Raw genomic sequence first — 72,089 nt, 5'->3', positions numbered from 1 at the left:
AAACTGATAGAAGTATATTTAGAAAGAAAATACTTTTTACACATTGCACAAGTTAGGAAGTAGAGTTTATTACTTCAACATTTAATAAAAAATATACCTTTTACTTCAGAGAGGTAGGGTTTTTTTTTTCCTATGAGCAGACTTCTCCCACCTTTCCCCAAAATAATTTTTACTAGAAACTCTTTGACTAAGAACATTGAACAAAATAAGCTGACAATCCAATCAGTGGGATCCTCCTTATCAGTAATATAAGAATATTACTTTTAATTGCTTTATTTGAAAATGGCAATAACAGCCTATTAACCTGGAAATTAACTTTGGAAAACTGTTCCTATGAGGTAATATATGGATTCGATTTCATTGAAAACTCTGTCTTTATGTGAGTAGCTTTTAGCTAATTTCGTTGGCTGCAAATGGGTCCCCCTATTTCATTTAGATGGAAACAGAAGTAAAAGGAATGGAGTTTCACAATGAGATCCAGGTCTTTGCCTTTTGTCTCTATGAGAAATCCTTCTTGTCACAGTGTAAAGGTTCTCCGTAAATTACTATGTAACTTCTCCCTAGCAAAGTTCTCTGCCTTGGCAGCGTTAGCTCCCTGGTTATGCCAGGAATGACAGGCAATCAATACTTCCACTGATTCAAGCTGGTACTTGCAGATCTGCCCTGTTTTGCAAAGTATTTGAGTACATTCAATAGCAGCAGTACATATTGATCCAGCAGCAGCAATACTGCCTGGTGCTCACTGACTGCCCCCCGACAGCGCAGCGCACGGACGGCGCAGGGATGGGAGTTCCTCCTTACTGTGGAATACAGCATAAACACTTCAGTATTGCTTCTACCTGCAGGGTCCCCCAGCTCCGAATTCCTTCCCCCCCCACCCCCCCTTCCAATTTCCATTTAGTCAAGCGTTTCTCATTCCCAGCATCAGGTCAACTTTGACAACTCACAAGAGTCATCATATATTTCCTTTAGGGTATCTCCCACAGGTGCCTATAGGTGGTCCAAACAGGTCATGGAGGGCATGCTGCTACACGGTGAATACAGTTAGTGTGCACAAGGAGGGCAGTGTGACTGCAGCCCTGCTCTCCTGCTCTCCACGAGAGTGATAATCCCCATGACAATTACACCATCTAACACGCTAGTGTTAGGAAATAATGTTCTATGATCTTCATTCAACAAAATTCTTAAGTACCTGCTTAAGATGTATGCCTTACTGCCTCTGGAGTCAAAAAGATTAGTCATGTACTTGCAGTTAAACACATACATGAGTATTTAATATGTTTTAATGGTTCTGTATATTCATTTGTCTGCTAAATGGCTGCAGTCCTGGACTTCCCCACTGGAAACAGGATGGAACTCATACATCAGATGCCTTCAGCCCACCAGACTTTGTTCCATGGCTGCAGGGGCATGCATAAGCAGAGAGTCTGTATCATGTGCATAAGCAGAGAGTCTGTATCATGCAACAACAGGTAGATACATTTTTTTGTAGACTGAAATGAAGTACTTCCATTTGTTGTTTCTCTGAAAGAATGCTTTGAGGAACTATTAAGAAAGGGACTATAGGAAAACACAGCTGTACTTGAAATGTGTTTTCCTGCTCTCTCCATATTGTGCAACAGACTACAGATATGGTTGTACCAACTGACACAAACTGAGAGCTGCTAAGATGGACTTTCACCATATATTTTAATTTTCAGCTTCTGGATCTTCTATATTCTTTAGTTTAATCTATTAGACAATTTTTGTAACACCAGCTATTATTCTGATTTTATTCTGAGATTTAATCAGTGAACAATAAATAGTCTGGTTATCACTAAGCTAAATTAATCCTATTTTAGGTAAATTGTCTTTGACTATTATTATAGTTCACACTTATTCGCTGAACAGAACAGCAATCAAAACATTTGCTTCCATTGGAATAATTCTAGTCAGCAGCAGCTTCAAGAAATGTAATTCTTTAGGTTATACCAAGTAGAGGACAACGTTATTTCACAGCAAGTTTGTAATTTCAACAAAGCACTTGCTTATACAACCTACTATCTAGTGCAAGAGGTGGCTAGAGCAGTGCAGTCAGGGTGGCTGCAGACCTGAGTTAACTAGCCACTTACGGTGAGTTTATGACTGCTTTGCATTGTTGAAGCAACATGGGTAGCTAGAGCATACCAACCAGTCTGGCCCAGGATATTCCACCATAAAGTGCCATATGGTCATTTACAAATGTGGATGTAAATTTTATTGAGATTTTAAGCAATTATCTGTTAATGACATTTCATAGGAAGAGCTGTACAGAGTGTTACTCTTCATTTTAGAAGTGAAGCAGAGAACACTGCATCACCTTGAATAGGACTAGAATAGATTATGGCTTCACTGCGTTGCTCATGTCCCTTGAATCTGAGTAGCAAGAAGTTTCTTAGCAAGGAAGAGATTAGCAGTCCAGGCCACTGGACTCTGATTCAGGTCCAAACGTTAACAAATGCCCTAGCTGAGACAATGATTTGGACAAAGTGTACTCTAAGGTTCCACTCAGAGGATGTCCTGAAGCACATGTACTTATTTAAGAATTGCAAAAAGTTCTCCTTACGTTAGCTTCAGTGGATTTATTTGCATACTTGAAGTTACACGCACACTGAAGTACTTTGGTTTAGCTGAAGGCTATACATGACGGGAACGTCCTACTCATTTTGTTGTTGCCATAATTAAACATCCATCACATAAGACCTCTGTGGCCACCAAGTGAGCTTCAAAGCAAGAACTTAGTGCTGACTCTATTTCCAGATACCTGTTTTCACAGCCAGACAAGTCTCCGTTATTTATTTCCTCCACTATCTAACTGCATTTTAATGTTTACAGTCTCTGCCCAAAGATTTGAAGACTTTCCATACTGGATTTTTGTCATTGCTCATCCATGGCTGAATTGCCATTGAGTAGAAGACAATGGCAAAGGTCTCATCGACTTCCATTAGAGAAGAACTGGGACCCCAAGTCAGTCACTGTTTATGAAATATATATCTCCTTAGTTTCCTCCTTGCCCTCTCAGTCCCCCAGTATGAAATGAGGAGAAATATTTCCTTGTATTTCTCATGTCTGAATGTTATATCACTTAAGCCTGTGTAATAACGTTCTGGAAGTGGCTGGTTAACAACTGCCATGGCACAGCAAGTAGCTTTGATCAATCTTAAATCCTCATCCCTTGACACTTTAATCAAAATAATTTAAAATTCTATTAAGCACAATATGCAGAGCATTAACACTCTGAACCAGTGAGCAGTTAGATTGCAGACGCTGATATGTCTGAATAACAGCCTTGTTAGAAAGGCTATCATGTATTGCTCCTTGCTGAATCATCAGGGACAATAGTGGCAATATCACTCTTTCATTGCTAATGTATGGCTCAAAGGATTTGACAAAGAGCTAAATGTCTGATAACCTGGGAGAAGCTGCTTTACTGAAGTGTAAGTAAAATCTTGATCTTTTAAGACTTAAGTGGATTCTGGAGCTGCCTATCACCCAGGAGCCAGGGCAGCAACCAACTACCTCCTCAGCATTATTCCTGCTGCTGTGCAATTCCCCAGTCTCTCCAGTCTAGCTGCTACCATCTCATTTAATTCAGATCTGCTGCTCTGTCTTGAGGCTTCTTCTCTTTCTCAATGTTTGTTTCTCCATTGTTTTTGTAAACACCACAAAGCTATATCCAGCATCCCAAAGGAAAGCACCAAGAGGCTTGTACACCAGTCATTGGGCAACTGCCACCTCTCAGCGTAATCATTTAAAAATTGAAACCATTTAATTGCCTTTCAATGCTTTGTACTGACTAAATGTACCCATACTGACCCAATTTGTTTAGAGGTTTGTTTGTTTGTTTTCCGTTGGTAATGCAAGATGTCCATCTGAATAATGACAAAGGAGGGTAAATGCTTTGGGTTGATTTTGGCTGTGCCTCTGTGGCCAAGCCCATCATGAGCAGCACACACAGAAATAACAATTACCTGCACAAGCCCTCTTCCTTTGAACTAGAGCTGCTTTTATTTCTGCAATGCCTTAGGCATGCAAATCTGAGGTAAAGTTCGTATTTCAGGAAATATGTGCATATAAAACCTCATTTTTGTCCCCTTGTTTAAAATAGAATGGGGTAGATTTAGGTGATGTCTCCAGGCCCTTTCAGCCCAATTTTCTATAATTCTATGAAACCAGATAAACATCAGACCTACCCAAAAACACAAACATGTTTTCCCTACTATGTTACAAATGGGCCAATACTTACATATAGATTGAATCATGGAAGGTGACAGAAAGGAAATAAGATTTATGAAATGAAAGCAAAAGGAAAATTAGAATAATTAAGTAGTTGAGACAGAAACTAGAGTAATTCCTGAATGCCGTTTATATTATATGTTTATAATGCAAATAATCACTTGAAACAGACAGAATACTACTATTTTTACCATCACATGTCATACCTGGGAAACTTAGTTATTAAGTTCAGTGTATATAAACATTTTTAAGAAGGAAAAAGAAATAATAAAAAAAAAAGTTTAAGAAAAGCTTTGAAACTTCTCCTCCAAAAAAGCTCACAGAAAAAGCAAAATTAATTGCTAAACTAGCTCAACTATTACAGTGCAGCTTTGCCACTGGAGTACATAACAGCAAAGTCCCATGAATTGTTTTAGTTGCAAAGAGTTACATCAGCAATTGTGATTATCAAAATCCAGACTTGTGAACACAGGGAGCTTTTTAGCATATCAAGTGAAATCATTACTAACTCCCCACTGCCAAAACACATACCTCAGCATGTGTGTGAGGACAACCTCTCATGCGTACTTTTCTTTCCCAGTAAGATGTGGTAAAAAGCTGCTTCACTAGGTTTAAAGCCCACTGGAGGTGCTGTACATTAACTGAGAAGACTGATCAACCCATACAGTATTAAAAAGACATTTGTAGACTCATTTAATCAATAATGTACAGTATTAGTGTGCAATTTAGATCAAGAGAAGACAGCTGTAAGACTATGATACATCAGCTAATGAAAAAGCAAAGAGAGTGTGAGTCACGTAAGTAGAGAGGCCAAGAGGCAGCATCTCGGCTGGGGGGAACAGTGACGGTAGCACCCTGTGTCTCTGAGCCCATACTCTAGCTGAGGATTTCTCCCAGGGTGAAGGGCTGGGTGAGCTCTCTCTCACACAGAATTCTTTCCATAAGTATAAGCAGGAAGTTTTAAAGGCACCAGGCTTCTAAAAAAGTCAGACAAGATGATAAAATGGCCCTGCTCAGCCTTGAAATGTTTCCAAAGTCGACAGCCACCCAGGATATATCTACATACACACGTGCCAGCCTGATCTGAAATCCTCTCTGATTTCAAGACTCTATCAAGCAAGAAGGATTTCTGTGGGGAAAGGAGCAAGAAGAGGAAACTGCACTGTTCACATGAATTACCCTAAAGCTATATAGCAAACCCATACGGTAGCTTTCAGTGCCACTCTACAGAAAAGGTTATACAGTCCTATCCAGGCTGGATTGTTCTTTAAGATTTTGCCCTTTTTTACTGCTAGAAAACTCACAGTTCCCTTTAGGTGTGAATTTCCCCCACTAGGAAGAGCTGGCCTTATGCCCTTCTTCCTAAAGCAGTTTGGTGTAATGAGTGAGCTGCCGTATGGGGATTGGGAAAGTGTAGAGAAGCAGAGGTTACCTGGGTCACCATGCCTAATGCAATGTGCCTTGGGGTCAAAACCTGCTTTGAGCTGCCCAGGAGTTTCTGCCAGGACTGGGACCAGCAAAAGAAGCAGGATTAGATATCTACAGCTGGCTCTTCCTCCTATCCTCTTTCCATCTTCTTCTTTAAATCCCAGATATAAACCTCACACCCTGTTCACAACTTATTCGCAAGCATATATAGATTGTCATAGACATTCCCTACCCAAGTGCTTACTTCATTAATGAGGCAGATACATTTCAGCCTGCAGAACATGCCAGGCTCTTGGCGGTGACAATTGCTTCACGGATGCACCATCTGCTGCTCTCTCGGTGTGACTGGTTACCTACTTTTCATGGCACATTTCTTTTTGCTGGCTGAATGACTCCAAATTCCACGAGGTGCTCTTTGAGAAAGCTGTATAGAGTCTCCTGATGTCAATACTTAGGCAAATACATATTTCCATGAGAATAGCCTTGCTCATCTTCATGTTCTCCTACGGAATTCTGATACTTTTCCTGTCTGCAATTCTCGCTAGCAGAAGTCTATTCCTTCCATTTATAGGAAGGCACTGGTAAAAGACCGTCTCCTACCACACTGAAGAAAGTAGCTGTGATTACAATATAGAACTAACAGAGATGTGTGTTTGAAAAAAAGGGAAGACTTTCCAGATTTTCTTAGTCTTCTCCTGCAAAAATCACCACATCTCCCTGTTGTGTCAAACATCACAACTCCATGAAAGGTACCTTAAAGGGAGGTGGTGGGGAGAGGTCAGCTGCAGTAAATGTTATTTGCTCGACATGCCCTAGATTTGTTGCAGACAATGAAGGTTTTTCCTGCACAAAAAAGCAGAGAATTGGACTGCTATTAATGTAGATTAAAAATAATTGGGGGAAAAAAATCACATTCATAAAATTTCAAGTTTTCTGACATTTTCTGTAATCACTAATTCTTGGTAATGTTCACTGTCTTACTTTACATAAAATCACTGCTGATACAAGTTTAGTTTTATGTAATACTCCATATGGTGGATTCATAAAAAACCTTCTACTGGGAATACCACCATAAACTACTATTTTCTGCTATAAAAAATAACCATTAAAGTCCAGACATGCACAAACAAGGTAATCTGCCATAAATTTTGAAATGGTAAAATACTACAAATGTAAATGTATTCAACTCCCATCCCAATGCATGTAATTTCCATAGCTTTATTAGAAATCCTGCAGTTGCAGTGGTTTGGCAATAGGTTATAAATATAGTAGGAATGAGTCAGCATGCAAATCCCTTCTGTGAAAAACAATTTGAGAGATTTTATAGCCCAAAGCTGTTTATTATTTTGTAAGAATAGTAATGCAAGTTCATGTTCAAAACCTGCTGAGAGAAGAATTTGCAAAACATTCTATTACAGAACAGGCAGAAAAAAAGAGTAAGACCTATGTAATAGCACTGGGCTAGAACATTTTCAGATCCCCCATTTAGCTGATTTTTTTTTCTCATGTACTTATTAGGGTCCTTGTGAGATTATCACTGTATGACACTAATAAAATGAGAGCACAGCTAAGGCTTGGGATTTCATTTCTCAGTTAATGCAACAGTCTTAAAACCTGAGACACATGGAAGAAAAAAAAGGTTTCTGGAAGCTTGGCTTCTATAAAAGAGCTGCAATTCATTTTGAATTATTTTGGTCGGGTTTTTTCAAAATAATTTTTAGTTTCTGTGAATAATAATGAAGAGAGAATATATTTCTGATGACTCCAAAACCCTTTATAACCAGCTGACTCAAACATTTCTCTGCTTTACATAATAGATTGCAATGAACAAATTCTTTAAACATGACCTAATGATGTTGCCTAGGCATACCAGCAAGTGCAGAAAGCTATTTACTTTTCAGGCTGTCTCCATTATGCATTTCACACTGCAGAGGAACACTTTTGATGCCAATGAATAAATAATGAGGCAGGTTCTGCAATAGGACTAGGGTTAGCAGCAGGGGCGGAAGGGCATTCCCCAGCCCTCAGTGCCCTATGCCAAGCAAAGACCACCTCTGGTGTAAGATCTGCTTGGTGCAATGCTGGCCCAAGCCCATACAGACAGACACCAGCCAGGCTGGCCCTGACACAGCCGGCTGCCTACGGCCGCACTATGTTCCACCACTCATAAGCACAGAAATCTTAGCTACTTGGGGCTTTTTGACCTCTCGTAAATCTAGGCAGAGTATATATGTTCACTAACTTTTATAGACTAAATAGAGCTGTCAGTGTAGCTATATGGATTACTTTTTTTAAGAAATTCAGGACCATCAGATCAGGGCCATAAAGTTGCTACTAGAAGTGAATGAGTGTTATCCATTCACTTGGAATATGGGAGAAGAAAGATAGCAATTAGGTCAATTTTTTTTTTTTTTTTAATTTCAGCAACATTTTGAAAGGAAAATGCAAGCAAAGTGTGTAATTTGGCAAAAGGAGTTTACATGGAATGTTGTAGGGTTGTTTTTTTCCAGTCAAAAGATAATATGTTATTTTGGATCAGTTTAAATTAATGGGGGCTTAGCTGATTGCTACAATGCTTGATCTGAGTTGTCATTTGGGTTTTCCATATTCCTACTTCTCTCTGTAGGCTGGACTCCTTTACTAATTTATCTTTCCTGTGCAACCTCCCCATCTAATGATCGGCATCGAGGGAGTCAGATGCCTCCAGTATATAATGACAGGTATGGCCTCACTCATGGAAATCCACACTACAGCTCTGATGAAATGCTAAATAAGATTTGGAAGATGCCATTCAAGTGGATTCAGAAAAAAAAAAATTGATTCCATTTGATTTAAAAGAAAAATAAAAATGTCGGGACTCAGGAACGCCCATGTTTTGTTTTCACCGAATGTAGTCTGATTTTGACATTCTGGGGCTATTTTGAACACTTTCTTATTTTGAATTCTCAGACTGATTTGGGAGAAACAGTAGAGGTTTTTTGTACACTGGGTGCACAATCATCAATCTAAAACACAATTATTCACTTAGTCAAAATGAAGAATTTGACCTAAGTCAGCTAGATAATGATGAGATGTAAGAAATGTCTATTTAGATGAAGACACTGATTTGAAACAGTATACAGCAGTCATAGCTATAAAAAGGTAACTTAGCCAACTGGAAAAAAGTAATTCTTACGATATATATAATTTCTATGTTACTTACAAAAAAAAATTATTTTATTTAAGGACCAGTAAGAAATTACTTTTTAATAACTTTCAGTTCTGATTTTTTTACTGTCTCAGAAGTATCATAACCATAAATCAAATCTAAATAATAATATTTGAGACTAAAATCAACAAGGGCCACATCTGTAAAATGTATCCAAAGTGAAAAGGACAGGAAGCCTCCATTTTCTATAAGCAGCTAACATTTCCCTGTCTAAATAATCAGTATCATTACTGTAATTTCCTTCTCCAGTTTAAAAGAAAGGCATATTTCCATATGCATGACAGAGTAAGTAGGATTTTTTCTATTAATAAGAATAACAGGTCTTGGACTATTCCAGTCAAATGCTGATCCCACATTTAATTACCTTATTATTTTTCTAAAGAATATACTTTCCCAACAGTAGACAGAATTGCATGAAACACTATTCTCCCACATGGCAGTATGAATGCAGACTAACCCCACTGCTACTGAAAGGACAGAGAAAGTGCAGTGGCAGAAACATACATTATGAGCTGAAAGTCACTAAAATCATTGCCACTCAGTCTCCCACCTAAGCCCCAGCTCCCAAATTCAGCAAAATTTTGCCCAAGCTTAGATCTATTATGCGCTTCTGTACTTTATCACTGCCCTGGCATAAATAACCACATAACGTTCCTGTTCCCAGGTAACAAAAGACATGAGGACACAAAAAGCTGCAGGTTCAAACAGCTCATGGATTACATTCTCCTCCAGTTCCACGTTTTATTCCAGATAGTCAAACCCACAACAGCTATTTGTAACCAGTATCTCTTAGGTCTTTAATTTCTGAACAAAGCCAGGGCATGTTGGTGCTGACACCCAAACCTGCAACTTACTGAGCAGGTCTTGAGCTAATTGACGCCAACATCAAAAACTGATGTATAGAATAGCAGAATTCTGGATGTACTGCTCGTCAGATACAAAACCACATAAAATTCCTTATATTTCTAGAGCCTTTTGAGGGTGAAGTAGGTTGGTTGTGTAAAATATTTTAAAAGGATAAGGCCTGCCTGTTGCCCAGTCTTCAGTTGCATGAAACTCTGTCTTAGAACAGCTCAGGGGGAAAGACAAGAAGGCAGCTTTGAGCCGTTGTCACCTTTTTTATCCTTACAGCGTCCTGGACTGCCAACCTGGTAGAGTACCAGAGATGTGTTATGCTCTAGTCCTGCCTCTACCCTTGAAAGCCACACTTCTCGTGCACCTCTTGTAACCACTGCCCTGTCTCCCACGGGAAAGCAGGAAGAGGAGAGCGGAGAAGTGCCACTGCTGCCCTTCTGCCACCCCAACATCCTTCTGAATCGTGGCCTGGGATCTGAGCATTTCTTGAAAATTGTACCACAGGGTGTGCATTTTCAGGAAGACTCCCAACGGCACCCCAGTTACTGACACACGCAACAGAACCATGCCTAAAAGCAAGGCACACCAAGATGCTTGAGGACAACTCTGTTGCATAGGTGTAGGTAAAGTCACCTAGAGACCCCCTGCAGACACGGGAATGCCAAGACACAGTCAGAAAGTTATTTAGGGATTCTCCTGTTAGGGTCTGCTGTCTGCCCTGCTATCTATTAACACTGCATCTTTCCACTGCAAGAGACTTTAGCAGAAAGCAAGCATAGATATGAATCTGGCTTTTAAAAATGTCTTTTCAGTTCTCTGAGCTGGGGTCCATGAGCCACAATACTACGGCTTAGCAAACCAGCCTCTGGAATTGGCGGGTTTCCACCACCAGCTCACATATGTGCAAGTGTTTTTTCAGGCTTGTTTAACAAAAGTTGTGATTTCTCATTTCTTTCCTCTTCCACTGAATCATAATTTAAGATCTATCATTCAAGACTGCCTGATCTTGAGCCATGTCCATATATCACACAGAACGTTAAAACCTAACCTTTATACACAGGATAATAAATACCTGTGAGTCACTTACAAGGTAGTAACTCACTCTCACAGTTCAGCAGAGTAAGGGCTGAATCTCAACATGAAAACCTTCAGTTGTCACCAAATATAAGGGGTCTTATAATAATACTTTTACATTGGGAATCCAATAAAGAAGACTAAATGTATTTCAAAAGCGTAACGATACATTACCAAATAGAAATGGATCGGAGCAGTTGCCAAAACAACTGGAAAATCCAGGCTGCTGTAACCTCCACCTGCATAATGCAAGGAATTGCTGGATTTGTGCTAGAAGCCAGGAGCATCTTCAGCCAGCTGTGTTGGTCTGACTTCAACACAACAGGCAGCACATCAGCCAACACAGTCATCTGCCACCTTCTTCACTTTTGCCACCTCATTCAGCAACCTATGGAGTGACACTGCTGCTGTGAAATAGGTAGCGGGTTTGCAGGGCTTCTTGTCTCTCAAGCTCTGCTCTTTGACACCTGAGCCACTTCAGCTCTTCTGAGGGGGCGGCTGATGCATGGCTGCTGAGCAGTCTACAAGTCCACAAGACGAGCCCTGTGGATTTTTAGGCTTCCACCAGGCATCAAGAGTGTGAGGCGAGTGCAGGCATACCCTTTAGAACACAGTGTAAGAAGAAACGTTATGACTTAAAGGTTTGACATCAGATGGCCAGGTCTCTTGAAAGTCTCCTCTGCCTCTTGATACTATAGTTAATATTTACACAGAGAACTCTTGAATCAAAGAAGGAGAAGGAGAAAAAGCCTTGATGAAGTAATTTCAGCAACCAGGAACATCGAGTACAATATTTCGTGCAATCATCAGCACACAATTTCTATGTGACATTAATATTCTTCCCTTCACACATTATGGGACCAAGAAGCAAGAGTGCACAGACAATGCCTCTTTTGCTCTCCAATGCATTTCCCCACCTTGGAAGAAAGGCAGTGGCAACGATGGGTACATGCCTTTTGTGCCACCCAAGCCATCATTTTTCTGTCTTGTTCTTGTTCATGCCATTCAAATGTGAGCTGAGATCACCAGCTATTCTCCCATAATTTTGGCAGGAAAGTGGTAGAGCGGGAGTTACTGCTGCTTTCCTAGCAGTGAATTACAGGCTTTTGCCCCATAATTTATGCTATCCTGAGAGGAGACTCAAGAAAAATTAATTTACACAGCCTAGAGAAAAGACCACTAAGGAGCAGCTGTCATGGGTCATGTACTGCTTTCATTTACACTGGTGCAAATCCTACATACCGTGACCAAAATCAGGCACGTTATGAAAGACTTTAAGTAGACTTTGGTTCACAGTCCCTAAATACTAGCAGTGAACAAACTTGGAAGGCCAGGAGATCGTTATTTTCAGTACGGGAGCAAGGAAAAGGAATAACACAAAGCGAACAGAAGAAACCCTGATGTGAAATAAAGGGAAACATGTTCAACAAGAAGGATCAATGAGATACTGGAATGACTTGCTGAGGGAGGACACAAAACCACATCTGTTTTGTTCCCTTCGTTACTGGACAGGGAACCTAGGAGATATTTAGAGAATTCAGTGTTGACTAAGCCCTGTGAGGCCACAATGCCAGCCTTCCCCTTGACTCACAACAAAACACCTTCTGCCTGTCCACAAAGGCACTTGAGGTCCTTGCTCATAGATGCCACCTGCTTGCTAAGCAGCAGAGACAGCATGCTGGCTCCTCTCAACCCAGGGGCTGGGGTGTCAGGACAGAGATCACAGGAAGGATCCTGTCTCTTCTCGCTGTTAACCTGCATTGCCTTTGTGCAGAACAGGATGGGCAGAGTCTCCACAAAGAGCTATTTTTTCACCCCATACAGTTTCCTTTCCACCAGCAAGGTGCAACACGTACCTTTTCTTCCTGGAGGTCTGAGATGAGAATTTCCTTCTATGAGTTCCTTGCCTTCGTTGTCAACAGAGTGAAAGCCTTTGGTCCAGGCAGGCATCATTTTGAAAAGACAGCACCAGGCCTTAAAATGTAGAGACATTTTAAAAACTAATGGAGGATTTTGCTTCATTAAGTAGCCCATAAAATTAGGAATCATTGAGCACCAGGGGGAAGATACCAGAATTAGTCAACATTATAAATGCCTGATTTCACAAAGGAGCACGTAAAGGTTTTAATACAGCTCTACCTGCTGATCTGCTGGCACATATTCCTAGATGTGAACTACTCTCACTTGAGCAGGATTTTCGTTCCTTCATTCCTTTCAACACTACAGTAGCATACCTCTTTGAATTAGAAAGGGCTTATTCTGCACCTCAGTGATAGCGCTGAACTTACTTATTAACCTGTAATGTAAGAAAGCCTTGGCAGAGCTGCTCTTGGACTCTGTGAAGCTGGTATCTGGCAAAGTACAGGCACTTTTATGGGAAGCTGTGCTTATAATCTCCTACCTTAGGAAACTCCATAAAAACCAAAACTGTATGCACTGTAGTTTGTTTCCCTTTTACTGAAAACAGAAACACTGCGAAACAGAATCAAACCACGACTATGACTATTACACACATGTTTTTCAGTCTGCAGAAGTCGACTTTTTCAGTGGCCCCATAGACAGCTCTGAATGTTGCTTTCAGTCACAATGCTGAGGGAGGGACAAATACTTAACATGGAAAAAACTCTTCTTCCCTTTTGGTGTCAGAGAACTTCCAAGGAATTGGCTTAACTCTAGTAATTTCACAAAAAAAAAAAAGTATGGATCCTAGTTTGACCTGCTGGAACAGATGTATACGTACAGACTTCCATCCAGTGCAACATAAAATAGCTTTTTTGAAACAACTGCGATATCTATTATTCTTTTATGGCACATACTCAGTACTTAAATAAACCAAAAAAATCATTACTATTCATAATTCATTCTCTATTTACTCAAACTCTGTAGTAGTCTTGCTGGGCTACCATCTCTTTAGAATATTTTCTAAGCTGGGATGCTCTATTTGCTGGCACCCCTGCTTTCTTTTAAGCATCTAATGCAAAATTATAATGATCTTATGAACACAAATAACATTTACAGCATCAGGGAAATAGTTACAAAGCAGTTAAAAGAAAATGCAGGCATTCCTTTTCTAAGCATGTTACTCTTTTTCCAATTCTTCTCTTCATTCTGTAAATTAACATTTTTTGCAGATAAAAAAGACAAATTCATAAATTACTGCATTTGGCAGTGGAATGTAGCAATGGTGGCAAGGCACAGCTGGAGAGTTTGAAATGTGGCAGCTTTCTTCGAGGCCATAATTTTCCTGCCCCTTTGGGAATCACTGCTAAATGTGGCTACTGCTAATGTAATGAATATGAAACCATGTAAATCTGCGATGCAGAGCTGGGATCTGTCCCGTTGTGGGCAAAAAGGAAAATTTATTTTTCTCCTATGCAGATTTTTTTTGAGTGTATATGTATGTATAACTCTGACCTTACTTCGGCAGCTCACCTGCTCTTAAGTATCCAGGTACTGTTGAACTTCTCATTTTTCATTCTGCAGCAAACCAACAATACGCACTCCCTCTCTTTTGAAGATCCCTGGCAGAATAATACACCACCTGTTCAGCCCCCCTTCCCACCCCCCTCCTTACCAATTAAGCTCTGAAACTGTTTCCAAACAAAACTGGATTTTGTTTCTTCTGCTCCCCCTACCTTCATAACCTGACTGCACCTTTGTAAACATTTTTGATCAGGCATGAAAGGCACAGAAACAGGCACAAATAAGAGGACCTGTCACTTCGGCCAAAGCCATTAGTGCTGCATGGAGAAAGCTGGCTGGGCTTATACTGAGCGACTGTGTGACATGCCCACGGATGGAGAGCAGCAGAGATTACTCTAACCAGTGTCCAGAGGGGTCTCAGAAATGATGGGGTGGACCGGATAGAGCTTCTTGGCTCTTCTGCCCTGTGAAGGCTACTGGTTGCCTGACTCATTTTAAAAGCAGGACATCTGAATAGCTTACAGACATTTTCCAAAGTGGGGGGTGGCTGTGTGATGTGTGCATATTCTGAGTTTGTTTCCACCATGGAACAGGCAGTTGGAATTTTAATCCATGTAACTCTCATCTCTGTGGTCATACGATGCCTTGCACAATGGGTCTTTGTCTGTTGCCAGGGTACTACTGCAATGCATACCATAAATAATAATTGTAATAATAGTTATAAAGCTAAATTTTTTTTAATGGTCTCTAGAACTGGAAGCCTTTTCTGGACAATTAGCATTTTTGAAAATCAGGTCACCTAGTTAGGTTCCTAATTCTGAATGCAGAGCCTTATTTTACCATTCATTTTCTTTAAAACATATGCCTCCAACTTGGCTCATGTAGATAAATATTAAGTGAGGGGGAAGCAATGGAAACACTTGTCAAAATAAACCAAGAATAATTATTGGATTCCATTCACAAGTTTTTGGAGAGGAAAGATCAGGCCAGCCACCAAATAAGAAAAGCTTCAGCCAAGATCTACAAGTAGAGGGACATTATACTGCTTGACAGTTCTTCACTGAAGTGATTAACAAGCCTGGCTGATGACCCTTTGGGCTCAGATGTACAGTTAGGGTATCGCACATCAGCTGAGCTGTCAGCACACTTCCTATGTGCGTGGCCTTGCAAATATAAAATCATGTGACTTGGCTTCACCCCCTTCACTGGGACTAATCAAAGTCATGTTGTCTTATATTTGCTGTCGCTAAAACTATTTATGTAGATACCACTGGCTCAGTTGTGGCACTGAAAGGCAATATTGGCAACTATTTAAAGCAACAGAATGATTGCCATTGGGATTCATATACCAAAAGTAGAGTTTCTGCTGAGAGAGTCCAGGCGCCAAACACCTTCTCCTAAATTGCAAGTCTTGAAGTCAGAGGAATTACACCTGAAAAGTGCATATTTTTCTCTCCTGATTACAAAGGGAGCCAAGTCAATCACCTCAGACAGACAAATAGACTGGAAGCAAACAGTGTTACCTGGTACGAGTCCCATCCCATGTGCCTGAGCCCTCAGAAAACTGCTCTGTCCTCTAACCTGAAAGTTCCAGTTTGGACCCCTATATCCAGGTTGATATGAGCAGCAATGCAGCATGTAAAAAAAAAGTGTTGTGGAAGTCCTTTGGTTCAGTCCAAAGAGAAAGTGCTCAATGGGTTCAGACTCCTCCAGGGAACCCCAGCCCACCTTTCTGTTCTGGACCAGGGCAGAATTGAACTAGTGACCAAAGGAGAGGTTGTGCAAAGGCAGTCTATTACAGTCATCTCCTCTAACACATTTCACAAGGAATTTTATTAGCCTAGCTAGGATCCTGCTCTGCTGCATTTCCAAGCACACACACACCACAGTTCTGCCACATCTTGATTCAGAAAGCATTGTAATCAGTTTCCTCTAATTATACATCGAACTTGTGAGTTTGTAAAGGAGTTGTACAGAGCTCATGCTCATGTCACCACGTATAGCTGGAAAGCAGGGTTTGGCAAGGGTATTTTGTGTGTGACGATGTGTTTTTAAACGCATGAGAAAATGTGAAGATAGTTTCAAGGCAGAATTTGGTTTTAATGTTTGTGGACATACTTCTGCTTCCACTGAAACAGCAACCCTGCCACTGACTTTTTTCTATTGCATAGAATAGGTCTTTATTCCATAGAAACTCTAGCAGTAAAATACAGAAATTCATTTAAGCTATTATATTTTGGAAAGCTGACAACAGCTGCATGAGGAACTGAACCTGCATCTCCCAGGGAGACACATAACACTTAAATTACTAAGCTATTCCCTTTGATATCCATGCTCTATTATAAAATTAATCTTTTGTAGCAATTAATTAGAGTAGTTATGAGGAAAGTCATGCAGTCTGAGACTCACATTTATTGCTCAGTGTGGCCTTGTTTGTTTAGTCAGATTCCCTTAAGCCATTAATAGAGCTTTATGTTAATTTCCCTAATGCTTCTGATCAGCATGTTCAGAGTTACAACTCCATTAGGGCTTCACAGATTATCACAACATATAGTACAAGTAAACAATAGATGTTACTTCCCTCTGCATGTCGGTCTCCCCAGATACTCTGTTGAGATTACATCTATGCCAGTAAAAAATGTTAGAGAGAAGTAAATGAAACTCTGGGCTGTGACTGAACTTTCTGACATATCCAGCCCTGAAGAGGTTAAAAATAAAAAGCTGTCTTGGGTTTGGTTGCTGAAACTGTGAATAAGTAAAGAAAGCAAGTACATTCTTTAGCCAGATTTCTTTTCTCCAAAGGTATTTCTCTGGAAATGCTTGAAAAGCTGGATAAAACACAGTCCCAATTTTCTTGAAAGGAAGTAAGCTAGGAGTAAATCTTGAAAATGCCAGACCTAAATACTGAACTGGAATTTATTCAAATGCCTTTCATGCCTAATGCATAAAGCCTGGTTATTCCATCAAAGTCACTTTGAATCAACCCTAGGTGCTTAAACATGTGGAAAACCCTAAGCTCATGTAGGAGATTTTGAGCTTATGTATGTAACTTAACAACTGGCCCAAATTTCCCATTGATCTCAGGTTCCAATAGTGATAAGGAAACAGCCAGGCGCTTGTCTCGGGATGCCAGAGAATGATAACTACATTCGTTACACTTCCCCAAAGAAGTCAGCCAATGGAAAAATTAAACACTGCTGTGCTAAAGATAAATCACTGCACCCTTTAAAAACAGTTGAACAAACAAAATCCCCAGTCCAAAATGAGTGGCAATCAGTGATTGGCCTAGCAGTGATGGTAGCTGCTTAATGCACTTGGTTATGTATGTTTCCTTCTTCAGACTCTAGAGCAGCTACTCACAACTGGAGAACTAGAGTAAAGATCCTCAAGTCCTTAATTTCTGCAACTGTGACTGGTAAAAATGGTAGTCCGAGGCTGTTTCTAAAAGCCAGGAAGCCCTTGGAACAGCACGTAAATGGCAGCTTGGAGGCTGCAAATCTCACATACAGAGAAACCAGAAGGCAGATCCCACAGGAGGCAGAAGGTCTCAATGTAGGCATTGGATCAGACCAGGGCAGGCCAAGCTCTCCAAGCTGCTTCAGGCACAGAACTACGGATCTCAGCATGAGCTAACTGACCTTCTCACCCAGGCATTTAGCCAATGGATTTATGTGTCTCTCCCCATCCCTCAACACCTGCAAGTCACCCACAGTTGAACAATCTCAATGTTCACTGATGTATTTGTCACAGTTTAAACTTGGGCATGCCAGCATTAGTGGTGAGAAGAGTTTTGATCCCTAAATATCTCTTCCTTGATGAGCAGAGGACTAGCTCTTTTAACAATATTTTATCTTGGCCCTGATTAGCAAAAGCAATTGTAAGTCAGTGTCTCCATTTACATGCTGGCTTCTCTTCTTATTATTTACAATGGTGGGTGGGGTTTTTTTCCACCTTGAAAAATGATTTTTACATCTTCATTTAAATTTTCTTCCTTTTGTCCCCCAAACCTGAGCTTCCTCCTTATGGTCAAACATTATACTCTGCAGGTATATATGTTGACTGTAGTGCAAAGGTGCTGCCTTTCCATCAACTTTTTGGAAGAGGCTGCACTAAAGAAAAGCTGTGGGATGCAGAACTTGCTATTGAGTAGCTCGTTGAACTCTGAGATCTTTGCTCTGGAGATGAGCCTAGAGAAAAAAGATGAGGCATATATCCTGAGAGAAATGGATATGTGTATGTCAGTGGTATATCAGTTTCTAATCAATATTAAACCTCTAACTGCCAAGATCAATAACAGCTGTGGGGTTATAGCTGTCACATAGTTTCTCGAACATATCGGCTAATAATGATTTTTGCTTTGTGTTTTTTTATGTCTAGTGGCCAAGGAATCTACTTTCATTTTTAATATTATCAGTATTGAAATTCATATATGCCCTCACGATCAGATGTCAGGGCCATGAGTAAGCTTACCCCCTAGCTTAATAGACAATAAACACACAACAAAGATCCTACATGCTTTCCAAAAGGTAGTTCTGTAATGTTGAGTTAATATGGAGTCAGAAACTTCTCAGTAATGGAACTGGTCGACAGCTTTTCGTTAGCAGAACTGTCTGCCAGCAGCCAAAGCAATACTGCAACAGCTCAGCATAATACATAAATGGTAAGAGTTGTTGTCTATTGCATTGTTTCCTGCACTTTAAAGAATAGCTGGCAAATCATCATTGCCTACAGATCCTCAGGAATATGACAGCTGCATGTTCTGATAGTATCTAATCGAACCACCTACTCAAGAATCCTTTTCACCTGTGTTTCCCCATCAGGAGGTGTTGACTCCCACCATCTCACAGACTAATAAAATGATTGCATTTTCTGGTGAAGCTGTAGCTTTGTTGTAGTTGTAAAGATAAAGAAGTGGGCAGGTCTAAGGAAAAGCGCAATGTATTTTATGAGACTAAATCACTGTTGTAGGAAAAAACTGATATGTTTTTAGGCACATGATTTTTAAAATATGAAGTTTAACTGGATAATTGTAATTGTTGGACTATATGAGAGAAAAAAAGTGATTAGTTCCATTGGAAAAGGGATGGATTACAAAGCTTCAAGTTTTTCAGCTATAGCAACTTGGACTACTCACCCAGAAAACTGTAAGTGCTATATGCTTTTTGGTCTTCAGGTGTACTACTCCTTGAAGTCTAGGTATGGGAATGCGGAGCTGCAGTGTGCCCTGATGGGGAAGTGACAAGGGTTTTTGCAGTGCTCCCAAAGCAGAAAAGGAAATTACTTTTATGTACTTCTTTCCTGTCTCGTCTCTCATTCTGATGATAGTGTAACTGTGAGGGCTCTGTTTGTTCGCTGTGTACAGTCTACGTTACCACAGGAGCTTGAGAAAAAGCCCCACGCAGGAAGATCTCTGCCAAATTACTACCCTCGATGCCAGCCACTGCACAGTGGAGAAGACAAAGACTTCCTCTATTCTGCTGTGTCCTACTATGAAGGACAGGCACAGATTTTGTTTAAATTAATCACACTATTTGGATTTAAAAATGAGCATTTTTTAAGAGGCTAATACTTTAATATGCACAGTGTATAAATGATACACACATGGTAGGAGCAAAGATACTTGCTTCTATTTCTTCAATTAATAAATATATTACAGGAAAACAGACATGATCACCCCCAAAAGTGGGTAAGATCTTAAAAAATGAAGAGCTCAATTTTTAATGCAATCCCCCGTTCTCCCTCTCTTATCTGTGAGGTTTTTGTGAAAACCAAAGCTTACAGGAATGTCTGTAAGAGATTGTTTTTGCTCAGTTTCAAAAGTGTTTTTCTTCGTTGGCATTCAATGGTTTTACAAGAGAAAATAACAAAAGCAAATAAAACCTGTAACCATCCCCAGTGGGACAGAACTCAAACGAGAGAAAGCTGATGTCTTTGAGCTGACTGAGCCACAATAGACAGGTCTTAACACAGTAAGGCATTCCAGAGACTGCATTAGGGACTGTCAAACCTACCTCACTAACACCAATTAACTGGGAGATAGGGGGATCTCAGAGTTTGGATCAAAGCCTTTCTTGTCCAGATGAAAGATCACATCAGCTTTGAAAGAAAGCTCCAGATGTCTATGGAGAAAAAAATAATAAAAATATCCTTCTTCCATTCAGCTTGCTTTTCAGCAAATTTTGAATTCCTTTGTCAAGAAGCACAAAATAACAACCCAGCTGGAGAATGTCAGATGTTTTGTTTAAAAACAATACGAAGTCAGGAAGGTGGTAGCCAACTTAGATGGGCCATTTTATCCTTTCCCAAGATTCCATTGCTTTTGAGGAAGAGCAATATTAAATCATTTGCTCTAACCAGTTTTCCATTTAAGAAAAAGCAATCTTTTAAAAAACAAACAAACAAACAACAAAACGCAACAAACCAAACCAAATAACTGTGCTCTCCTCCTTCATACAAGGATGTCATGGCATCAGCAAGTAGTGTATGATACAGCAAACCACATCCAGGAATAGTGACCTCATTGTACTATAACTTACTAAAAAGTTTACGGTGGTTATCAACCAAATTGACTTAATAGTGTTCCATAAAAAGTTATATGAATAGTAAATTCAAATATATTTGATGCATTAGTGGATCAGAAAAACTTACCGGAAAACGGTATCTGACACCATGTTCATTGCCTCATCCATTTTGGAAAGCATATAGATGAGCTGATAGCTTTAGAGATTAATACACTCAAGTGCTTCATTGTTAGCAAGGAACAGACATACTAGGGAACATAAAAGAAATGCAGTCAAACATACTACAGGCTTTGTTTTGTGACAGAGAGTGCACACGCACACTTAGTGTCAGTGGGCATTTTGCCAGGGTAAGGCTGCAACACGGACCGATCCTCTGTTTACTTGTCGTAATTCCTTGCATATGCTTGTGTTTTAATTCTGAGTGAAAGCACAGTCAAGGGACATGTGAGTTTCTTTGTTATACAAGTGGATCAACAGTCTCGAGTTATTTTAGCATTTGTTTTGAAGGATTTTCAGGCAAGCTTTCACAGAGCACTTAGAAATGCATGATGTCAAGATTAAATTGTTGGAGCAAACAAAATGGATCTAAGCCTAGGCACTGAAATAAGAAGGTTTTGTAGCTTAGGAAAAGGTTCCTAACCGATGTAGTCTGCTAGTTCAAGAATGAATTCTGCTGTGCTGTACCAACTATATTATGTTCAGAAATAGTTTTGCCTGTGCCTTCTATGACTCTGGCCATTATTTAGACTCCCTGTAGAAATCTATTTACCACAAAGACGGGTTTCTACCAAAGACAAAGTACTCCAAGTTTTGGTGAAGTATGGATTGAATTCAAAGATGTTTTTCTCAGCTTCTCCTCGCTGAGAGGAAAAGGAGCACAGTGCTCCCTCCATGACTTAGAATTCACCTGTGTGCAGCGATCTTGCTTGGACAGAGATCAGTATGCCAAAGGCACATGCCAGAAGACTGCAGAGTGGAAAGCACACAATGGCTCAAAATACAAGACCTAAATTTATGGTTCCTTTGAGCTGTGTGAGCATAAGGTATTTGGATCAGGAATGTGCAGTACAAAATCCTGATTTTCAGCTTATTTTGAAAAGAAACAAGTTTCAGATACTGTGAACACTTGTTTAGATGGTGTTACTGCTGCTCATTTTTGCTCTGATTTAAAATTACAGAAGCAGAAGTAAAAATATTCCAGCCTCTTAAATATCAACAAAATGCATGAATTATCTTATAAATAAAAAAGTCCATAAAATAACAGACTTGGAAATATTCATATCAATATTCTGCTGTAAACAAACCAGTTGACTGAGCAAAATAAATTTCTAAATTTAGGGGAGAACAGCAGCAGAAAACAATGAGCATTCATTCCCTTTGGAAACCAAAGTGGATAAATAGGTTTAGTCATCTCTGTCCCAAGGGAGTCTCAAAGCATGCGGTTTTTCTCAATGTAAAGTGCAAAGAATTGCATTGCATTTTGAATTCCATTTTAAAACTAATTAAAGGTTTGATTGTGCCACTTTCTCTGTGTTGGAATGTACTTCAATATGTACTCAGCTTAAGGCATGTGCTCAAGGAGAACTACTCAAGCACTTAACATCATTAACTATGACTTTATATGCTTTGCTGGATCAGGGCCAAAATGTATAGAGCATATTATTCATCTTGCAAGTGAATGACAAAAATTAATGTCATCTAGGCAATTAATGAAATGGATTTACTCCAGATCTAGGTTGCTATATTTCAGAGCAGCCTCCTCATTTAATTTAAGTGTTCAGGTTATTTAAGTCAGATGTGCAGGACTATATGGAAGATTTCAGACTTTGTTTACAGAGGAACCAAAATAGCATCATAAAAATATATTTAGAGGCCAGGTTAACTAATGGGGATATTTAAAATCTGTTTTGATATTCTTTCCTATCCACACTATATTTTTGTTTGTTATTATATTTTAGCTTAATGTCATTTGCAACAATAATTTGCCAACTATTTTTGATTGCAAACAAAGAGCTAAAAGAGCAAGTGACAATTCTTATCCCTGTTTACCAGTAAGGCTTTCCATCATGTATTTCCCATCATATGCCTAAAAAAGCTCTCTTAAATAAATATCTCATGCCCCCGTGTGGTTAAATTGAAACAGTGCTGAATAAATCCTTTGGAGTTGCTTTTATGTTTTGTTTTATTCGCATACAGCACTGTACGCCCAAAGGAAGAATGATAACCAAACAACATAATAGCCTAATTTAGATATTTTACCAATAATTAAGGTCTGCACATAAGTAAAATTTAGAAAATGTTGAGCTGCTTTAAGCACTACCATGGCCTAACCTAGATAGAGCACAAAAAAGCCTGACAATGCTTCACGTGAAATTGCAGTATTGCATTTACCAGTGCTTAGGAAGGCACTAGCTAAACCCACTTGTTAATATCTAGGCAACTTAGGGGTTTAGGTATAGCTTAATTAAAAATACACTCTGAAAATACCAACTTATGACCTAAATCAGTAGATATAGCATCAAGGAAGAGGGTGCGTGGGCTTTTTCCTTAAACAAATTTTCTGTCTTGAGTATTGCCAAAGAAGATACCAAGACAGATATTTTTTTTTATCATATTTCTTCACATTGCAGACTGAAGAGTAAGACAGAATGATTATCATGTGTCACATCCAGCACCTTATTGTTTACAACAAAAAGAAACAAAAGTTTCCCCACATGTGACTGATCCTATGACTCTGCACTGGTGATTTTCTGGATTAGAATTGGAGATAGCTCAGTATTCATAATAAATCTCCTTTCCAATAATTTGCGTTCAGCTAATATCACAGTCCTGCAGACATGTCTATTATATGCCCATTAGTCTGTGTGTGGAGACAGTGGTTTGGTTCTTCTTGGCCACAGACATACCTTTTAACCTGTAGTTAAATCACTGAAAGTTGTACTGAAAGATGTTAGTAGAGACACTGAGTTTTTCTAAATGCCAAGGTCTGTTACTTCCATCAAAATCAAAAGCTTCTGGGTATCCATTACCTCTCTATTTCAAATGCTTTTAACTCTCCTAAGTTGCTCCTCAGCACAGCTGCCAAGTTGTGATGACTCTGCTTTCAGTGCTCGGGGTACAATCAGTCCAGCTGAGATGATTGTTAGACGTTTATATTTATTTATTTGCACTAATTGGCACAGTTACCTGTGGAGCAGAATACGGCTGTGACACTACAGCAGCCTAGCACATGACACTTAAATTAGCTACCTACTGTGCTCATCTCCTTGTGCTGCGATTACCTCCCTGCCACACTCATAACTAATGAAATTAACGGTTAAGTCCATCTGTTCTGAACCAAAATCCATGGCATGGTGTTAGGGTGGGATCAAGCCCAAGATCTGCCTCTTGCTCAGGCCTGGTGTCCACCTGTGATGTACCACACTGACCTCCCCTCAGCCTTCTATTACGGCGACAGCCTGTGTGACAGCCTGGTAAGATGAACTTTAATTGAGAAATTAATATACAGCAGGGGGGCAAGAAAGAGAAAAGAAAATATGTGAAAGTGGGAGTCATACAGCTGTTTGTCATACAGAGATGTGAAATTGATAGTCATTATGCCCTCCTATGTCTGGACAAATAGCTGCTAAATTAAACAGTCTTTAAAGAGACAAAGAGAGGCAGAAAAGGAGCTTTTCCCCCCCTCCCCCCAGCCTTTGGCAGCCTGCTCCTAAAGAACGATTTTAATTTTTTCTACAAAAACAAATATAAGAGTATAGGGAACTATATGATAGAACTAGGTGACTGTTATCAATATCTCCAGTGATGTACTGTTGTAAATAGAAAAATAAACAGCTCACTACTGTAAAAAATTACAGGGCTGTAAATCCACCAGGGGATTGTGGTGATATCATAAACTATAAGAGCAAAGCTCAGCTGGCCTTATACAGTCACCACAATCCAGCAGTGGAATTACAGCCCTATAACTCGAAATTTACTTAGTTCCTACACTTTACAGAGCAAGGAACAGAGCTTTGGATTGACACTGCACAGACTATTCAGGTTTGCTCTTCTGCTCTTTCTGCCTCTTACTCTCTTCCTTCACAAGCACCACACACAACTCATTGCTCCTAGCATTTCCCTTACAACGCAGCAACTGCCACCAGAGCTCTTTGTTATCGGGACTAAAACTTCATTTTGCCTCTAAGAAAATTTGTGCAAGGTTCAGGGAACTGAGTAGCAAATGAACTGACTTGGCATCCGATAAGGATTTTGACAAACTGTGTCATATTAGAACTTCCTCCAGTACATGTTTATCTGATGCCCAAGCCAATACATGAAGAGTTAGAAAGCGACTCTTCCAGGCCATTGCCAGCCCACCCCAGAAATGTTGGGCACTACTGGTAACTCCTAGCGGGATCAATAAATGTTCTTTACTCATAAAATCGGGACACACTGTGAAACAGTTTTGAAATGTTCTCTTTCAAAAAAGAGTAAGGTTGCACATAGCTGTTTCAGTATGTATGTGCCCCAAATCAGCACAGCAATTAAACTTGAGTAATCCTAGGGGTTTTTTTCTCTAGATTCTTTCACTTGAAAATGGTATGTCCCAACCTGTATTCAGGTGATAGATTTGTCCTCTCAGTGCCTTTTCTTTATATTTCTTCATGGGCTTTCCCCATTCAGCTGCCCTGAGGTATGACAGAGGAGCTGCAGAACAGGCAGTGCATGGGTGCCAGTACTTCCTTGCATCTTACCATTCCCATTAGAAACCTTCTGATCTCATGGCCACACCACAGGGATCAGATCTTCACAAGAATCTGTCCTCTATATTTCAGATTAACAGGGATGCACAGACAATTTAAAAAATAATAAGCTGAGAGAGAGAGAAAGCAGTGAAGAGTGATCCTTTTCTCACAAGAACATAAAAATTCCAGTGCTAAAGCAGCCAAGCTGTCCAGCTAGCCTAGCATGCTACCTCAAGCAATATTTAGTACTGCGTTTCAAACAAATCTGCATAAAATCTGCAATGATCAGACAATTGTCTGCATTGTTAATCTTGCCTGTTTTCAGTCAAGTTGGTACCTCTCTTCCCAAGCCCTACTTCAACCAGCCGACCAGCTCTTGACCTGTGAGGTGGCCATAGCAGGAGGTTTGCTCAGTGGCTTCCTGGCTTCTGGCAGGTCCTCCTTTCTTTCAGGTGAGACGACAGCAGAGAAGTCTGTCAAACCTTTTTCTGGCTACAGCTTATTTGGGCAACAGCAACAGGAGCTAGCAGGCCTCTGGAGCTGGAAAGGAGTGGCAAGCTGCCTCTTGGTGGCCTGGTTTGTCAGAGGTGAGCACAGCCCTGACCCTGATGCAGGGGGATGCATGCCTGAAGTGAGGCAGAAATCCACCCCGCCTCTCCCCACACTCATGGTGGTGGGATGGGGACCTTCTGAGCTAGGATTGTGCCTAATTATTTCTACGCAAGCAGCAAAAATAACTCCCAGTCATGGACCATGGCCCCAGGGTGGTGGCTGTGCTGCTTTACATTCCCTGCTACTTTTCCACAATGCAAAGATATGTTACAGACCTCGAGATATGTTACAGACCTCGTGGCTAACACTCAGCTCAAGGTCAGTTGATGGCACAGTCAGCTCCTCCACCACCACCTGCAAAGTTCAGCACTTCCCAGTGAAATGCTACTTTGCATTCCAGGATACTGTCTAGCATCACTGTTGTAAAACAGCAAGGATGAAAAGAACAGATTTTTTTCTCTCTTTTTTCCGTTAAAACACTACATTTAGAAAAAGAGAGAGACAGAAGCTTTATTTCAAATAAGCTGGACCTGCTGCTCCAGCTTTGTCAGTAAAATGCTTGCAGCCTCTTTCTCCCTCCAAGAAACATAGGTGTTTTCCTTTTAATTTCTTCCCTGTCCTAAGTTGCTTACATTTTTTCCTAAATTGAAAATCAGACCCTGCAATCCACAATTCAGCTAATAAATCCTGTAATCTTCATGCTCCTCAGTGTTTATATACAAGGCACAGGGGAACTATTAAGTGAGCACAATATTTCTAGAAAAAAATCACTCTGAAAAAGGGGAGAGCAAGGAATGAAGGTATCTGTATCTATAACTAACCCAGGTTCCAAACTGAAGGGGGAACAGAGAATAATGATTCTATTAAGAGTCCCCTTGGTTAATAGTTAACTTGAATAAAAGCTGCTAATGATTTTTTAAAGTCCTGAGGGAATTTTAAAGACATAATTTAATATTGTATTTTTTTCTCCTGCACTTTCCATTGCTGCCTGTGGACTCTAGATTTAATCAGATTTCTTGTTCCTCTAAGACTTTATGAAGTCTTTCTTGATTTGCAGCCAACCAAAGCACTTTTAATAATGTATGGTAAAAGGGTTTAATTTTTAATAGACAAAAATGGGCTAGAGTTGCTACACACTGTAGTAGATTGGTAAGTACAGTATTACACTCTGCAGAGTAGTTCGTAAAAAAAGAATCTATTTATATAGCAAATGTTATTGAAAACATGTTTATTACTAACACAAATTTATAATTTAAGAACGTGTCTAATCTGGAATTATTGTTCACACCTTATTTACCAAGAAGATAAAGTCATTTTCAGCTTGTTACCATAATAATTCAAGCCTCTCATTGTTTTCTTTCTCTCATGCTGTTCTGCTGCTCCAAAAGCTCAGGGAAAAAAGAAAAAAAAACCCTATTAATAGGTGACATTACATATTCATATCCTGGAGTCAGCTAATCAAGAGGGAAAATACTTCTAACACTGCAGACTGCTTCATAGGGGTTAACCTTAAAATAAGATTATTTGTATTTTGATATTTGCATGCATTTGCCCTTTGTTTACTACTACCCAGCTAACAGGAAAGTTCAGAGCTACATGCAGATGAAAATCTGCTTTAAAACTGAAGGTCTGATTCTGCATATCAGAGAGGGCTGTTTCATAAATGTTGTTTTTCCTTACTAAACTATAGTACGCAAAAAAGGGGGCTTTCATCATAAATTCCCTTATTCTTCTGCAAAATCCCAAAAGCTGACCTAATGCCTCATTAATAAAGATAGAAATTATTATGGTGCCCACAGTAATTGTACAGATGTTGAGGCTTTATACCTGCAGTATTTCAGCAGAGTCATTCCTGATTTAGTATTGGTTTCCTAATGAAATGGAGCAAATCTGTTTCTCTGTGCATAAGTGTGTGCCTGCCAATCACCCTTGATAACTTTGAAGTCTAGAAGCCAAGTTCAGTTGAATTTGGCAGGGAGAAATCTCACTGAAATTGTGCTTCATGGTAACAGGCATGGCAAGAGAGGACAGATCACTCTGCTCATGCAGGGATCCTACAGTAAGGTTAGTCCTTACCGGACCTCAGAGAACACGCGCTGTCTTTTATTCTTCCACCAAAAAGTCATGGGAAACCAAGCTTCACCGGTTCCACTGATCACTGGAATATCTATTGTCAGTATGAGAGGGACACCAGGCCTACATCCATGATCCATATACAATGTCAGGACACTGAGTGCACTGAAGGTTTGACTATCTTCTTAGACCCATATAATACTAGAAGCAAATACACCTTGGATTGTGCACCAGAACCAAAGCACAACAAAGCAAAGCCAGCACAACCCACTGCACACCATAGGAACGGGTGAAAAATGAACAGAATTGCTTGCCCATGAAAAAATTATACATTTAAAAATCTTCTTACTTCAAAACGAGCCACAGAATAGGTCATATAATACATAATGGCAAAATGAATATATTATGAATGATTTATCATTATGGAAATGCACAGATGCTCATTGGTGGCATGAGTCATATAACATGCAATTTTCATACAGTATGTTGTTAATAATGGATAAGGATTTATCAGTATATTCTTAATAAAGAAAGAGCAATATTAAAACTTTCACTGGAATCGAATAACTTACAGTGCATTGAGTTGCTTATGAAATTGAGCTACTCTTACCATTACTACTAATTACATTTTAATGTCAAATTTTTTAAGTAGCTATACATACATCAAGTCACTGCAGTAACTCATCACAGATCAGATCCACCTTACTGTTGTACCACTAAATGCTCTTTCCTGTGCCTACCTACACTAAAAAAGAAAAAAAGCAGCAAGCACTACCTTGTTCTAGTTTGTAGCATGCACCTGTAGGAAAACTTAAAATTACCCCTCCTTGTGAGGCTTGTTTCACATGTGGATGGGAGGGCTCATTCGTATTTAACTGGGGAATTTTCAAAATAGAAGTTCAGTTATGGCCAAGTCCTCTGAATAGCTTGGCTAATGAGTGAGGTAAGATAGCAAGACAAAACAAGTGTCGGACAAGATGTTAGGAACTCAAAAGTTGTTTTGAACAATACTCAGAGCCCGATCCCCTCCATATGCCTTAATCAGACCCCTTAACCCTAGGGTCTGCTAATCCTAGTGGATCTAGCTGGAGTAATTCAAGAACAGACAGCCCTCTTTCCCAACACTGTTGCCACCAACAAATATGTCTTCCCTCCCCAAAGAAATAATTGTAATTAATCGTGCCAGGATGCCTCAGCTGCCTCAATTTGCTGTCTAAACACAGCAGAATTTGCAGTCACATTGAGGAAGAGTGTTCACATTACCTATTCTGGTACCTAAACACTAGGGTCTGACAAGGTCTTCCTCAGGAAAGATAATGAACAATCATTGTATCTGCTTGACTTGAAATTTCCAAGGAGTTCCTGCTGTAGAGCCATCAAAGGCAAATTAACCCATAAGAAAGTACAGGGACGTACAAGTCTCTGACTGCCTGGCATGCAAAACACCTGAAACCTTCACTTTATGTTGATTAGAAAATCAACATACATGGGAGACAAAATGAATGTCAAGAAATCCTGATGTGGCTTAGGCAACAGCAATACATTTACCTATTCTGTCTAGGGAAAACAGAACTTGTATTTCTGCCAAACAGTGCAGGAGAGTTTTTCGTTCTTGCCAGTTCCTTAAATTAGAAAGCAGATATCTTCACACAGTTAATTGAAAGACCATTGATCAAGAGAGGTTCATAAACCAGCAGCTAGGTAAAAGGAAAGCCCAATGGTAAATGACCACATGTTGGATAGATATTAGGGCATGAAATGCATTCATTATTGCCTTTATTGTCACCACAAACAAAAGAAACCTGGAAAATCCATCTTTCCCACAGGTGGAAGCCCTCTGATATGAGGCTCCAGAGAGTCAGGAACCCACACTCTGCCCTCACTGGAAAGAGACAACTGCTGCCCTGATCTGCCAGAGCACTAAGAGGACGTGGGTTCCCTTTAGAGGTTTTCTCCATTGACATCCTCCTTTTAGTCACTCTGTTTTCCAAAGAATTTGGCCCAAATTTGCACGCGCCAAAATTTTGGTGACCCCAAAACTCCATTTCCCTACCAAGAATATTTATTATTTTTTTTAAAAAATAGTCACCTGCTCTGAGAGGAGGGCTAATACCAAAGCATTCTGAGAACAGATGAAGCTTTCTTGTTTCCTACATACATTTATGTATGCACATACAACCACCCTTTGTGAATCATTACTGGTCTATCTTTTCCCTCCCATCTACCAGATCCCACTTTAAACCAGCATCTTGTGGAATAGTCTCAGAGAATACCAAGAGGAAGCATTGCCCCTTGAGACTGTGCAGAATTGTGCTTATTCCCATCATACGTCACTTTTTCCAGCAGTTTTCTGAAAGAAGCGCCAGATCTTTGAACCCAACCTTTTCTGCTGTCAGCCAAGGCCAGAAGGTTTACACACAGCAAACAAAGAGAAAATTAATGTAAATAATGTGTGCTACGAGGGAAAGCGGCACACAAAAGCCGGTGACTGATTAAAATGCATTCTTTTCTCACAGGGGCTCCTAATATAGCTTACTAATACTATTCTCATCCATCTTAACAATCTAATGGTCTTCTGCCACATAAAAAGTGAGCAGAACCTTTTGCACCCTTTCCACCTGGGGAAGGTCACCTGAGAGAAACTGTTCCCTTTTCACTTCCAGCTCTGCCCGTGGGATTTCTCTCCCCTGGGAAGGGAGGTGCTTCCTCACACACACTGTGCCGAGCAGGTTCCCCTTAAGTACCAGTAGCGAGCCATCTGGGTAGACACCACTCCGCACCCCCTGCCCAGCTCCCCCCATGTAGCTGTGCTTCCAGATGTTACCACTACATCTGGTTCCTAAGTCAGCACTCTCACCTGGTTGACCCCTTAGTCTGAGCCCCACCAGAGGATAGGTTAGCACGGCAAACCAATCCTTTGATGTCCAAAAGTGTAGCAGTCCTTATCTCGGGGACAGGTTTACTCCTGATCCCTGAACTCCTTCCCTGTGGTTTGGAGAGCTCACGGAAAAGCACCTCCCAGGGCAGGTACACTATTTACAGTTATGTAAATGATTCACAATGATGACAGGTGGGCTGGCTTTGGAGCCGGGCTAAAAAAGCAGCATTTCACAGGAGTTTCCAAGCAAGATCATACACTGCCTGACTAGTTCACTGTTTGCCACTCTCCCATAGCAACATGCCAGAAATTCACTAAAAAGTATGAGTCTGGTAGCAGGCACTGTGCAATATCTCCACAGGTGCCTTCGTGTCATCCTCTCAAGAAGGTCCAGATTCCCTCTGAAACTGCTTACCTGTGTCCCTTTCAAGGAGACACCCACAACACAGCATCCTCCTACCCTAGATGATTCCCAGTAATTACAGGAGTTGGGAGAGACAGGAACAGGAGTTGGAAAACAGGGATTTTCTGCTCCTCCTGCTATTGGATAAGGATTAAAGTGTGGGAGAGGGAAAGGGTAAGTTGTTAATTCTTCCAGGCAGATCATTCAGTGGAATTCAGTTTTCTTTTTTCACTCTAGTGGCAAATACACCTTGGCTAGTGGCTCTAGTAAACAATTTAGATGATACATTCAGGGTTTCCTGTTATCTTGGTCAAGTTAGAGTAGCAGTCATGTCAGAGCAGTTTCCAACACACAATCTGTGGTTCTCATGAGCCCAGAAGGAGGTCTGAGTATTTTGTTAGCTCTAATACAAAGCTGCTTAAGGCCTTCAAGTTCTCAGTTTTTGTGAATCTAAGGCAGAAATGACTCCATGCATGTCACACAGCTGCAAAACCCTAAAAAAAGCCAACTTAATTCTAAAATGTGGTTACTTGCAAACTCCTCAGCTTCACAGTGTAGTAAACACAGTAACATACTGCCAACAGATAAACAGTCCATACTATTCATGTTGCCCACAGGATAAAACATGTTCTGTCAGAACAACAATGCCAGTGCTGCGATAAACGGACATTTTTCAACCCTGGTATTGAATTGCAAAATAACTTGTCTAATGCCCAGTTTTCCAGTATGGGTATTTAACATAAGGAATCACATTTTCTCCTTATCCATCTGATTTTAAGTATTAACATATGAGATTTAGGCAATAATTTCGAGAATTTAAGAATAAAAAATGGAAGAACAACACAATATGTTGTTGGTTTTTTTTTACAGCAGCCTGGCTCACCAGCCTATCTAGCAACTAATTAAATGTGCACTTTAAGGGCACAATTAGAGTGAGCCTGAATGCCCTTCTGGAACAGAACATAGACGGGCAGTCCAGGGCTTTCACCATGTGCAGCAAAAAGGCGGATGTCTTTTTAAAAACTGCTGTTGGAAATTTGGCCTTAAGAATATAGATGTAACATAACCTTTGAAATTTCTAAAAACTTAGCTGATGGGCAGGGTTTTAAAAGCATGTTCTTAATTCACTCTGAATGCAAATGAACATGCTCAGTTTAGAGCATAGACACTATGTACGTCAATAGATCTCACTGATGCATAACATCTCTTATGACCTGATCAACAACTTCAATATTCAGCATTTGATTTTAATGGGCCAAATGTCCCTAGCTGTACATAACAAACAAGCATTGTATGGTGCAAAAGGACCATTTAAGCAGAGGAATACATACATGGGGAAAGCTTTCTTTCATAGTCCTTCTGAGGACACTGATACAAAAGAAAGAAACAGGGTGGTTTTGTCTACTGGTGATGCAACATTGTGGCTGTTGTATGCTACTGTCATGGTTCTCAAATTTAGCTAATTAAGAAATATTTCACCAGAAGAAAATATTTGTAAAGTCAGTGTGTCCCTAACAAGAAGCTATGTTGGTTAAAAATGTTCACAAAAGAAATTCCCAACATTTTTCAAATATATTCAAATTACTTCCCTAATTAATATTAAGAATGGAAGCTTTTGAGACTGATGTCATAGGGAACAAAATCTTTTTGTTTTCTGATCATATAAAATGATGGCAGTTTTATTTTCTGTACAGATTCTGAGCTCTCTAAGCAAGCTTAATTTGAGAAAAATGAAAGTCATCTCAACCAAGAAGTTTATCCTATTTGCTTTACCTATAGTGGTCTTTCTAACATCAAATACCATGTGCCTAGATGAACCGATGAAGTCCAGTCTGCAGAGCAGAGAAGACGATGATGGTAAATATTACGAGGTAAGATCTATATTACTGTGACATTATTTTGGGGAACTGTGGGTTAGATCCTGAGCACTTTGAATTTCTTGGCAAAGGCTCTCCTAACCTCATTGCACAGTATTGAGCATTACAGCACTAGCAGAATGAAAAAAGCTTGTTGAAAGAATTTTCAGGAAATTCATTTGCTTCGACACACATACTGTGCAAATCAATTCATGTTTCAATTTTCTTGCAATACAGCCTTGCGATTAGGTTGAGACTTCCTCTGAAATGTTTCTTACTTACACAGTGGGGCCTCAATTCACGTTCCTGTCGGGCATTTTATGCACATAATATAACAGATACATTATTAATAGAAAATTAATAAAGGCATGCTTGTAATACTCAACGAATAATGATAAACTGAGAACATTTTAAATCTAATATAGTTAATGGTCTTAAAATTCTACTCTGGAAATTGACTATAAAAATATCTTTGCAGGGTTACACATTTATTGTGTCTCAATAGATGCCAATTTAAATTTGCACAGCTCATCTGTATTATTTTTCTTGTCTGCCCTGTAAATACTCCCTGGGAAATGAGAGCCAACCTCTCTTTTTGACTCATCATCATTGGTGTAATAAAGATCCCTCAAACCAAAATACAACTTTAATTATACTAGCAAAATGGTCTGGTCTTCAGCTCACTGTCTTTTATATATTTCAGAAGGGGTGTGCAGGTGCAATCAGTTGGATAATTTATTAAATTTTTTAATCATGGAGTATGAACTAGAATGGTTCATTCCCCTTCTCTTCGAGTAGCTGGAGAAGCTCCTGGGGAAGTTACCAAATAGGGGCAAGGAACTGAAATTAGGACTAGTAGCATTTGTGTCTTTAACTGAAATTAAACACCATATTTGTACATATTTGCTGTTGAGGCTTGGAAACTTATTTTTGTCTCAAAAATACGTGATTTTTAATATGCCCAGGGAAGGAACACTGCTACATAAGAAAGGGTCATGTTGATACAGCTATTTTTCAGGACACAGCTGCCCTTTACATCATGAGACAGGCAATATACTAGGCTTAGTTCTTCGTTGTATGCCAGCATAGACACAGAAAATAGATCTTGTGCTGGCTGCGCAAGGATTGGGAGCCCAGAAGCTCCTAATGCATCTTGTGTACTAGTAGAGGACTAGAGCAACTTAAAGCTCAGAGCGCTTTAAGTCTCTATGCTGCAAGGCCAGAACAGGCATGATGTGGACCTGACCCTTCCCATTAATCCATGTGACTGTTAGCCCAGCAGAATACAGGGTCAAAAGCATCCACTCAGTGCTTAGGAAGAAACTTGGCCCATCCTCCTGTTCATCCCAACCAGATAAGTAAGAGGCTGGGTCTGTGTCAAGTCACTAAATACAGTCAGCATCTTCCCCCCGCAGACAACTTCAATTGATATTAGCAAATGGGGACCTGACAATGACTCGTGTCCACACTTAACTGATGGCACAGGTACCGACACCTAAGCCCAGAAATATTTCCTACTGACACCATTTGAACAGTTGTGGATACTGATACAGATATGTGCTCTTGTGGCCAGTGTACTGAAAAGTTGAGCAGGACAACGTCTGCATATGAAATAATCCATACGAAGTAGCTCACATTACAATGGAGTTTAGCAAATACAGCTAAACAGCATTAGATATCCAAAAAAGAGCGTCAGCCAGCAGTTTTCTAAGGAGATATGGAAATGAATACTTTGTGTGATTGGTAGCTGGAGTAATGCCCTATAAAATGATAGTATCTTTTTTAAAATTATTTTTCTTTAGATTAAAGATAATACCTTGGAAGAAAAGCAAAGGAGTCTCAATTTTGAAGAAATGAAGGACTGGGGATCAAAAAATATGATTAAAATGAACTCTCCTACAGTAAACAAGATGCCAAATTCAGTTGCTAATTTACCTCTTAGGTTTGGAAGAAATTATCCAGAAGAAAGAAGCATTAAACCAATTGCTAATTTGCCTCTGAGATTTGGGAGAGCTTTTGGAGAGAACATACCTAGGCATGTTCCAAAGGTATCACACAGGCTTGGGAGATCTCCACTTGTTAAGAGTTCCAGTCAATCACTTCTGAATTTCCCACAGCGATTTGGGAAGTCACTGTCTGTCAATCTGTCTCAAGATGTTCAGGAATCTGAACCAGGTAATACTATGCAAGCGTTCAAGCCATAGATTAAAATGCACATTAAATCATAGGTAAGCGATGATCAAATACCAGACTTCCTCAAGGGATATTCCCTAAGCATTTCAATACGAGTCCAGTTTGTCAAAAGAAAGATCTGCAGTCCATCAAATCAAAAAGTCTCAACACAAGAGCTAGTAGAGAACCACTTTATGAAATCTTTTCTAATAAGAAGATGTCAAATAGCCAAAGCTGAAAACGTTCATGACAAGATTAGGTTTGACAACACTTTTTTTAGATCAGGTTTCATTTTGAAAAGTTTAAAGCTCTGGTGAAAATGGTTCAAAATCATTAAAATATCCCATTTCAGCACTATAAAATAATGAAACAAAATTACCTAAAAAGTTACTCTTCCATTTTCTAAATCTATGCAAATCTGAGTTAAAAAAAAAAAAAGACAACATTCCAAGCTGAATTTTTAAATGCTGCCTTTTTTCTAATCTGAACGTGGTTTTTTTCCAGATTGTCTTACTGAGACAATGCTTGAGATTTTGATTTTTTGTTCCAAGTTAAGATGAAAAATGTTTTTTAACATCTCAGAATTGTTTTCAATATAGAAAAAATATTTCCTGCCTATTATTAAGAACAAACTAAGCCAGCTTTTCAATAACAATCTTCTTATCATATCTGCTGCTTTATCTGAACTGTCCATTTGTCTTATAACCAAGTTTCAGTTGTCTACAACCAACTTGCATCTGACACGCGTAAAGTAGAAGTTCAGGCCAGGAAAGATAACTGATGTAACAGAAGCCAAGGTTCTTTCCTATTTAATTTGATTCCTTTCATTCCTTTCTCACTGTCTCACCTCATTATAACAGATCTTGTTTTATTTGTCTGATATTTTCAGGAATATGAATTCCACCAGTTACGTTAATACTGGAATGAAATCATGAAGACAGAATCTGAAAGACCTGGAAAAGCTGCAACGTGTTTTCAAAACTAAAGGTCTTGAAAAGGAAACATGAGAACTGAAATACAAATCTGTCCTCATGTTATGAATAATGTATTTATTCTGTACAAATCCTTGATGTATAAGGCAATGATATTTGTAGTGACTACTGTAGTAGCTTACTTTAGTGGCAGTGCAGTATAAATTCTATCTAGTTCTGCGTGACATGTCCTGTTGGTTGTAAACCTAATTTCAGAACAATGGCTGTATAATTGAAAGCACTTTAAGCAAAATTAAAGAAGCGTGGTATGAATAAAGAAGCATGCTACAAATAAAAATAAGCCTATGATATGAATAACAAACAGCAGCAGGATCAAAAGCACTGGTACCTTTTGTGTCAGACACAGCTAAAGAAAACCAAGTAAAAGGTAGAGAAAGCGCTTTTCCTGTTGTTTATGAGTCATGTTAGACATAAATCTGAAAGGCAACTTGTCAAGAATTTGCCACAAATAAAACCTAGCATCCTGGATCCCCACAGAGGAGTAACATCTAACCAAAGTCATATCGTAATACAACTATCTTGGGTTTTGTATCTGAGATAATGCCCTCCCTAATGTCCTACAAGATCTGCCCTGCGGGTGTCCCGACTCCTCTGTTAATGTGACATTACAGCTACCAGATACACATGCAGAAGTGGCTACTCCATTATAAGCCCATATTTCCATTTCATATTTCTTTCGAAAACCATTCCCTTCTAAGTAGAATATCGTGTGGTTAGGCTTTCTCCAAAAGTTTTCAATATGCTTTGAAAAGAAGCTGAATTCACACCTGTTACAGGGAAACCAAATCTAGTGGACTATGGGATCTAAAGGATTCTTTCTTCTGGTCCTCAGATGCTGCATTACCTTGACACCATGTCTGACCAATGGTGGGGCTAAGCATCCCGCAAAAACACACCACACGTACATACACACACTATACAGCCACAGCAGGCTACCAACAGACAAGAGAGCAGCACCTTTAGAGTCTCCCCATACAGACCAAGATGACTGACATAAACATACAAATGGGCTGATCCTCTTCTCACTCACAGGCTAATCAAACCGAACACTGGCTAGCATGTCTCCCGCCCAAACACATGCAAACAGATCCCTCCAGCAGCTGTTCCAGACCTGTGGCCTCTCCAGCAGCTGGCTCTCAGACCCTTGGTCCCTCCACTGTCCCAACCTATAGTCTCTCTGGTAGCTGGCTCCCACACCTCTTCTGCTGCTCATTAGCTAGTCCGGCACTAAATTCTAACAGAATCACAGACACAAACGGGTCCCTTCAGCAGCAGCTGTTACATGCTCAGTCTGTTCAATAGCTGGTATCCAGACAATCGATCTCTCCAGTTGCTAGCTCTCAGACCTGCAGGTCCCTTCAACCCTCAGTCTCTATCCCCAGCTGCTGATATTCAGACCACTCACTCTACTCACCAGCTAGTCTGGCTTGAAATTTGCTAGCAGATCATGCACACACACACGTGCATGCGGAACAGAGCACACACACAGGAAAACATTCCATTATTGAGTTTAACAAGAAGACAAGGCACACTGTGATGATCAGACACAGGGCGTAGCCTGACAAAAAATACTGACAGCAGCTTGACTGCATGCCGCTGACCTCTTTTATCCCCCTCTTTTCCATTTTCCCATGCTTGTTCTTCCCCCATCTGTCTTGATCCCTCCCTTTGACTGTCTTTGGCTCTAAACCTCTAAACATCCCAAAATAAGTTTAGCACTTTCCCACATCCTTTCAAACATCCCATAATAAGTTTTATGTGATCCCACAAGCCCTCTCAAATATTCCATTGTAAGTTTGTGTCTTCCCATGAGATCCATGATAACCAGATGCAGAGCTCTGGCTGAACCTCCTCAAGGCATTGAGTGGTTCCTTTTAGGTCCCATCAATCACTGATCTAAGAGTTCTGCTCTTTGTTACTGTCTTGTTATCTCCTCTTCCTTGGGGTTTGGCTATCTGAGAGTTTAATTTATTACTTCTCCTGTCTCTTGTCTTAGCCTTTTATGCTAAATAACCAGTCACCAGATATCCTTACATTCCACATATCTTTAGAGGAACCTGGAAAAAAACCTAATCAAATCGATCCTTTTTATCAGATAAATTCATAACTGGAACAGAGCCTGAGTTGCCATTCCTCTGTGAAGTTAATGAGGCTACTTGAAACGCAATAGCATTCAACCTGTGGCTGGTGCATCTAATTTGATCCAAAGTAGTGAGACCATAGTCCTAGAATATCTAGTCTCTCTTACTCACTCAGACTTGAAATATCACAGATAGGGACATCTAAAGAAATTACAAAGATTGCACCTTTTGAAAGTAAGAGTTCCAAATCAGTCTTTGGGCTTGCTTCTGAGTCTCAGAAAACACTTTACCTAACACGTGCTGGTGAAAGACAAGTTTTGCAGCAGAACACTTGGGTACTGCAGCCAAGTCTACGCTGAAGGACACAGGTCAACAAATTGGGGGGGGGAAGTCCAAGACCCAGCCTATGAAGCAGAAGCCTTGTCATTGCCTGCTACCTGTCATTCTTTGTTTTTAGTCAGGAAAACTGGGATCTATCTTTAAATGATTTACAGTCAAACGAACAGCAGAAGGAAATGTCCTGAACTTTGAGTTGTGTTCTGGTCCTGCAAAACTCACTGCACATCATGTGAACCAACAGCAAACAAGATTTGTGAGAATCCCTGAGCAGCAATAGAAGCTCCTTTTTTTAAGGCACATATCACCTAGCAACAGGGAAAGGGTAACGCGTCAATTGGCATTAATGATGGCTGTTATGGGAGGAAAGCAGAAGCCCAAACATTGGCCAAGCAGTAAGTACAATTAGGTTGCCCTCTTATTGCAAGCTTCACAGCACGGATGCAGCAGATGGCTGTTGATTTATTTTCCCTCAGCAGAGGAAGAGCTAGGTGAAAAGTACATACAGGAGGAATTATGCTATGCTGTGCAAAATTTCTGTTTGGCTTGAGAGCATGTGAGCCAAGAAAACAATCACTGGGTAGTGCAATGAGAGGAGAAGGGGCACAACAGGCAACATACATTGCTATAGCTATCACTCATCAGGTTATTTATTATACATATACAGATATTATTCACGAGTTGGGAAAAAGCAAGGAAAGGACTCAAGTAAATTAAGTGAGAGACTATTGAGGCTTACCAGCGTGAATTCTAGTAGGGTTCAGGAGCTCTCATCCTTTCTTGCCACACTTGTAATATTTATGTCTGTTATTAAAGCCTCTGTGCAAAAGCAACACCAGGCTTATTTTGGATTCTGACTTAAGCTTATAGAGAAGACAGCTGACAATCTACTGATTAATTTATAAGTCTGAGGGGTCATCATGTTGTTGATTTCAATATATCATTTGGACAGATATAATGGAATGTAGAGAGCCACTGTTGTTCTACTCTCAGAAAGAGCCAAAGCCTCGGTCATCTGGCATTTGAAATCTGTCAGTCTTAGATTCAATTCAACCTCTATTGCAACTGCCTTTTGCATTTTCTTTCTAGAAATTTGCAAACCCTAAACAGAACATTTTTTAAATTGCCCTCTCTTGAAGAATACTCATTAGCAGGAATTGAAAATGTTTTCATTAGTGACATCCACTAAAGTAATCTAGCTAAGTAAATCTAGCACAAATGCATGGATACCCATAGATACCCAATTCGCCCTTGTGCTGCTCTCCTGATGACATAAGATATAGAAGGGCCTCAGCCAGTACCACTCAGATCTTTTGTAGCATGGAATATGGATGAGAAAAATCTGTGCTGTTAGGAAGGGAAAAAAAGGCTTAAGGCATCCTTATGTGTATTTTATCTCAAGAATGATGGAGAGTGTAAAATACATTTTTTCTTCTTTTCATAACTATGTGGATCCTATGAAGTGATTAGCCAGAAGTTCAGTCCCATGGCCTTACCTGGAACCACATCCAATTAAAATGTTGGTAAAAACCAGCAAAAAATGGGTTTCTCTTACAGATGGTATTCTAGATATGGATTTTCTGAAAGCCCATATATTTTGCAGTCTACAGTTGTACTTTTATTATAAGAAAATTACATGGTTATAATAGTTTTCTAAAAACAGAAGGTATTAAATGCTACTCAAGTTCATTCCTTCCCTTTATGACCATCCTCCAACCTGCTGATAGTGCATAAAGTAAAAGGAAAACCAGAAGGTTTTTTCTATTGTTTGCAAGTCTTAAAAAAGGAGTCAGGTGATTAAGACATAGATCAGAAACACCCTGCACAGAAAAATTCATTTTGCTACATCCCAGATTTTCAGAGGCATCTAAGTATCGCTTTGTCTCACACAGCAGCACCTCAGCAGATAATTATTTCTTTTATGGTCCTGCTTTCAACAGGACTTTGGATCAGATGAACCCAGAGGACCCTTCCAACCCAGACGTTTTGTGATTCTATGATTCTTCAAGCTTGGGAGATGCAAAGGTAAGACAAAACTATTACTTCACAAAGGAATCTTTATTTCTATTTCCTTATACACTTTTATAACTCTGACCCCAAGTCCCTCACCAATTGTAGGTCACTTGCCACAGCAGAAGGCCTCCTAGTCAATAGCAATAATGGTGCAGGTAGTTAGAAGCCCTTAGCTATTCCCATCTTCTGGAACTTGCTGACCACTTAGCTCTTTCCCCCTATTTTGTCATATTTAGGACACCTGTTCTTGTTTTGAAGCTTTTGCACTTAAAATATATTCAGCTCAGGTCTGATGTTCTTAACAAGTGACTTCTACCACACTTTCAATTACTATCTTTATTGTCCTTAGTATGACAACCAGCTACTTGGTCTCTCACAACACACTGAAAATTCTATGCATAAGCCAGAAAACAAATAGAAGTTAGTTTATGGTTCAACAGAGCTGAAAGCAAAGCGTGTATCAGAAACTTCCCTCTTTCAGAATTCTCTCAGAATTCCTGCAGTTCAGATGTACCTAGAGGGTTGGTCTTGCATATATAGCTAGAGGCAACCAATAACCATTAAGGTGTTTTTTCAATCCTTTCACTTACAGCTTCACGTTCTACCTATTGCAAAACATTTATTCTCCTTTCTTCTCACATATATTTGATAACTCAGCCATAATGAAAGAAATGGTTAAACATTAGAAACAGGAGCTAAACTTCATATATCGCATACCGTAGCACAGATATGCACAATGCAATATGTATATTGCAGGGCACATTAAGTCATAGAATAGAATCAGAATGGTTTGGGTTGGAAGGGACCTTAAAGATCATCTAGTTCCAAATCTCCTGCCATGGGCAGGACACCTTCCATTAGACCAAGTTGCTCAAAGCCCCGTCCAGCCTGGCCTTGAACACTGCCAGGGATGGGGCATCCACAGCTGCTCTGGGCAGCCTGTCCCAGTGCCTCACCACCCCCACGGAAAAGTCACCATACCTGTCTTTGCAAATACCACATTTGTGCATAAACTGTGACAGATCTATCAAGTGATAGATGAGCAATGGTTCAAAATCAGAGGCAACTATTAGGCATATCTTAACTCAAAACTTTGCTTGAGTTTTGACCCTTAGCTGCTAAAGCACCTAAATTACTTTGCATCACTAAGATTCAAAGTATAAAATAGTTCATCTTACTATCTGAGGAGCTTTATACTAACTTTTTCAGTTGCAAGAAAATAGATTTACAATTTGTGGAGATGCTTGTGGTGGGTTGACCCTGGCTGGACACCAGCTGCCCACCAAAGCTGCTCTACCACTTCCCTCCTCAGCTGGACAGGGGAGAGAAAATACAATGAAAAGCCTGTGGGTTGAGATAAGGGCAGGGAGGTCACTCAGCAATTACTATCACGGGCAAAACAGACTCAGCTCAGGGAAATTAGTTCAATTTATTGCCAATCAAATCAGGGTAGGGTAATGAGAAACAAAAAATCAATCTTGAAACACCTTCCCCACCCCTCCCTTCCTCCTGGCCTCAGCTTCATTCCCGAATCCTCCGCCGCCTCCCCCACAGCAGCAGAGGGAAGGGGGTTGCTGTCAGCTCATCACTTGTGGTCTCTGCCGCTCCTTCCCCCCCAGGGGGAGGGCTCCTCATACTCTTCCTCTGCTCCAGCCTGGGGTCCCTCCCACAGGAGACAGTCCTCCATGGACTTCTTCAACATAAGTCCTTCCCACAGGCTGCAGTTCTTAAACTGTTCCAGCATGGGTCCCTTCCATGGGGCGCAGTCCTTCAAGGAAGGACTGCTCCGGCATGGGTGCCCTGTGGGGTCACAAGTCCTGCCAGCAAACCTGCTCCAGTGTGGGCTTCTCTCTTTCCATGGGTCCTGCCGGGAGCCTGCTCCGGCACAGCTTCCCCCAGATCACAGCCTCCTTTGGGCACCTCCCCGTGCTCTGGTGCGGGTCCTCCATGGGCTGCAGGTGGGTATCTGCTCCACCACGGACCTCCATGAGCTGCAGGAGGACAGCCTGCCTCACAGGGGTCTTCACCAGGGGCTGCAGGGGAAGCCCTGCTCCAACACCAGAAGCACCTCCTCCCCCTCCTTCTTCACTGACCCTGGTGTCTGCAGAGCTCTTGCTCTCACATATTCTCACTCCTCTCTTCAGTTGCAATTGCAGAGGTGTTTCCCCCGCCCCCTCCTTAAATATGTTATCACAGATGTACTACCACAGATGTACTACTCAGCCTTGGCCAGCACTGGGTTTGTCTTGAAGCCTGCTGGCATTGACTCTATTGGACACAGGGGAAGCTTCTAGCAGCTTCTCACAGAAGCCACCACTGCAGCCCGACACCTCACCCCACCCCCCCAAAAAGCAAAAACAAAACAACCCCAACAACCAAACAACTTTGCCACACAAACCCAATACAATCCTGAACAGAACCAGTAAGGTCTGATGAGCTCCATGTGCTGTTCATTCCCAGCAGGACTCAGCTGGCCTATTTGCATGAATTTGTGAAGAACAGAAAGGAACTTTTTAAAATCAGCTGCTTCTCTTACCTGCTCAACTATGTGGGTACATAAAATACATCTGCATCTTGGGGTAATAAAAGTATTTAGTACTAACTATATTATATGGCCAATGTGGAGAATTTTATTTGTAAAGGAATGGAGACAAACTTTCTTTGAACCCTGCTGTTGAAGAGAGAGGCTCAAGCTAAGAAAAAAAAGCATACATTGGGTGCTGAGCTTGTCTTTGAGTGTGGTTACCTATTTGACCAAGTACCTACTTGTCCTTAGAGACCATCATCGATTATGAGAGCTCCAAGTTTGCATCTCCCTCAAGAGACATTTCAAATTAAATGGTACAGCCTAATTCAGCAGATGATTTATTTTTGCAGCTATGAAAGAAAAGTCACAGGTTTAATTTAGATGCCTGTGAAGAAATCAAATACCAGTGAAGGTACAGCAGGGTACCTATAGTGTAGTTATACTGGGATCACATATGGCTTATGAAATCCTGAAGGAAGTGCAAATGCAGGTGATTCTGAATTGCTCTTGAACTAGAAGTATCAGCCTTGTGTAGAAAGAGTAAGGGAGGGGAAAAGAGCAGATTGTCTTCAGAAGGTACTTCCTGTGCCTACTCAGCCACCACCATATGCTTCTTGAAGTTCTGTATTTCAAGACATTTCTTAACAAGTGTATTCTTACACATATTTACACTGCATATGAATTTATGAATACCCAGGGGTGGCCTAGAGGATTGTAGAGCCCACCCCCATCTCAAATGTATAACTGGTGATAAATTCTCTGGGTCTTATTTCCCTCTCCTGTTAAGTGCAGATGGTGCACAGTTTGGCACTGGCACAACAGCAGCACAGGCTGTGCCTATGCAGTGCTGATTCTCCAGAAATCAGAGATGAGAATATGGTAACTTGGGCTGACTATGAAAAGGAGCACATAGCAAAAAGTTTGCAGGTAATGTATAAAGTAAAGGCTTTTCCCCCTCCCTGTTTTCCAACATATAACAGCAAAATATTCTCATTTGTTAGTATTATCTCGACAGTGAATAATCTATTCTTGTTTTGTATAATACTGTTCTCTTAAATCACTATTGTATTATATGCTTTCACATGTCTGCTACAGAATTTCTTGTTCAGATACTCACTAGCTAACAAGCACCAGAAACACCACTGTGTATGCATGTAAACCTATTCAGTCTTTGCATACTGGACCGTCAGAAACTGTTAAAAGCAGAAGCCTTAACTGTAACAATACTACCCTCTCTAAGCCTGTATTTGACTGCATTATTCATACAAGTGATACATGGTAACCTTTAAACTGTATTGGATGTTCGTAAAATATAGATTGGCATTGTGGCCTAATTGTGCTCTCAAGTCTGGGATAAATCTACAGTAACCACTGGAATCCATGGATTGATTGATTGATTGACGTGGCATGGAAACTGAGTGCAATTTAACATGTAGATAAGTTGAAGAATCACTGAAGGTGTGAAGAAGCTGCCACATGCATTTACACAACATTTTTCAGTGTGAACAGGCCAGAAGTGAGGCACAGGCCCTTGAACTAAAACTATTTTAGTGACTAGAAAACAAATTATCCTTACCTGTTTCTTCTAACATGCAAGTCATATCTTTGTATTCCGAGTTATGATGAAAAACTAAGAAAATTGTGTATAATTAATTTGATAAAAAGTCACATGCTGTACTCAAATGAAAGATATAAATACATTGTATACTGAAGCACTAGCTCGGAGACACAAAATTTTATCTTTTCTCTAAGGTAAAAGCAAAATATTTGGGATTATGGAAATGCAATGCAAGTCTGAAATTCCCGTCGCTGCAAAAGTGGCCTGTGGCCACGAGAGGGCAGAAAGAACGTTCCTTGTAAAGCTGATTTTGGGGAGAATCACGTATTACAGAATTTGGGCTGTAAATCGCCATAAGAAGCTGCTGGAAGAGTTAAGAAAATGCAAACTAGAAAGCTTTTGTAAAGCTAACTATCTCATGAACTGTCAACATTAACAAAGTCTGGTCATATTCAAATTTCCATCTTCAAATAACTATTCCTAGAACAAGTAAATAAAAAAAAAAAAAACCAACCAAACACAATGGCATTTGACATAAAGCCTGAAAAGAGCATTTCTTGAAATGTGTATTAAGCTGTCTAGCACTGCTTTCATCATCTTAAGGATAGGAAAACGTATAATTTCTTACTTCAATAAACAGCTTGCTTTGGCTCTTTTTGGATCCAAATGCATATGTAGTTCTCATAACATCATGGCTATCAAAATCCTTGAGAAATCCAGAGAATGACATCTCAGTCCTCTTCCCTGAAATGCTGATATTCCTCTATTTTCTCCACCACAATTAGAGGAAAAATATGAATTAGAGAAATTACTTTTCTCCCTATTCAGCTGAGCTGGCCTCACCTTCTTTCTATCAGCCCACCACCATGTAGGTAACAGAAATACAGCTTTAATCAGTTAGAAGAGATCTTTCTATTTCCTGTTTCTACTGGCTGTATCACATTACACCACCTGAAGCTTATTCAGTTTCAGCATGGGGGGGTACTGGTTTAATAGCTGCCTCTGCAAATCCTCATCTTTTCTGCATTAGTCAACAGGAAGGTTAAAAAAGTTCTGATTTGACATCACACGTCTACCAGAGCCAAACACAAATGACTCTTTTATCTGTCTGTCAGAGCCATCAAGTGATTTTATTCCCTGAGAGCTGAATATTTTGCTGAAGGCGGCAGATTATGCTTCCAACGTGAGGTGCCTTGTTGCAGGGCTCCTTCTTCCCTTTGCCCTAGCAACAGGGGTAGTTTTCCTTATCCCACTTCCCACATAACTGCCACAGCACGGGCACATCTTCAACAGCCCTTGACTGTGGGACTGTAGGAGCAAGCAGTCAATAGGGCACTGGGATAAGAGAGGAAAACTGTGGGCAAGCTCTTAAGAAAAGCCGTGGAGGGTTAGAAATGGAAAGCCTACAGGGGGAACTCACTGCAAGGCATCTTTAAATGCTTGAGTAGACAGCTTAGTAAAGTTGTCAGCTTGTAATTGTCATTTTTAGGGTTGCATTGAGGTTACCTCTTCTTGGGTGTCCTGAATAGTCTGGGAAGAAATCTTAAATGATCATGCTTTTTAATGCTACCTCATTTTTGCTTTTGCCTTCTGACTTCCACAGCATTTCCGAAGTAGAACTGGTTGTAGTAAGCTTATTCTTTATATTCTTTATGACACAAGATGGTACCAAAAGTCCAAGAATACTTTACTTAGCAGTCACGGAAAAGTCTTTTGAACACACCTACACAAGTCTATGGGCCCTGATGGGATGACTGTTGATAACATCTCAGGGCAACTCTAAACCCTGAACAATTGTGGCAACTGTGAGAGGTGTCTGAGGACGGGAAGGAAACAAATGCCATCTGTATCTTCAAAAAGGGCAGGAAGGAGGACCCAAGGAACTACAGGCTGGTCAGCCTCACCTCCATCCCTGGGAAGGTGATGGAACAGCTCATCCTGGAAACCACTTCAAAGCACATGAAGGACAAGAAGGTGATTGGGAGTAGTCAGCGTGGATTCACCAAGGGGAAGTCATGCTTGACCAACCTCACGACATTCTACAATGACATGACTGACTTAGTAAGCAAGGAGAGAGCAATGAATATTGTCTACCTTGACTGCAGTAATGCTTTTGACACTGTTTCCTATAAAATCCTCATGTAGAAGCTGATGAATTCTGGTCTGGATGAGGAAACTGAAAACTGGCTGAATGGCTGGCACAGAGGATGATGATCAATGGTACAAAGTCTAGCTGAAGGCCAGTAAAGAACAGCGTACCCTAGGGGTCAATACTGGGCCCAGTCCTGTTCAGCATCTTCATTAATGATCTGGATGATGGGGCAGAGTGCATCATCAGCAAGTTTGCTGATCATAGAAAAATGGGAGGAGTGGCTGATACACCAGAGGGTCATGATGCCACCCGAAGGGACCTCAACAGGCTGGAGAAATGGATTGACAGGAACTCATGTAGTTCAGCGAAGTTAAGTGCAAAGTCTTGCATGTGAGGAGGAACAACTCCAGGCACCAGTACATGCTGGGGGCTGACTGGGTGGAAAGCAGCTTTACAGAAAAGGACAAGGGCATCCTCATGGACACCAACTTGGACATGAGCCAACAACACACCCTCACCGTAAAGGCCAATGGTAGTGTGGAGTTCATGAGGCGTGTGCCAGCAAGTTGAGGGAAATCATCTTTCTTCCTCCCTATTCAGCACTGGTGAGGATGCACCTGGAGTACTGAGTCCAGTTCTGGGCTCCCCAACACAAGGGAGAGATGGAGCTACTGGAGAGTCCAGAGAAAGGCCACTAAGATGATGAAGGGTATAGAACATCTCTCATATGATGAAAGGCTGAGAGAGCTGGGACTGTTCAGCCTCAAGAAGAAAAGGCTCGCTCAGAGGGGATCTCATCAGTGTGTACAAAGATCTGAAGGGACATCACAAAGAAGATGGAGCTAGGCTCTTTTCAGTGGTGCCCAATGACAGGACCAGAGGCACTGTGCACCAACTGAAACATGGAAGGGTCCACAGGAACATAAAGAAGCACTTTTGATTGTGAGAGTGACTGAGCACTAGCACAGGTTGCCCAAAAAGGCTATGAAGTCTCCCTCGTTGGCAGCACGGTCCTAGGCAGCCAGCTTTAGGTGGCCCTGCCTGAGCAGGGTTGGATCAGATGACTTCCAGAGGTCTCTTCCAACCTCAACCATTCTGTGATTCCCTAATTTTGTGATATCCATCTTTCCCTGACCCTTTGTCATGGAACAGTCACTGTAACCTGGTAAGGGAGCTATACAGAGAGGTATCAGGGACCTTAATCCTCCCAATTAGAAGAAAGTCACCAACCTGGAGATACAGATGGCAAAGATACATCCAAGTTAAGTACTGATAGATTCACATGTGGAGTGACCTCCTGTGTGAAAAGATTTAGAGGGTAGAAGTAATGTCCTAAGCCTTTTTCCTCCAGTCAGCACACCCTCTATAATAACAAAAAAGGCAGGTCATGGCCATAGTATCTTAAACCACAACTCTAAATCTTCCATAGTATTTTTCTGGAAGGAAATAACAGAGTTTTTCAACAGCTGAGTAATTAATGAAATGAAGGAAAAGTTTCTGCTGAGCCTTCCCATGCATTTAGCTCTAAACTAAAATGAAGCATGAAAAAGAAACACTGAAAATATTTTTTTTTCAGAATATATTAAATTCGTGAACTCTGGGAATTACTGATACAGCTATATCACTTGTACATGGCACAAACATTAAAGTATAATTCACTTTAATGTGATGGCCAAGCCATCCATGTTAAAAACAAACCCGTGGTCCAAAATCATAACAAACAAATTACCAGCTCTACTGGATAATAATAACATGACAGTGCATTTAATAGGTATTCAGAAAAGCTATTTATGTATTATCACTTGCCAAAAGACTTGCTTCCAGCTTTCTTCACACTGCTTTTCCAAGAAAAGTAAGACCTCCAGCTAATTTTGCCTATCTGCTGAAAGAAACAACAGAACAAAAGCACTCTTTTCAAACACATCCATTTATTTTGATGCCAATTCAACTCAAACAAAAACCACATTGAGAGAAAAGAAAAGGTCAGCAGAAAAAAGTAAAACAGATCAAAATCTATGACCACATCTGTCAAACACAGGAAGGCAGAAACACCCAGCAAGCCAATTAACCAGAATCCAAACTCCACCAGTGGCCAGGTCCAACTGTTTTGAGGGATGGTGTGAAAATCCCACACAAGATTTAAGCAAAGAAGAACAGTATCTCCGAGAATAAGAAGCAGCAATTCACAGACATCCTGCTGCTGTGCTGCCTGCCTTACTTGAAATGCTCTAGGCTCAGCCAATTTGTTAAGAATTGAACTGACACCCACATGACTTTACACAATTCTTTCTAATCAAATTTTCTGTAAAAAAATTCTAAAAACCTTTTGGCTTGGCTTGTGGCTATATTTACTGCTTTATTCAGGACAGGTAAAACAGCACATTACCTACTTGTATATTGGATCCCAGCCCTCAGGTATGCTCTAGCATCCTTCCTGCTCGTGCACTAAGTAACAATCTGCTGCCATCACCAGCTGCCTATTTCCACGTATCACCCCAAAAGATCCCCAACACCCTCTCACTGTGATGTTAAATACTACCAGAGCACAGGCCAAAGCATACTCACAGAGCACTGCACTGAAAGAGAAGACAGGCTTAGTTCATAGTTCTCCCCTACACGGTTTTCTATTAATCTTTTTTTCTGGAGACAGACAGACAATAAAGCTTGGGATGAGATGGGCTACTCCCCAGATATGGTGTTCTGTTTTGAAATAATATCTCTTTGGGGTTCAGTAAACACAATATTTGAAAGTTACATTTAGAAATTAATTTTTACTTATATATCATTCCTCAGAACGTGAATGTATAATTCTCCTATACCTTCCTGCCTTCTCCCACTGGAAGCTTTTCCCCATCAAAAGACTTAAAGTAAGATCAGTCTCTTAGCTGTGGATTTCTGAAAGCTCTGGGGCTGAAATGTGAATGATCATACTTCCTGCTTTGAAGCGACAACAACCTGGAAACTAGTGATTTCCTTTGTGGGTGATTTCCGCTGTATCAGTAAGAACTTGAGGACTTTGGTCCTGCCAGCACCTGGTTCCACCTCACGTCATCATCTTTCGCCATTATCTTACCCTGTCCTACGGCTAGCCCTCTAGGCTGAGCGGCCTCACTGAGCTCTAACTCCCTCGGCTTCTTCTGCCCAGGAATTGGGACAGTTTGCCAGGGAAGAGAACTGGACAGAATGTGGGTGTCCTTCTGCATGCATTGGGTGCGTCCAGACAGCATTGTTCACAGGGATGCCTTGACCCTGCATCCTGCTGCTAAAGGTAAGGTGTCAAGGGCTGGGAATTTCAGGTTCCCAAGCCAGCCACCTGGAAATGCTGTGCAATTAATGATGTCTCTGGAGCCACAGGCAGGTTTTAGGATCTGTGTGGTGGCTTTGGACTAGTGCAGCTGCAGGGACATGGGACGTACGTGTTCCAAACCTCTTTGATGAGGGGCTATGGGCTACGTACTCTACCTATCAGTGTGGCTGGTGTTGGTATGATGAGTAAGGCTGCAGATGGCTCTAAGTCTGCATGTATATTGTGGATTTGGAGTTGAATGCAATCTGGTGCTATGGATGATGGTTGAAATGCCAGGAGACTGGTGAAGTAAAATTGGTGGTGTAGATCCCTGCCTCAGCAAGCAGCTGCCATCACGGAGCTGCAAAGAGAAGCTATGAACCATGGCATCTCCCTACATATGCAACAGAGAAGGGCAAAAAAGTTACTAGTCACAGGCCTCAGCTGTAATTCTGGCAGCCAGAAAAACATTTCCCAGAAAGGTTAATAAAACTGGATAGAAAGAAAATTCTGCTAGGGTCTGACCAGTGTGGACTCAGTTTTCGGGCCGCTCACTACAAGGAAGACATTGAGGTGCTGGAGCACGTCCAAAGAAAGGCAATTAAACTGGTGAAGGATCTAGAGAACAAGTCTTATGAGGAGCAGCTGAGGAAATGGGGTTTGTTTAGCCTGGAGAAAAGGAGGCTCAGGGTAGACCTTATTGCTGCCTACAATGACTTGAAAGGAGGCTGTAACAAGGTGGATGTCAGTCTCTTCTCCCAAGTAGCAAGTGATAGGACAACAGGGAACGGCCTCAGTTATGCCACAGGAGGTTTAGACTAGGTATTAGGAAAAAATTCTTCCCCAAAAGGGTTGTCAAGCATTGTAACAGGCTGCCCAGGGAAGTCGTTGAGTCACCATCTCCAGAAATATTTAAAATATGGGTAGATGTGGTGCTTAGGACACATGGTTTAGTGGTGGACTTGGCAGTGTTAGGATAACAGTTGGACTTGGTGATCTTAAAGGTCCTACATTACAGAACCACAGCAGTCTTGCTGGAAGGATAGTCTGGCTTCTGTTTCTTGCCCACTTGCAGATTGTGAATCAACAACTCTGAACATTTTTCTCTTTGCAAGCCAGTAGTACTTGAATCTGAGTCATCTGTGTAAGATTCCCATAGTGCTCATGTAGATACCATAGCAGACCACCCAACACTCTAGCAACTGCCAGCATGACAGAATTCATTTGAATTTTTTCCCTCGAACATGCTACGTCAGCTACTTTTCTTACAATACACATGGCCCAAACCCCCAGACGTCCTAGAAGAATAACATATTCCAAATATTTTCAAATTAGTTTCCTGTTTTAACAAAGCAAAGCAAAATCTTTTGTGTTTCACTGGCGTATGCTAGAGAAGAATACTAGAAGAATGCTAGTAAGCCAGGGCTTAATCAAAATATCTTTTTTGTCGAAGTTTTGCCAAAGTCACAATAGCAAACATGTACCAGTGAGATGAACATATATTGGTCCTTTCTCCTTGAGACTTTCCTCAGACTCCTCTTGCAGCTGTAAGACATATCCAAAAGCTGGCAGACCATTAAGTGCAGAGCAATGCAGAAGCGGCCTTAAGGTAAAACTCAAATTGTCAGGAGGTAAAACAAAGGCCTCTCAGCCTTTCCCATGTGATAAGCCATTGTTTTTAGTTAAAAGGAGCCTTGTCGCAGCTTGCAGAGAGAAGAGTGAATTCAGTGCTTCCCTTTGTACCTGTGAAGTTCTACTAAATGTTATTACACACCTCTGCTGGGCTCGTCACAGAGCATATAGGCTCCTGAGGGCTTTCTCAGGAAACCCAAGCGTTATCCCAGAAGCAGCAGGGCACAGACATAAGGGAATGCTCTGCTGGCTCCTAGTGGATATGGGGGAAGCAGTAGTGTTTGTTCAAAGACTTAATCTAAGAAATTGCTGGTGTTTTTTGAGAGAAGACTCTTGATGCTGTGAACCAGAGCTTCACTATGTAGAAAGTACAAGTCCTGGTGCTTTTCCCTTGCACAACAGTGCAGCTCAGAACAGAGGCAACTTGTTCAGATATAAATGCCTGCATAGCGTTCTAGAGAGCAGAGAGTTTTATATAATATAGCACCTCTCCTCACAAAGAGCTAATCAACCAGTGCTGAAATACAATTGCAATCAAGTGAACTGAGGACTAAAGCATTTCCCCTGAGCACAGAGGTAGAAAGGCAAAAAATCATGGCAATTAAAGAAAAAATTGTTTTCTGGTAAAAGTATGCTGGGTTTAATATCACCCTTTTCAGAGCGGGACTGGAGCTGTACAGTGAATCTGAATTTACCAGGTGAGACTTTCACAAGAGACTTTCTGAGTCCAAGTCCAAGCTTCCTCCTCCCATTACTTGAAAGCTTATTTCTAGCTTCTGTTTATCAGTAACACAAAGCAACAGTATCACACTTCTTTAATCCACCTCTTGACTGTTTTATTTTTTAACCTGGTGCAAATAACCAGAAGCAGTAGTAAAAGCAACCATTGTTTCCTGTTGACACTCACCAGAATTAGGCAGAACTCATCTATGTTTCTTCCTTATCACCCAGATACACTAACAAAACCTTTGATTGGTGTTTTATCCCTATATCTTCCCCTAGAAGCTCAAATACAAAACATGCAGCTGCTGCATGACCTGCCCCACTACTATAGAGAAATTGAGGGAACTGAAATCCTACCAAGAACCTTTGAGTCCAATGAGGTATTAATTAACTCCACTTCAAATTCCTCCTCATCTAACTGTCTCATAAGACAGGTAAGAACAGAACTGGTAAAGGTAAATGATTCCATTAACAGTATCTCACATCTGTTTACTGTTAGAAAAAGTATTTTCTAATGGATATGTTTTTCTGGCAAGACACAATTTTTTCTTTTTGTTTTAATGAAACAAAAGGTTTTCTACTTTGTGTAATAGTCTGTCAGTTCCCTGGGAAATATGTTGATTACAACTGAAAAGAGGACTGCCAAAATATGTTATACTGTGGCTTTAGGGCTCAAAATCTCCTGAAATAATTTTCATAAAGAATAAAATCAACATGTATATTGTATTTGTAATTTGGAAAAAAATGAGCATATTTCACAAACTGATCACCGTCATTTATCATGTTATCTGTGATCTAGTCCTGTTTTGAACTTTTTTTTTTCTAGATCACAGGTTGACCTAGAATTACTGAGATAAACTTCAAAATTAAAATTTAAAATTACCGGCAGCCTGCATTTTGCTTTTGTAGTCATCTAGGTGTAATCACGAAGTTTCAGGAACCAGTATATTTTTTTACTGTATTTTACAGGCCAAATTATACTGTTAGCTAGGGGGCAGGATATGGCAGGATTCCTGCAGTTTTTAAAGTTCTGGAAAGCTGAACCTCCATGTTGCTTAGTACTCATGATAAGGGGTTTTTTTAATCTAAATTTCTATTTTTTACACACATGACAGATTCCAGAGTTAGCCTCAAGCCCTCCAGTGTTCCTTCATGTGAGATTTTATCTCTTTGGTTAGCAAAATCAATTCTGATTTTCCATCTTACTGACAGCCATTTGGTTTACTAACCACTACTAACTTCTGTTATTTGTAATGTCTCATATCCAACATGTGAATTCCAGTCAAAGTATTTTGATATTATTGGATTATCACACTTATCAAACTGTGTCTTGATGCCTCCCACTTAACATATCTTCCCTGAGGCAAGTTTTTGTTCTATTCCTTGCATTACAGGAATACGGGTGCATTGCCATCTGAACTATTTTAACTATTAACACTTGAAAGTTTACTGAATTATAGGCCTGATCTATATTTTAGTGAATGTACAGGAAAGATTCATGTTGGCTACACATGTTACCCAGCCAAAGGAAAAATTAAGCTCAGGCTGCCATGTCAGGTTCTGAACGTACCAGCAAAGTATTTTTCAGATGCCAACTATGTTAAACCCAACTCTTAAAACACAAAAAAGAAATAAGCATGGCCAGGTCATAACATTCTTCCCTCTGTGAACAGGAAAATCTGTACTGTAACACTGGCAGTGAGCTACATTTTTCTGCAGATGTAAACACACACTCACATGGACTCACAGATTTATATCTGAAAAGAAAGTGGCTGCATGTTTTACAATATCATATATTAAAAAATTTTTTTCTAGTCACATAATTACAAGCAAATAAATCCATAGAACACAGTTGTTCTCAGCTTTTAAAAACAGTGCATTCATAGATTTTATTACATTATTGTCTTGGACTAGAGTATTTGTCACCAATATTTGCACTGATAAACTTTGACAAACTAGCATTGATAATGCTGTGTTATATATATATATATATGTGTATATATATATATATGCACACAAAGAAAGTACCCTAAGGATTTTACCCTATGATCAGATAGTCAGATTCAGCATTGATATACTAAGTTGATGTATGTATTTATTTATATGCTTATTGAGCATGAGTTAATTTTAAAAAGTTCAACCATTCCCACCCCCCAAAAAATTCACTGAATTCTAAGTCAGTATGTTGCTCGGTGACCATGTCTGCGTTGGCAAGTATTGTGGACTACAGGAGATGATGTGTACAGTGAAACAGTTGGTGCAGAGGATCTGAGATCCAGAAAAAATGCATTTCAGGTGGTCTTTATTTTGGATTACCTCTAGTGTGATCCCAGCGACTGAGGATCCATTTGTGGCTGTGGTGCCCTTCTGGTGCATTCCTGGAGTACATCTTTCACTTGATTTCATCCGAAAAGCATTCCAAGACCAAGACACTGCAAAATAGAGACCATTGGGAGATTTATGTCAAAGTGCACTCCTGATCCAAATTAAAATGTCAGTGTGAATTCACCCCACGTGAAGTCATACAGAGGCAGGTCCTAATCCTATCCCTTTAAGAACTCTTTCAACAGACCTTCTGGAAGCTGCTGGCAACATGTCCTCTCAGAGGTGTTGGCTTCATGCAGTGATCAAATCAGTTACTGGAGCCCTTCACAACCTCACAATACAAGACACTGTATTCATACACTCTGGCTTGAGCTCCCCTCAACAAAACGAAGGTGAAGGGAAAAATATAACTTTTTAAAAATAAAGGAGGCACTAGCAAACTGATGTTCTGAACCCAGAACGAACATTAGTGCTTTTATTTTTTTTTTTGTCAGAACAAAAGAGCCAGAAAGCTAGAAGTTAGTTGTCAAGCTTCAGAATACATCTACAATTGTGGAAGTCAGAAATGGTAATAGTCTCTGCTAAGTCATTTTCTACATTGCTGAGACTCTTAAGGATTGTTCATGATGTGCTCTTTAAAACTCTGTTCACTCTAGCCCTCTTTCAATATTCTCTGGGCAGAGACACTTTTTTCTGTGTCCTTGAGATCTTCATATCACTGGATCAATATCAGCTATAAATCTGTCTTTGTAAGAAGGAGACTTTGAAACATTTTAAGCTTAACAAAGTCCTGTTTGGGCTGAAGAGATCATCATACCTTTGTGTGCAACACTTCTCTTTTCTGTCTAAGGTAAAGTGGTAAAATGGTATGGAATATCCCCTTGGCTAGTTTGGGCCAGCTGTCCTGGCTGTGCCCCCTCCCAATTTCTTGTGCCCCTCCAGCCTTCTTGCTGGCAGGGCCCGAGAAACTGAAAAGTCCTTGCCTTAGTATAAACATTACCTCGCAACAACTAAAACCATCTCTGTGTTATCAACATTGTTCTCACACCAAAGCTGAAACACAGCACTACACCAGCTATTCTGAAAATTATCCCAGCTGAAACCAGGGCAAGCGGCTAGACCACAGTCAACAAAGGCACTCCTACTGGTCTGCAACCATGTCCAGCTGCTTCACTCATCAGTAAGGAAACACCCAATATCAGAAAAAGATGGTAGTAAAGATGAGGTCTATCTAAACCAAGAATCAGGGCCACTCGGTGATGGGAGGGCTGACAACAAACACAGACCCAGCTGCTGGTTCCCAATCCATTCACCTAAACATCACTCCCTGGTTTCACAGGAATGAAGACTGCACCCCAATAAAATATCCTGAGGGTGACCACCCCCATCACATACCACAATTCATTACTTCCTTGACAAGGTTTTCAGAAAATCCTGGACAACAGAGTGAGATTTAATCACTCACTTTGGCTCTTATACAGTTATAAATCCTAGAATATCTCAAGTTGGAAGCATCGAGTCCATTACCTGCTCCTCCCAGGACTTATCTGCTTAAGAAGAAGATGGTTGGTTGTGCATATGTTCTCCTGACTGGAAAACTGCTGCCACCCAAAAGAAAAGGAAGCTTTAAAGTTTCTGTGAGTTTGGTGTCCATATTTACAACACTGTAAACCAAAACTTTGTAGAGGTGAACATGCATCCAAACAAAGTAAACTGCTTGATTCCAAATGACATGGATGTATGGAAATGTACTGAATAACCTCAGCCACCAGCACCTCCATGTGAAGTGCCTGATGCAGCTTGCATTCAGTGTGAATTACAGCTACTAAACAGTAACATTTCTCACCCCTCTCTAGAGATAGAGAGGGGAGGTTTGCAAAGGCACAAATAACAAATTCTGAAATCAGTGCGAATTAGATGCTAAGGCTTCCATCTGTGCCATTGCATATATTCACTGTCCATATGCCACTTACGTAGTACTGAAGGGACAGTGCAGGTATCTACATGCTGGCAACTGAAAAGCAATTACACTGTAAGATGTAAATGCTGCATCTATCTATCACCTTCTTTCTTCTTCCCACCGATCAAAACGCAATAGACTTGATTCAACCTTCATTAAACAATTGCCAATCACCATTGTACTTCCCTCTCCTAGTGGCAGTTCACCATAATAGCATTACCCAGAAAATAAGGCTGAGTAATTCAGCCAAGAAAATAAAGCCAAGTTGCCGTTGTTTACAAGATCTCAAGTACCCATCACTGTTGCTGCCAATAAAGGTCACTTTGGGTTTGTTTTTTTTCTTTCAGATACAAAGAGTTCAGGGAATCCCTTCACTGCTGCAAGCTTCCTTGCAGAGCAGAAAGGACGCATGGAGGAGCTGCACTACCTGTATGCCAGAAGACAACAGGGCAAAGGATAAGTCTCCATGTGCATTTGTCAAAGGACATCAACCTTATGGTAGTGGTATAGACCCTTGGCCAACGCAGGCTAGACATATATGTCTCACAGTCAAAACGTTTAAGTGAAGTGCTTTTAACAAGAATTGCAACAGACAGCTAACAGGTTAGACCGAGATGTGCAAATATCTGCATTCCAGAAACGGGCAATTTAAGCTTCTACTCTTTTCACAATGCCCTAAATATTAATGTGGGAATATACTGGTACCCACAAATCTCCACACAGTGTTTTGCTGAAACACTTAAAAGTTCTAAATTTCCATATTTATTTTTTGCCCATCATTTGGTAATTATTTACTGTTGGCTATTGTCCCAAGCAGCCTTCCTGACCTTAAAAATGTCACTACTGGTCTAATTTACACTAACCACAAATCCCATAGGCATAAAAAAGAAGTCATTGCTCATCTTTTTCAGAAAGCTGTTGTAAAAGAAGAGATCTGTCTAGACAACAGCTAAGGGGAAGAGCTCTGGGGTATGCCTTCTGAGTCAGGGCTTTTTGGGGTTGGGGTTACCTTTTTTTTCCTGATGTCCCATACTAACAATTGCTTTGTTTTCCATTGTTTAAACTCAAACACAGGCATAGTGGCGTCGTCTCTTCAGATTCTTTCCAGTGATAAGCACCATGCAGTTTGGCTGGATTCTGGGAGCTTTTTGGCACCAGAAAGAGCAGAAAGTGATCCCTATAATATAGAAATAACTACTTATAGGGTCAAAAGTTAGAAACTGCACCGATTCAAGGCATTCCCACAGCTCCTACCAAGTGTTAGGTGTGTATGGTGAGGGGCTGTGAAGGCCAAGCTTTCACAGGTAGAAATGCTCAGTGTTCTCAGGAACTTTGGATTCAGTCATGGGTGCTCTGCGCCTCTCAAAATGCAGCCATGCATGACTTAGATTTCAGAACCCAGGACAGATTTCCACACTGGCAGCATCTATGAGTTTGGATATTAAGAGTTATATGAGAAATCAAGACAAAACCAAATCAAATTATTTGGATTTTTATAAGCAAATAGAGCATTAGCTCTGTTTATGCTTTCTCTTTGCACAGAGGCCTTCCCACTGAGGAATACTATGATGTCACAGCTGAAAAAAGTGATGTGCGTATGAATGATGAACTGTAAGTTTAAGTTGTGCATTAACCAAATTGTGAATTTAGTGAATATAACAGCAAACTGAATATTCATTCCACTCTGGTGATATTACACACACATGATATGAACTGCAGATATGATAGGAAATCTGAAGGGCCATGTTCTGTAAAAAGGATTAGCTAGTAACAAAGGAGAGCAAACACAGCTGGGATAGAAATTCAGAGTACAGCTTTGTGCCCCTCCCATTCAGTATCTCTTCGACAAAGGTCTCTTGAGTTTACTTTACAGGTTGTCCACATTTATCAATTTGTAATACTCAAAAATAGTAGCCTTTCTACTAGTTAAAATCCAGATTAAACTGAACACCATGTGTATTTCACTCCATTCTTCTGGTGTGTGCATATACGTGTGTGTGTGTATGCATTTTTGGAGAAGTCTTGGCAAAGATTATTTTCCTCGCTGCTGCTGTTCGGAAGAGCAGATTGAGTGAATTTGGCTGCTGATGGAGTTCTGCAGTCCAACGTTTTGCCACTTGATGGCACCAGCAAAACGCTTAAATTTGATCAAACTACTGAGACTTTAGATTAACGTAGTTTGAAGTGTTAAATATAAATTCTTCCTAAGTAAAAAATGAACAAGTTACAACTCTTATATTAGCATTGCTAACTTGAGCATATTAGAAACCTGAGAATAATTCTGCGACAATTTCTCAGTTATCTTTATAGGGCTGTGAGGGACATCGTTTGAGCCCACCACTCTCCCTTTAGCCTCCCTGCATGTGAAGTACTTGTCCCCATTTCGTGTAAACTCAGACATTCTAGAAAAGCAGGTGAGCTAACCGTAAACAGGCCACAGAAGCTACACGAGGAAACCTGCAACCCTGCTCTTTGTAATCCACTGCTTTTCGCAGGCTTCTCTCTTTATTGCCTCATTACAGCTTGCAGCACAAGCAGAAGTGAGTGTGATCACCTACAAGAATGTACAAGCCAAAACTCCTTTTTACTGGGACAGCTCATGGCTTTTGACCAGCAACGCACATTGGAGACATTGGCTGTGCTTCTTCCGCAGAATTTGATTACAAGCTACAAGGAAGTAGCAAATTTCCCTGCAAGCTTCTTCCTACAAGTTTCCTAAGCACTAAGTGACAAGAACTGGCCTGTGTATTTTCGTAAGACAATGGAACACTTTTAAGGCTGTTTTAAAAGCAATATCCATGCAAAGTGGGCACTTTCATGTTGCACAGTCAAGCTGGGTGGTTCTGTTCTATTACCTAATTCATCCCCCAGAAAACTCCACTGACTGCAGTAGAATGATGCCGGGGAACAATTTGGTCTACTGCAACTTGCTAGTCAAGTAAGTGTCCTGTTACGTGACATTTATATTGGTATCCCTGAAAGAGCAGAAACACAGACAAATAGTGGAGTAAAATTAAAAACTGCACTTCACATGGGGTAGGAGGCCTGATGTGTTTTCAGTAATTCCTATGTTGGCCAATATCAAATGTTTCTTGGTTATGGATGCTATGGGACTCATCCACTTGACAGCAAGAGCATTCCTCGTGCCTGTTGCTCACCAAAATGGATCATCCATGTACACAGGCTGAGGCAGCGGTCACAGCCTGTTTCTGGGGATTTGCTTCCTTAAGAGGAAGGAACCAGGGACTGCTGTGAGTTTATGCCCTTGTGCTAGCTGTACAAGGAGGAAGGAGGTTTTATACAGGAGTATATCAAACTCTGCCCCCATACATACTGAAAAGTACACAACTTGGACTCTGAATATTTGATCAACAGCACACTAATGTACTTTTTTCTCCATTATTTTAAAAGCACTCACATCTTAACCTGAAACATGCTGTGTCTCTAAAAATATTTAATGATCTATGCTTTGTCTTAGTTCGAGCATTTTCTTTTCCTATAAGGTTGCATTTTCTCAGTCTTCAAATGACTTTTAATTGAAGGAAAGCATATATATCCTTTAAAACAAAAAGTGAAACACACACACAAAATAAAATCTTCCATGTTCACAGTCCAAGGTCTTTCAGAGAAAATATCCTTCCTGCTGTCAGGGGCTATTAAGCAGTGACAGCCACATGGAACCTTTCCTGAAAAATGCCCTCTGAGCGGTGCTCTGCAGGCCTGCCTGGGAGCTATTGACACTCGGTTTATTTACCTTATAGCCTGTGAGGGCTCCTTTCAGCCATTACTGTCTTTTGTGGGAAATTAATTACCAGGTATTTGCAATAACTCTGTACACTTTCACGGAACAACTACGCTTTTGCCTTAAGCATGCATACTACATATCCTCGTGCAGTTTTGCACTAGAGTGAATCAATCACTGGGTTTGAGCAGATGTGCTTTTGTAAGTGCATTAGCAGTGGGACACACACATATGCCCTCCTTGTCAAATGTACTGGAGAAAAGTAGTTGCCTCCTCCCTTCTGAAGGTGTAGTAAGACCCTCAAGTTCATGTCAAACAAAACTGCAAAAATCATGGAAGTCCTTGAGAAACACCCTTCAGCCATTGCCAAGAACCCTAGTTATACACACACAATACATCAGGCTAGAGCGTTTGCAGCTGTCCTTCCACAAATAAGTCACACCAACGGGGTTTTCAGTAGGTTTAGTGACAGCACAGACTGAATGAAAACTGGCTTTTTTCCATGTGGGTTTTAAACTGCTTTCACTGTTTATTATGCCACACAGCACTTACATTCCTCTGTCTGTCCCCTACCTCCTTGATTGCTGGTGGTTCCCTGACCAAGCGGGTTTTAAGGTTAGGCAAGATAAGTGATTGCCTCCCTTTTACGAGTAAAAGGCTCCAGAGAAAGCCAATTTACACATGTGAAATGTTTTATTCCCCAGTCATAATTTCCTTCTTGTTAAAACTGGCAAGAGTGATACATCTTATTCTCTTAATTTACTGAGTATGTGGGAAATTAACGGGAAAGAACAGCAAAAAAATTCTCTGGCCTGATCTAGAAAAGAAGCTGATGGTCACAAGGCTTCCCACACTGCATCACTTTCAGGCCAACACCACAGCTGAGAGAAGAAACAGATCTTCAGAGGCTCCTACCACGTGTCAGAGAATAGAAAAACAGTGGTAAGTGTGAGTCCTCAGGAAAGGTTACACCGGTTCCAATGTGTCTTTCATTAGCATTACTGAACAAGTGTGTCTCTGCACCTAGTGCTCTCCACTACATCAGGAGGGGAGCTGCAGAACTCCTGCAGGTGAAGCCACTGTGTCCCTAAGAACACTCTCACGTGAAACTTGGCTTATGCCTATTTTATCAAAAAGTGTTTGAAGAGTGCCCACAGTGCACTCATGGCTAGGGAAATAGGATGGTGTCCATCTGGACCGCTCCCTGGATTTTTTTCTGGGGCTTTCCAAACTGGGAGGGTAAGTCACTCCAGCTTGAGTCTGACTTCTTTTCAAGAGACTTATAGTCTCCATATCCTCTGTGGACTGAACATAAAGGTGCAGATAACACAATACTGAGCGACTGCTTCTTGTGTGATACTGGCAGACTTCAGTAAACATCTACAAGAACTCCAGAAAAAGCATCTCAGTGCCAAATTTGAAAAAGCTGCTATTCCTTTCTTTCTTTCCAGCCAGAGCTCTACCTTTCTATACTGACACCCATTCTGGGTGGCTTCAGGCTTGATTGCCCAGTTTAAGTTTTAAAAATAGAAGGAACACTCTAAACAACTGTCCACCTTTGAAAATGCAAAGCTTTGCTGGCTGTTACAACCTGAACTCACAAAGCTTCTCTAAATCATAGTAGAGTCATGAAAACGCATGTTCATCCTTACTTTATTGCTGCTTTAAGTTTAGGTATTATAATGAAAAGTGCTCTACAAATTCAACAAAAAGTTCTCTTAAGAACTACTTAAGCAGTTCTGCCATGCCAGAGCACAAAGCAGACTGACTGTCCTTATTCATGCATATTTGTATCAGGAATATGGCCAGTAAATGCAATGAAGTATGTTAACAATTCACATTGTAACAGCGTGAATGGAAATGGCAAATGGAAAAGAAACACTAAGGAAGTATTCTCCTTCATGTCTGCAGAACCAGTAGACATACAGCACCAGTTCTAACTGTACAAATGGAAAATTAGTTAGAAGTATCTGTGGAATAAACTTTTAAAGATTGCTGTTCCGTAAGTATGGCTATTTCTGTAAAAAACTTGATTTTCAAGACAGACACAAAGGTTGAATCAGAACCCCAGGTCATCACAAATGTAACAATATACAAATGGTTAGCAGAATCCAAGACTTGGTTTAAGTCCTGTTATCTTTGTAGTATCACTGATTAAAAATAGACCTTTTGTTCGGGTCATCTAAGGCATGAGTTATGCTGGCATGGTAATTTGTGAGATAATCACACATGTTGATTGCACCGAGTCCTGTAGCGTCACAGCACAGATTTCACAATGAAAAACATGACTTCTGTATGTTGTATCAGAATGTGTGAACAAAATTGAACTGGCACTTGAAGTTTATCTTCAAAACACTCATGTCATGGAAAGAAATAAGCACAGGACTGTATTTAAATTATTTGAGCAAGGAAGCATATTCCCTCTTTGTAACTGTGCAACACCTATTTTTACAGAGACTAATTAAATGATGGAATGGCCAAGTTGCAGCTCTTGAGTCACAGGTGACTTGAAGACAGCTTGGGTGCAGCTCCCATGCCGTGGCTAGGTCCTAACCCAGGCTAGAGTGATCCCCAGCTGTGGGAGGAAGAGAGTTCCCATGGGAACTGCTAAGGCTGAAATTATGGAGTCCCCATGGGGCTTATTAAACATCCCACATGGCTTAGTCCTCAAACTAAGTGGAGGAGCCCTGAGAAGTTATCACCATCTCCAGCTTGGGAATGAATCTGGAGGTCCCTCTCCTCACTGGGAAAAACAAAGGGGTTTAGCAATATGAAGATTTTGGTACATGGCTTGAAGGATCAAGGACCTTTGTGTGATCACTGTACAAATAACAAAGCCTAAAAAAAAAGACTATCATCAGACAACCTCTCCTACCCACATACGGTAAAGACCCTTTCAAACAAGAACTGGTAAGCAAGCCTGTCTCATGAAACACATGAGATTTTGGAGCTCCAGGTGAACCACTTAGAATAGTCCTGTAATACTGTATTTCAGACATTTTAATTTTTTTCATTATATCACAAAGAACCATTACGCAAATTAATTATTTTTTAAATCTTAGATATTTTTCTGACTTGGCACAATTGCCAAGAGACTCTTGGCTAGACTCAGTGATGAAATTCTTGCCCTTTAAAGTTAGTGTTTTCTTTTGATTTTTTTCTTAATGTATTTGAAGCATACAATAAAGTCTCCATGGTAAAATATAAATGATTTATCAGCATGGAATAAGTTTTCTCTGCAAGTATAAACATAATATGTTTTTTGGTTTACATTACTGATAAAAGGATTTATTTTTACTAGCACATACTATTGTTAATTAATATAGAGCTTATTACACAAAAGTGTAAGAGGCTAGATATTTCCTCACTCCTTTTAAAAAGACATTCTACCCATCACTCGTTCCTAGTGGCTTTTCAGTCTTTGGCATCTGGCAACACAAAACTTTCCTCATGTAATGAGTGGCATCAGTAAGAATATTGTCTGCATTGTTTGCACAATGATTTCTCCCTAATGTATATTGATTGCACTGATTCAGATAAAGTATGGGAGGTGCAAATGAACATGAGTCACTTCAGGTAACATTGTTTTTCTTCCCTAATATAGGCTCCACACACCACCAGACAGTTTGGCCTAAGTCCATTTCACCTACATTCTATCTTATTTTTCCTTGATGAAATAAAAAGGCAAGTTGTTTCTCTTATAGCTGTAATTGCACATTGCAGGGTCTTTGGCAATAAGCAACAGTAACACTATGACACAAAAAGACTCTCTCATGAACGAAGCACGTAACGATAGCTTTAGCCAGTTATCAGTATTTGCCTAGCACACCCGCTCTCCTAACAAATACTGACCTTGCTGACTTGCCTATGTGCTAATTGTTTTTTCTTGGCCGTGTTGTTCATGGCCTTTTTACCTAACGTGAATTAAAGTGTTTGGGAGCATCTACCAAGCACAGCTAAGGGATCTAGAGTATGCATAAAGCAGATTTATCAGGGAGAAGCCTTGGAAAAGCCCAGTTTGCTAATACATCTTGTTATATCATGCTCAGGAATGGAATTGATTTCGCTGCTGTGTAAGTTTGTGACTTTGCTTTATACAGCCATTGGGGAAAAGTGCTCTCAGTAAACTGCTGTATACAGCTGTGGTAAAGTTTAGAAGAATCTAAACAGGGTGCTAGTCTCTTTTACTACGATAAACTGCTGCTTTCATTTTCCTCAGATTTCAAGATTCCCCTGTTTTTAATAACTTTTAAAATTATTCTATCATGAAAAACATGACATGTGGTATTAATGGTATGTGGGCACTCCATAAAATCTCATTTCTCAGTATCCCATAAAACTCTCCAGTTGAGCTTTATTCTCCTTCTTCCCAGAAATAAATGTCTTCTTAGAGGCAAATTTTGATTTCACAAGCACAAACTCACTTACTATTAATTGGAGCTGTGCAAGAACCAGAAGCCCACATTTTTTTACCCCTAAGCCTTATAAAAGTAAATGTGAATTGGTATGACCAGTTATGTACAAAAGCAGCAAGGGAATTATGATGGTGAATTATTTGCAAGACATAAGCAAGAGGAGATTAAAGAACTAGAGATACTGCCTTTCTGATTCTCACGTCTCTCCCAGTTCTTGCAAAGTGTTATATTTAATGATAAAACTCTGTGAAATGTGAAATAAAGAAATTTCCTTCTTGACAATTCAAAACAACCCAAGACCACTGTGCCTGCCATTTCCTGCCTCTCATCCCTACCAGACACACATCTCTAAGTATGCCATGCTCCCAAACTTGAGGATCGAGGCACTGGGATCAATGCAAGCAGTTGTCAGCCTTTCCATCCCAATATCCCTACCAAAGCTTTTGATGTGGTTGCTCTGAGGAAGACCAGAGGTAAGAGAACTCCGCTGATTTACCATTTATTCTTGAAACTTAGAAACACTACTGAAGTCATAACTGTCTTCTACTGAAGTTTAACAGAGCTAGAATCTGAATACACCAGTGGTCAAGCTAAGCATATCGGCTTAAATTAAGAGCCTCCATGGAGGATACCTCAGCACTGAGAATGATGAATAAACCTGACTCATGACCACCTTGTAGCCTCAGAAGGCAACAGAGCTATTAACATAGCTGCTGATCCCCACAAAAGCAAGACGAAACATTTACTGTATCTGATATCTTCTGGCAGAAAAATAATTCTTCACAGTCCAAAACACTGGAAGAAAAAGGAAAAAAGTGCACCAGTGGGACCAAAAACTAGCCATTTTGGGGCCAAAGTCATGCCTGCCACACCTTTGCTGAGGACAACAGAAGTACCCCTGAAATGCACACTGAATTATTTAAAATATTTTACCACTACACAGATAGTAGAACGAGGTCCAGGGAGAAAATGCAACTCTTTCTATCCCTTACGAAGACTGAGATGAAGCCCTAGACATTAAATTTTTACAGAACACCATGTAAGCCATCATGAGGTGTTTGTTTTAACCCCAGCAGCATTTTACCCTGAGAGTGTTTTACATAATATATTGGAGGAAAAGGACATGATTTTTTTGTTCTTATTCTGCTTTTCCCTGGAGGCATTCTACTACATTGGGATTTTGACAGGTATTTCATTTTGGAAGACTTTAAAGATCACCTGCATGAACTGATAAGGAGTCCTTGGCAGCTGCTGACCACACAGGGTTATGGGGAATTTGAGACAGGAGAAAGCCAGCACCTATGTGCCATGGCAGTGCTTGCCAGGAAGGGTTTGGCAATAACTGTGTGAAACAGAAAAAGTGTGCACTGGCATGGGTAAGAAGCTTTTCAGTAGAGTAAAAGCTGACAATGTTAAGTACAAAGTCAATTTGTATTAATTAGCTGCCATTCCCAGTCATCGGCACAGCGCTGTATGGTTATGTATATAATTGGGTACACAAGTCATTTTTAGTAGACTACTTCTCCATCCAAACCCAAAATCTTTCCACAGAATATATAAGGCTAGGAGTAGTCATTGTTAGTCAGTTTTCATTGATCATTGGTCAATTTAAGAAACACTAATCGTGTGGAGGTGGACTTACAAAGCCTATTTTTGCACAACAGGAGGATCACCAGAGGCCAAGACCTATTTCCAGCAAAGCTTAGCAGGTTCAGAATTACAAGCTAAGGGGGCAGCTACCACTGGCACTTAAAAAATACTTTAACTTCATTTGCTGTTCCCTCCATACAGTTTGACTTCCTCTGAGATCAGGACACTTCAGTTCTCAATGACTGGAGGAGAAATCTCTGGTTAAGTACAGATAACCCAGACTATGCTCAGGTGACTTTTACCACCAGAAGGTTGTTTTTAAAAGCTTTGTGCCTTTCAACAGCTCACCTTTACAAAACTCAGAGCAGCCGTTACGTAGCTAATGCTGACAGCATCATTCTGAGGTAAATAGGGAAACGGAGGCAGAAAGACTGGAGATAAAAGCAGTGATAGAACCAGGGTTGGAAATTAAGCTTTCCAAGCATGCACTGCAGCTTCATTTTTGTAAGACATCTAGTAGCACTCAACTATTCCTCTGATGGTGACATTACAAGTTCAGAGCCAGCTTCACAATTCACCAAGCTTTATTGTTTGTTGTTGCTGTTTGTAAAAATCATGCACAGAAAATGCAGTAAGAATCTTCCCTGCTGGTGTGTGAATCAATCCAGAGCTCCTGCAACTGGCCACAGGCAGATTGCCTTCTGCATAGGCAGTTTTATCTGGTGTAAGATCAAGCACTCAGCTGCTTGTCACCACCTCTCTGCCTGAGACAACTAGTTTTGCAGATCTGGTGGTGCAGATAATCACATTGAGCGCTTTCAAAAAGACAGCTGGGTAACTTATGCTGCTTAAATGGGTGATCTGATCTAAGCCTTCTTGTTTTGTACCAAAAGAGTGAAGATTAGTTCTGTCTGCAGATCCATGAGGTCAAAAGAGTGAAGATGAGTTCTGTCTGCAGATCCATGAGGTCAGCCTTGCAATGCAGAAGCAACATTAGCAGCAGCTCACAGAAAAAACCTCTTCCACCAGCACAGCCATCTTTACAGTGAACATACATCTACAGCCTAAAATGCAGACCTATCTGTCATTCTGATCCATGGTATTCCATTAGAACACATTACATATTTCCCCTGCAGGTACTCCATAGAGGTACAAAGTTATCGGTATTCCCTCTGAGTCCTGAAGAAGACTGTGCACTGGCCAGGACACACATACTCCGTATGAGTACATAGTTCATACAGAAAAGAGCAAATTGCTCTTCTTTTTTTTTTTTTTTTCTTTTTTTTTTTTTAATTAAACTTCTTTGAACCTCCTTCTTGGGAAACATTTTTACACAGAGCTCCTGTACTGTTCCAAACACTTGCAGGCCATGAATTAGACATCACACATACAAAGAATGAAAAGCTTCAGAGACAGTTTTCAGCCACCTCAGCAATATGTAAACAAGATCAGAATCTAGCAGGCTGTCCTGTGACTTAAGTCCTTTAAGTACTAACTAGCCCTCATAGGCCTAGCCAAGTAGCTCTGGAAATAATAACAAGAAGCAGCAGTAGTAGCTGCTGACCATACATTTGGGGGAGGGGGAGGTTTAATTCAGAAGCTGAGATTATGCTCTGCAGCCCTTCAAAGAAATGGTTTGGGCAGCAGTAGACCTTTCCTCCTCCTTACCTCTCCACAAGTCCAGCCAACACACTGATACGCTGGTGTCTCTATTTCCATGTCTTCAAGAAAACAGACCTCCTCTTTGCGGACGGTCTTTGACTCCAGCCATGCCTTCCCCAGTGTAATGATGGACACCGAGCTGGTCCCAGAACAGAGGAGTGAATTTGTTCATGAATTTGTTCACGTTTCTACAATTCTTTGGCTTGGCTAAACATTAGTTCTCTTCCCAAAGGGATGTAGCAAGTTTGATGACAGATAAAGGTCATGAATAGTGTAGGAAAAAATAACAGTGAACAAAGAAAGATAAAGTCTTTGCAGACACATGGTCTCATGGATGTGGCAAGGGAAATATTAAGCAGCAGTTCATTTTAAGGCAGTCTATAGTTGTGACTACCAGAGAAAGTTTATATACCATGTAATGTTCTGCCTACCATCTGTGGCTACCATGGAGAACTTGATTCCAAGTTATCTGAATTGAGTTCAGCTGAATTATGTATTTGTTGAATCTTCCACTTGATTAGTAATACTGTACTGAAGACATTTTCCCACCACATTTTTACTTTTATTAGCATTTACGAAACAGATAACTGGGGAGGGGAGGTGACATGACACCTGTTATTTGAAACCTTTAAAATAGTCTTTTCCATCCAGCACACATATTTGGCTTATACCTTAACTATTTCTTCTTATACTTCAGCTTCCTAAGTTTGCTGAAGAAAATGCAAATCCACCAAAGACAGTGGGTCCCAACTGCACTTTTAAAGAGCTAAAGCATAACCTCTCTCCAAGAACAACCAACAACACTATGAAACTCTGAAAGGGCTCTGGGGATCACAATATACAGTCAGGACTTCACAGGTAAGCATTTAGGATAGAAATGAAAGACCACAAAGTGTTAGCCCCTACATTTCTCAAAGAAATTTATTTTTTGCCATTTAGTAACAAAGGCCACACAAACTTTAAATTGTTTGAAGTTTTTCAGCAGGACTGTGCATTACTTCTGATTTTCCTAACCAATAAAAACATGTGACAATAAAGTATGTCTCCATTACGGAAGAGGTCCTATGAATCCCCTTAGCCTGGAAAACTATTACATGGAAGTGGCTGGCAGATTAACTGGAGAACTAGTTGAAGACATGGAACTGGTAAGTACTGCATTTACTAAGAATCTCATGCTTCCACCACAAGTAATACTGGCAAGACTATTACCAGATTCAGCTAGCAGAATTAAGCCTTCCCTGTAGTAATCCTTAAGTGCAGGGCAAAGCTCACTCTAAATCAGAGGCAAAAGTTCAGTACACTAAACCAGTCCTGACAGCTAAATCAGCTACTTGACGGAACTTCTGTAATGGATTAACAACTTGTTTGAGGTTTTCAGTGGAAAAAGTTATTGTGATTATCTGCTTATTTTTTATCTCATCATTTAAAGTTGCCACCAACACATGATGACACAAAACGACCTTTTGCCTTGATAAGTAACATGAGTAACAGTCTCCATAAAATGACTTGGCAGCTCTCTTGTGAATGGTGCAGCACTGCAGAGACTGAAACATATTGGCTAGATGTTCAGATGGTATTAATTAGGACAACCCCATTGAGCTCATCAACTTACTGTCTTTATTGCACATTGTGCATTTGATAAGTGACCTATTACCATTGCAGACTATTGCCTCCTGACTAACTACACCAGTTTAAGTTTGGCACAGTTTCTGTGATTTCATTCTCCTCCATTTATGTGAGTGATTTGCCCTTCTTCCTTAAGGGTAAACAGTAACATTATCAGATTCTATTTTAACACCAAGACTTACTCTAAAGAATATATAAAACTGTATCAGAAAACTCCATGTCTATTTCCTTCAACGATTTTTATATTCTGTGTGATCTGTATAAAAGTGAAAAGATACTATTTGTATTAAATGCTGCTCGTGCAAATGAAGCATAACATGATACATAAACATAGCAAGTCAAGTTGAGCTGCATTTTGCTAACACATCCTTACCTGTAATAGCTTAAACCATTCAGTGACACCTGCATTTTGTCATGCAGAGTACATACACAGGTCTAATTGACTGTAACTGACTAAGCAATTCTGCAGTGAAAACAGAAGGAATGGATTCCTGCTCCGCTGGCTTTACAGCGCTTCAGGGTTCAAACTCAACAGACATACAATAAGCAAGGCTACTCAGTAAGATGCTGTCATTTTCTTAGTTACAGTCCAAAAATGGCCGTGGATAAAAAGTCCCCAAAATGTCCTGCTTTTTTTCTGTTGGATTAAAAAAAAACCAAACACCAAAACCAAGTATCTGGGCTGCTTCACTTTGCCCGGGAGACCCCTAACTGAGCCATTTCACTAGTGTCAAGCAATTGTCTGATAAAATAAGCAGTCTCTGCTAAAATAGGAAACTTAGATGACTGTGTAAATCCTGGTACTTCCTCTATAGAGAAAGGAAAATTTCTGCCTAGTCTCTCACAAGTGAGACCTCTTGAAGGTCACACTGCATGTTTACTTCAAGGTCAACAGTCAACATCCCTGTGAAGCAATTCTGCAAGAACAGTACTCCTCCAGTTCAGATGCCCCCGCCTTTATTCAGGGTTCCTACTATCATATCCAGCTAGCTACTCAGGCACAATGCTAAGTAAAATAAAAACAGTGGCCAGTCTAGGTCAGGAGCATAAAGAGACAGAAAGCACAGACCAGAAATGGGATGTGAGCCAAAAGCAGGCCACTCTGTCTCAGACATGCTATCAGAAAGTTCATCATCTGGACACAAGGCCACCAAAAAACAAACTTCACAAAATCACTGACACATTGTAAACAGAAGCATTGTACAGGGGGCAGCTTTCAGGAAGGCCTGAACTTTTAATTCCTTCCAAAATCTGCATATTCCCTTTCGTAAGAAGATTTCAAGCCCAAACATTTGGATCGTAATATAATACAGGAAAATCCAGTTAGTCTAAGTCAGACAGGCTTAGCACTGGATGTGAAAAGTCAGGAAAGTAGAACTTTGTTGCACAAGCTTTGGCATCAAGTCAGCCTGCATGGAGACCAGAGGACAGGCCAAGACAGTAAGTACTCCCTGAATGGATCCCCTAGCTGTGAGGTTCCTTGGCACCAAACAGCACGGTCAGAGCTGCAGCATTCCTTCTCTAAGACAGCAGCACAAAAATGTTTTTTATGATTCCATGAAACAGGAGAGACAAAAGACCTCAGAGATAACATGACTGAGGGAAAGAGACACAAAATCCATCATTTCCATGCTTTTTATTTCTTTAACTGACAGATTCCTTGGTCCTTTAAAAATAGAGTAACAAATATCAAGTAGCTCAATACAAACGGTCTGGTTTGTTCTCTAGTCCTTTCCCAGAAAGCCACAATAATTTCAAACAGTAAAGAGAAGAGCAGTTAGGGCAGCCCAGGACACGTGCTGTTTGAGAAGACTAGAAGAGCTTGCCTTGGTCTAAACGCTGTGAAAACATGAATTTTCTGGAGAAACACATTGGTAGTTTAAACACTGGTTACAGAAAGAGCTGGTTCATTAAAGGCCAAATGGATTCACAAATGAGCATTACAGTCTGACTGGGAATGAACTTAGGCTGGGAATCACAAGATGATTTTTAATGGTCACAGCAGAGAGGTTCAGGAATAGTGCCTCAATAGATGAGAGGATCAGAAAACAGGCTGCTTCAGAATGGTCCTGACTGGTTTATGAAAAGAGCTATGACACAGTTGT

The 72,089-nt window shown here is 40.4% G+C and overlaps 2 protein-coding genes across 2 annotated transcripts; both read left to right on the top strand.

Annotated features, from left to right (window-relative positions):
- Positions 1 to 33,092: 33,092 nt before the first annotated feature.
- Positions 33,093 to 35,456, top strand: NPVF (neuropeptide VF precursor). Its single transcript, XM_005237190.2, has 2 exons — positions 33,093 to 33,267; positions 35,055 to 35,456. Exons 1-2 carry the CDS (start codon positions 33,127 to 33,129, stop codon positions 35,454 to 35,456), a joined length of 543 nt encoding a protein of 180 aa, XP_005237247.2. The 5' UTR covers positions 33,093 to 33,126.
- Positions 35,457 to 52,951: 17,495 nt separating this feature from the next.
- On the top strand, positions 52,952 to 71,636 carry SPMIP4 (sperm associated microtubule inner protein 4). The gene is given in 18 exon segments (XM_027786440.2): positions 52,952 to 53,050; positions 53,052 to 53,098; positions 57,297 to 57,376; positions 57,379 to 57,472; positions 58,492 to 58,560; positions 65,405 to 65,475; positions 65,478 to 65,579; positions 67,833 to 67,874; positions 67,877 to 67,912; positions 69,051 to 69,157; positions 69,159 to 69,220; positions 69,416 to 69,503; positions 70,802 to 70,885; positions 70,887 to 70,950; positions 71,178 to 71,221; positions 71,223 to 71,385; positions 71,388 to 71,446; positions 71,448 to 71,636. Coding segments are annotated over 18 exon segments (1,491 nt in total). The 5' UTR covers positions 52,952 to 52,960.
- The last annotated feature ends 453 nt before the right edge of the window (positions 71,637 to 72,089 follow it).

The sequence above is a fragment of the Falco peregrinus genome, chromosome 5, assembly GCF_023634155.1.
Source record: "Falco peregrinus isolate bFalPer1 chromosome 5, bFalPer1.pri, whole genome shotgun sequence".
Classification (NCBI taxonomy): domain Eukaryota; kingdom Metazoa; phylum Chordata; class Aves; order Falconiformes; family Falconidae; genus Falco; species Falco peregrinus.
The sequence above is the reverse complement of the archived record's forward strand: the minus strand, read 5'-3'. Positions and strand labels throughout refer to the sequence as shown.

What these genes read in the sequence shown, in the direction of transcription:
- NPVF (XM_005237190.2), top strand. Translation starts at nt 33,127, where the DNA reads ATGAAAGTCATCTCAACCAAGAAGTTTATCCTATTTGCTTTACCTATA. An exon ending in ATGATGGTAAATATTACGAG is followed by an intron (nt 33,268 to 35,054) that starts GTAAGATCTATA and finishes ATTTTTCTTTAG; the next exon opens with ATTAAAGATAATACCTTGGA.